Source organism: Urtica dioica, chromosome 8, assembly GCF_054948205.1.
Source record: "Urtica dioica subsp. dioica isolate 48M chromosome 8, U.dioica_male_clone48M_v1_H2, whole genome shotgun sequence".
NCBI classification, from domain to species: domain Eukaryota; kingdom Viridiplantae; phylum Streptophyta; class Magnoliopsida; order Rosales; family Urticaceae; genus Urtica; species Urtica dioica.
The window spans coordinates 31,271,503-31,332,745 of NC_142763.1; the positions used below are offsets into that span (position 1 = coordinate 31,271,503).

Consider the following 61,243-nt stretch of genomic DNA (forward strand, 5'->3'; position numbering starts at 1 on the left):
TCTGTCTCGACCGGCGGAACTGGTTACCTCGACAGACCGAGATCTTGTCGGCCGTGTCGCTGCCCGAATCCGGAATAGCGTGACACAAACTCGGGTCACCACGCAACACAAATCTGTCTCCGTTGAGCTCGAACTCCATGCCAAGCCCTTTCCAATCGTGGTAGGAGCCCAATAACGTCTCGAGCCATGTCATGCCGAGAATCATATCTGTGCTTCCAAGGTTGAGTGGCAAAAAATTGTCCCGAATCGAAACTCCTTGGATATTGACGAGAAGGTCTCTGCACACTCCACTACTCCTCTCCGACTTGCCCGTCCCCATCACGATGTCGAATTCATTGGTGTTGGTAATTGGCAGCCCCATTGATTGGATCACTCGATTAGACACGAAACTGTGAGTTGCGCCGCAATCGAGCAATACAACCACTTCCTCTTCGCCGATCATCCCACGCATCTTCATCGACCGTCCATCGGTTAAGCCCGTCACTGAGCGCAAAGAAACCTCGATGCAGTCGAGGTGACCATGAGCCAACTCTCCATCGTCGTCTTGCTCCTCGGTCCCGCTGTTCTGCGCTACAATTTCTTGCATGTCCACTGTTGTTACCGTGACCTGTAATTCTCGCAGGGCCGCCACCTTGCACCGATGACCCCGCGAGAATTTTTCCTCGCACTTGAAACATAATCCCCGCGCTCTTTTGTCGGCGTATTCGGCCTCGGACAGCCGTTTCTCCCCTCCTCTTCCATTCGGTGGAGGCGTTCGATCGTGGCCACCCTCAACGTGCGGTTTGATCGCCGTCGAATAACCGGGAAAACTGCTTGTTCCACTCCGCCCCTTCCGATTCGCGAGAACCAGCTTTTCCGCTCGAAAAGCATGCTCAATTGTTTCTTTCAGCATCGCCGGAGGGGTGTACTTCACGAAACTGCGGGTTTCGTATCGCAGCCCTCAGACGAAAAAATTCTGGAGCACTTTATCGGGCAGCCCCCGGACCTGTCCCTGAAGCCTCTCGAATTCCTTTAGATACGCCTCCAAGGAACCCGTTTGCATGAGACTCATCAATTGATCGCTCCCGTCATCACCCTCCAAAAGTTCTTGAAAACGAAAAAGCAAACGTAGTTTCAGATCCCACCAATTGCGGAACGGATCAGATCTCTCCTCGTTATCGAACCATTGAAGCGCCGTTCCTTCGAAGCACACGATCGCTGAATCAAGTTTCTCGGCCTCGAGCACTCGATTCACCGTAAAGTAGCGCTCTGCTCGGGTCACCCACCCTTTTGCGTCGGCCCGCTCGTAGTGATCTACATCCTTTCAGCCGTTCCTTTCTCCGTTCCGGAAGTCTTGGAAATTCCGGTCCTCCTTCAGCCTGCAAAAGTCCCAATCCGGATCCGGTTCCGGCGGTCTGTCCCATGCCGTTCCGGGCCAAACCCGGTTCCCCTTCGCTGTTTCCACGCGATTCATGTGCTCGGTCGCCTCCTCGAGCGCTTTCTTGGCCAACCGCACGGCAAGGTATGGGTCGTCCATGGTGTCCGGTCCCGAAAGGAGCTGTTTGGCCTTCAAATTCAGGCCCGTTCCCGCCGATGGCTTGCTGGTGCTTCCGTTATTCCCGTCGACACCATGCGGATCGCGCAAATTCAGGTCTGGGAATTCCCGATTCGTGCATCCGAGGGCTTTGGGATCATTCTGTTTGCTGCTCGCGCCTTCTGTGGCCGCCATAACGAGCTGTCCAGTGACGCTGTCCGCTGGTGCAGCCACGACGACTTGTTCCGGTGCAGATCGTGACATCATCGCTTGGAACATTTGCGGTGATCTCGGCAAACCGTTGAGAGCCGTTGTTCTTCCAGCGCAGTCTCGTACGCTCGCCGCTGGGCCTCTAGTGCCGCGAGTATCTCAGCTCCGATCGCCACGCCTGTCGACCCAGACGAAGCCGTCTCCTCCTTTGCCGCGGAGTCGCGGTCTCCGGCGTTCGGAATTCCGGCGGTGCTCGCTGGTGCTTTCTTCTTCTGTTGTCCCATCGGAAACTGCTCTGATACCAATTTGATGTATCTCAAATCGATAAACACAATAAAACGCAGCGAAGGATATGCCGACGAGAATCCACAAATCGTAAACCCCGTTAATAATAATTGAATAGAAATCAACAAACAAAGTCTCGTCCGAACCTTCGAGAACACGGACAATGTTCTCCAGGAGTCTCGACGGCTAAACCAAGCAAATCAAAACTGAAAACCCTCCTAAGCATAATAGGAGCAACCTATAGGTCAATTTTAGACCTACGGGCTTTATTTTATGGGCTCATTCCTAATTAATAATTAAAAAGGCCTAAATAGATGATTATAGGCTTTATTTCTAGTTGCTGAATTAATTAAATAAATAATAAAAAAGGCTTAATATTAATTAAGCCCGCTCGGCCCGATTCCTTCTCCGATACACCAGGCCTGCGACTCTATCAGAAAATGTACATGTATGTGTTTATGAATTAGTTGCACCTCTTCACTTGACACCAATTGATTTTGATTTTGATTTTGAGTTAGAATTCCCCGTAAAGCTCCGGGCCCCGACGGCTTTCATGCCCTATTCTTTCAAAAGAATTGGAATGTGGTGGGCCCTACCGTGAAGGAGGAGTGTCTCGGCATACTTAATCGAGGGGATTGTGTTAAGAAGTGGAACGAGACAAACATCGTACTCATTCCGAAGATAAAAAAACCAACCAAGGTCTCGGATTTTAGACCGATTAGCTTGTGTAACGTCTTGCTCAAGATTGTTACCAAGGCAATTGCAAATCGTGTTAAGGGCTGCTTTCCGTTGATCATCTCCGAGGTGCAAAGTGCCTTTGTTCCGAACCGGTTAATCTCGGATAATGTGGCTATTGCGTTTGATCTCCTCCATTCTATGAGATTGCGAAAGAAAGGCAAGCGAGGGGTGTTGGCGCTCAAGCTAGACACGAGCAAGGCGTACGACCGTGTCGAGTGGGGCTTCATAGGAGCGATGATGAGAAGAATGAGTTTCGGACCAAATTTGGTTGCCGTGGTCCTCAAGTGCATTTCCACACCCATTTTGTCCGTGGTCATCAACGGTAGAGTTGGCAACGCAATTATCCCCGGAAGAGGATTGAGACAAGGTTGTCCTCTTTCACCCTATCTTTTCATCCTTTGCGCGGAAGGTTTTTCCGCTCTTATTCGAGGCCAAGAGAGGTTGGGCCTTTGGAGGGGATTTGCTTGTGGTCCTTCAGTTCCGTCGGTGTCTCACCTTTTATTCGCCGATGATAGTCTCCTTTTTTGCTCCGCTACCGAGTCTAATTGTTGTGCTATCCGGTCGGTCTTGGCTACCTATGAGCGGGGGTCGGGTCAAGTCGTCAACTTGGAGAAGTCGGTCTTTTGTTGCTCTTGGAATGTGGATGAAGGTCATATCCCGGGGTTTGAGTCTCTTCTCGAAATAGCCGCTACTCCGGAATTGGAAAGTTATCTCGGACTCCCGGTGCGAATTGGTAGGAGGAAAACCTTGGTCTTTAGCAATATCACGTGTCGGATCCGGAAACAACTCCTTGCGTGGCGTGCTAAGATTTTCTCGGCGGGAGGAAGAGAGATCCTTATCAAAGCCGTTGTTCAAGCTATCCCAACCTACTCCATGAGTCTCTTCAAGCTTCCTTCTACGCTCATCGACGAAATTCACCGGTTGATAGCTCGGTTTTGGTGGGGGGGTACGGAGGAAAAAAAGAAAATTTCTTGGAAGAGGTGGGACCTTCTTACGCGACCTAAGACCGAAGGCGGGCTTGGATTCAAAGATCTTGGAGCTTTCAATCAAGCGCTAGTGGGCCGTCAAATTTGGAGGATTATCAATTTCCCGGATTGCTTGATGTCGCGTATCCTTAAAGCGAAATATTTTCCACATTCTTCGGTTCTTGAGCTCAAATGCAAAAACCATTTCTCCCACTTAGGAAAGAGCTTGAGTTGGGGATTGGAGCTCATGAGGAAGGGGGTGAGATGGCGGATTGGCAAGGGTGATTTGAGAGCCTTTTCGATGCCATGGATACCTAGAGCCGGGGCCTTTTGTCTAACCTCAGAAGAACCGGAGGACGGGTTTCCTTGGAGAGTGGCGGATTTTATGTCTCAAGGGGGCTGGAAACAAGATCTCGTGAATACTTATTTGTCTCCCTACGACGCGGAGGCGGTGTTGAGCATTCCGGTAAGTGAAGAGGATAATGAGGATCGCTTGGTGTGGCACTATGAGGACAATGGTATTTACACCGTCCGCTCGGGATACCGGTTGGCGAGACAAGAGGTGTGTGGAGGCCCCTCGAGCTCGAATAAGACGGAGAAGTTGTGGTGGAAAAAGTTGTGGTCGCTCCATATTCCTCCGAAGATTAAACATCTTGTTTGGAGATGTTGGTTCGAAACCATTCCCACTATCGGCAACTTGAGGAGGAGAGGGGTAAAGTGTTTGCCGTTTTGTACTTTTTGTGGGGAGTTCCCGGAGAATGACATTCATGCGGTGTGGGGATGTGCCCGTGCTCAATCAATTTGGCAACGTTCCTTTCTTCACAAATGGGTGGATAAGACCGGTCCGCTATCGTTCAAGGAAATTTGTCTTCGAGCGAGTACAAGCATGTCGGATGAGCACTTGGGATTTTTTTGTGGGCTCATTTGGGCGTGCTGGTCTGACCGAAACCAGAGGCTATTCGAGAATGTCGTCAAGGCTCCGGAACGGTGGGTCAGCGGGGTGGCGGGATGGCTGGAAAGCTTCAAAGCCTTTGCCGGCAAGGTGGAGCGGACACCGGTTGCAGCTACGAGGGCCCCGGAGGCGTGGATCCGGTCGAGCATGGGAGAGCTCAAACTCAACGTGGACGCGGCTTGGGAAGCGGGTTCCAAACGTGGAGCGGTGGGGGGCGTTGTCCGGGATCATGACGGCTTAGTACTGGGAGTTTTTGCGATGGCCCTGGACTTGGTGGACTCGGCTTTGACCGCAGAATGCCACGCCATCCGGGAAGGGCTCAAGTTTGCCAAGGATAGAGGCTAGAACATCGCGGCAGTGGAGACAGATTGTGTTCGGGCGACTCAACTGGTGGCCGGGAACTGCCGCCTTGGTCGACAAGGAGCGATCATTGCTGACATTCGTCTTCTGTTAGACTTTTTCATGTACCTGTTTGTTGTAACTGAATTCCCAGATTATGTAATGTAGCTGCTAATGTGGTAGCAAAAACTCGGATTAACTCTCCGATGACAGACTGTTGGCTTTTGTCTTGCCCTCAGTGGCTCTCAAGTTGTATCTCTGAGGATATTTCCAAATCGTCTGTGATGAATTGATTCTCAGTTTTTCCCTCAAAAAAAGAATTCAACACTTAGCGCACGTGGATCCCTATCCGATGATTTTTCTTGCTCGCGGGAGGACATAGCCGGCCCGATCATAAAGGCATATTTCAAAGTTCAGTTTTACTCAAATTTAGGTCTGATATGTGATATATTTATAAAAGAGATTCAATTGTTTGTAACTTTTTACGAAGGCTTAATTTGTTTTTAACTTTATTTGTTTTTTTTTTAACTCTTCTTTTTTATTTGTCCATTACCCTATTGAGCCGTGGGTGCCCTTTGTGCAAGAATGAGGACAGGAGGAGTTTAGCAAACTCCAACTCTTTGAGCCCACTCGCGACTAGGACAAAGGAGCATGGGCCTCGTTAACAAGGTGTTGGAGCTCTGTGAACCGGTGGGTTACTACACGACCTACCGCGAAGTGTCAATAAAAAAAAAAGTAACTTATTTTGTATCAACATGAGAAAATCAAATAATTTTTTATGTAATAATATTAACTACTATATGAAATAATATTAATTTCAACCAAGGAAAAAAATGCCGATTTCGTTGCCGTTTCGAGCCTCCTGATTTACGGAAATTCGTCGTGCCGATGGAATTTCCAACGGAAAAATTGTGGAAATGGGCAAGTAAAATGCCGTTTTCAAATGCCGATTTCCATGGAAATTCGACGTGCCGACGGAAAACCGAACGGAAATAATGTTGCATAATATGTTATTTATATATATATATATATATATATATATTCAATTTTTAACTATATTTTATAATATTTAATATTTAATTTATTTTGCACAAATATAATGTCAAATACATTTATTAAATTCAATCTCAACGTAATTATATTTAATTATTTATATCAAATACATATATAAATATAATTGTATAAATATGTATATACATATTTATATCTCTCTATAATTTGTAATTATATTTATATCAAATATATATAGTTGTATCAAATTTTAAAATTTATACTAACTATACATTATAATTTTTAATATTTAATATTTTTACACAACTATAATATCAAAAACTCTCATTAATATTAATTTCAACGTATTTATATTTTATACCAATATATATAATTATATAAATGTTCATATGTATATGTATAATTATATAAATGTTTATATACATATGTATATATATCTCTAATATATAGATACATATTATATATTAAATATGCATAATATAAGCAAAGTTGTTGTCTGGTGTGGTGGTAAACGTCTGGACGTATGCATCAAAGGTCCTGAGTTCGAATCCCAGATGACACTCAAATTTTGCTTATTTACTAAACGACATTTCGGCGAAAAAACGACAAAAACGAAAAACGACGAATTTCGGCGAAAAACGACGACGAAACGAAATTTTGCTCTTCGTCGGCCGTTGACCCACCGAAATGGAATTTCCAGCCGAAATTCCTGGAAATTCGGCGGCATTTAGTTCCTTGATTTCAACTTTTATATCTTAATAAAAATTAAATATATAATTCAGCTTATTTTATATTTATTTATCATGAAAAGCTATCATTTTTTTTCACGAAAAACTCGCACTAAACCCTTGCGGCAAGAAGTGTATCCATAAAATTTGAGTCCCGACGCGATAACGACAGGCAATAGCTCAATCCTTGGTCCCTCCGTTATGGTAGGTCCACACCTTTAAAGGGGCTAACAATTGCTTAGGGTCCAAAATTTTGGACAGACAAGAGACCTATTCGAGGATGTGATCTTGACGAGTGTTTCGAAAAATAGAAATGCAAGAGAAATTTTATTAGATGTTTCTTATTTGTAACTTAATAGGGGCAATGTATTGTATTTGAATAAATAGAAGTATATTTTATTTTCATTTCTTGAATATTGAGCCATTTTTTTATACCTTTTGCAAAGTACATAATTATTATTGGTGAAATAGGGAGTGTCGCTTGTTAACTGTCGTTTTTCGGTCAACACTTATAATCGTCCGTGGTTCGATCTAGGGTCGGACCCTATGACCTCACGTAGGTAAGGTCTATGATGAAATCTTCTCTCCTCGTCGTCTTGTCCTTGACGAAAAGAGTTTTTTTTTTTTTTTTTCTCGTCAATAGTTCGCCTTTGTATTCTTCGTGTTTGTCACGTTCGTCAAGTCTTCCACGTTCTTCATGACCTTTGGATTCTTCGATTTCTTCGTGACCTTTAGGTTCTTCGCGTTCTTCGGATTCTTTGCATTCTTCGTGTTCGTCGCGTTATTCGCTTGAAAAGACAAGAAATGAAACCTAGAGAGATGCGGGGGTTTCCCCTGACGCGCACTCCGACCCTCAACAAGTCGAGTTGGGGAGCTAATAATGAGTCAGGAGTGAAGCAAAGATTTTTTAAGTTCAACAAAACTTACCTTGTGAGTGAGTAATAGAGGGATATTTATAGCTTTTGAGCTTAAGTGTGCCTTAGAGGCATTTTTGGGCCAAAGAAACTATTTTTGGCCGTGGGCCAAGTCTTGGCCGATAGTGTATTTTCATGGTCATGGTTGATAGTTTCTTTCATTTTGTGAGAATGTGTTTTGTGTGTGTGTGTATATATATATAAAAAAATATATATATATATAAATATATATATATATATAAATATATATATATATAAATATATATATATATATAAATATATATATATATATATAAATATATATATATATATATATATATATATATATGCATATATATGCCCATGCATGCAATTACTGTTGGAATAGATATAGGATTAAGAATAATTTATCGCTTCTAGCAAGCGGCGGAATATAAAAAATTCTTTAAAAACATGTAAAATTATTTTACTACCTAGACAAAGTGCATGAGCATATAATTTAAAATTAATAACTATAAAGAGTTTTCACTCGGTACCAACCTCGTTAGAAGCTTGAGCGTTGAGAAGCCTTTGGAAAGGTTGAATCGCTCGTCTCCCCACTTAGTTTGTCTCCTTCGTGTCTTCTTGAATCTTGAGTAACCACGATAGTTTCTACCACTAGAGTCTTCGAGTTTAGAAAGAATTTAGTGTGTGGGCACTATTAAATACAATGACTCAAGAACTAGTCTTTAGAGCTCTTAATACAAAACGCTAAGTCTAATGAGGACCTATGTGCCAAAACAAAAGAACAAGAAGAGAGAAAGAGAGAGAGAGAGAGAGAGAGAGAGAGAGAGAGAGAGAGAGAGAGAGAGAGAGGCGGCTAAGTTCTAGAGAGAGAAGCTCTCAATCTCAAAAACTTGTGTATTCAATATTGTGAATATGGTGTGGTATTTGTAGGAGGAGAGATTGCCTTGAAGAGGTAGTTTCCTCTTTTCTATTGAATATCACATATTCATTAGCACAATCTTTATTTCCCATTCCTATCAAAATACCAAGGTTGAAAATTAGTTTCCTCTTTTCTCTAGTTGGCTGCCCACTTCATAGCCCATGAGCTATCAATTTGTTTCCTCTTTTTCCTTTTGGCAAGTATCTTCATACATATAATTTTCCTCTTTCTTTTATGATGGTGGAAGAAATTTGCTTCTAGAACATGCTTCTAGATGTTTCTTTATTTGTTCATGACAATAAAGCAAATCCCATGTAGAATTTTCACATAAAATTCCCTAAAATGAGATTCAATCATCAAGGCCCAAATGTCCATGTTGGCCGTGTGGATCATCTACATTGTCATCATATGAAAATATCCAAAATCTTATTTTGACATTTATACCATCTTATGTCCTTATGGACAAAATTACCTTTTAGACAATTTTCGTAAAATTCGTCTAGTTCAAAACTTGAACTTGTTTTGACTTAGCTACTAGTTTAACAAATCCTACTCTAATGACTTGTGGTAGTGACCTCATGGATCCAAATGAACAAAGCTTGAGCTAGCAAGCTTGGACACAAAAGTTCACATACATTTTCCAAGTTCTAGCTTAATGTCAACTGACTCCATTAAGGAGTTGACACTGAAAATCTCTCGGTTCAAATGACTATTTTTTCTACTCAAAATTCTACTTAATTGTGATGACTGGATCCATTGAATATTATTTATGTTTACCCTTCATGAATATCATCAACTAGATGACATTTATAAAATTACCATTTTACCCTTCTAGTTGTTATTTCATCAACTCCTTTGTCACTTGTGAATAAGTTAGAAACAATGTATTGACGATGAGCTAACAAGTCGCATTGATTCATCCAAAAGAGTCATGAATCAATTTGGATACTGGCCAGTTCATTTATTCACATTCCAAGGAACAAGCATGATGTGATATACATGGCATTTCAACAATCTTGTACATGAATTCCATATCTATGAGATCTTGACAAAGTTGTTCATGACATCTTCATAACTTAGTACTTCATCAATGAGTCTTGTCTATATCACATAGTGAATCTAGAACTTTGACTTTCTCAAATGAGAGTATGTAAGCTATGAAATGACATGTCTCATTTCAGGATTGAGGTAAGCATGACGCAATTCATACATAGTGACTTTGAGACAGAAGAGGTTAAATGGTTTTGTTCTTACAATGTCTCTAGAAGTGCACTGGTCAATTCAGTATCTTCAGAAGGTACCTAGGAAGAATAACTATAGAGTCTCCAACTCTCTATGTCTCATAACCAGTACATCATAGGTTCTCCTAACAATCATACTGAGATCAATAGCTCTTTGATCCTTAGATTGTGAATATGTTGTTTTAAGCAAACCATGAAGAGTTTGTTCATGCAAATCTATATTTGACTCTTCATTTGTTGTTAGGTTTGTTTAAGGACTAAAGACTAAGGTACATAAAGCTTTAAACAAACAAGAAAAAATGCATGAAAGTTTCCACTCTTTATTAATTATTCAGCAGTTACAAGAAAGAGTCTTCGTAGAACTTTATTACATAAAAAATGTATATAAGTTATTACTACTATACTCTTCTTGTGGGCACCAATGCCAACAATTATGTATGCATTATTATATACTATATACAAGCAACATTCACGCGCTTCGCCGCTATAAAATTGCCATACATACCTTGTTAAAAACTTAAAATTGCCAAAATGCAACACGAAAAGATGATGGTGAAAGTAGTTATTTAGTTTTGGTGCAAAAATTGACTAATGGTAGAAACAATGACACGATGAAGAGTTTTATGTTAGCTATAACTTCCAAAAAAAAATACCTACTTATAGTGGCATGTAGATGAAAATAATCTAAAAATATCTAGTTTTAAAATTTTTAATTGTTATCCAATAGCGATGATTATACTATTATCTTGAAGTATCTAGTTCAAATAAAAAGTATGTAGATGAAAATCATCTAGAAATATCTAGATTTTTTTTTAATTTTATCCAATAATTATGACTATACTATTAGTTCAAAAAAAAAATTGCATTAGTTGTTGTCAGATATAATGACGACTATTACTATACTATTATCTAGAAAGATTAGATACTGTTAGAATTAGATTAATGATGACTCAACAGTTTTGTTATCTTAAAACTAAAGAGGAAATTTGTCATTACACCTTAGCGTGGATAGAAAACTAAGCCTATGTGAATATAAACCCTATTTCTCCATTTAATATAGATAATATATATATATATATATATATATATATATATTTGTCTATTTGCTTTTACGTAGCCGATAGTGTTGCACGAGACTATCGGCACAAAGCCTTGCCAAGGTGTATGCGAGCTCACGCCGAATATCTTGGAGGCTCTCCAAAGGTTCAGCTTGCTGATGGTCTTGGAGGTACGTCGAAGATCGAGCATAGGGACTTAACGGGACTTGAGCATGGGACCACGTCGAATGCTGCGAGACTCTCGGTATGAATGAGACGTGTCGATAGTTCCGTTTTGCCACTTTCTTCGCCAAAGATTTTGCTGGCCGAAGGTCCAAAGACGCCGATGGTGCGTGTCTTGAAGTCCTTGCCGAAGGTCTCACGTGGATGATAGTCTTGCGAACCATCTCGCCAAAGGTGTGCGAGCACGTGTTGCCGATAGTTCTTTGTCATGGTTTAAGTATTTTGGCCAAAGATCAAGGCACGCAACACGCCGAAGGTTTTCTCCGCGAGCCTCGTCGGTGGTTCGGACTTAGTTCTCGCCGATAGTTCTGTGTGAAGCCGAAGGTCTCGTGTGCCTATCTCGCCGACAGTCATCTTCGCCCATAATGTGAGCTTCGCCTAGGGTTAGCAACATCGACGGTTTGGCTTGCTGAGGATCTTGCTGAAGGTTTCGTGAACTTGCATTGCCGAAGGTCTGGGTATCTGCACGATAGTCTCTCTTTCTTATATATATTATATTCATATATCTATATTTATGCATACACATTACGTAATGCATGCATTTTGTGTATATATTTTCTTATGCCTTTTATTTATATATATTTAAAGACATAAGCAAAGACATGTATACGTAAAATGCATGCATGAGTTTATATATATATATATATATATATATATATATATATATATATACACACACACACCACAGTTACCACTTAATATATATACATACGCAAAGACATAAGCAAAGGCATAAAGTAAATATATGCATGAATATATATATGTATATTGTTGGACCTATTATTTCTCAAAGCCCATTACGTGGGGTTTGTAAGTGGGAAAGAATTGTGGCCCAAATGTATTTACTTATTGGTTTAATAATAATGAGATAATTCCTATTGATTAATTAATAGAAGGTAAATTCTATTAGAACTCTCAGGTTTTTAGTCAGCTTAGCTTTGTTTTAGTGAGTCAGATGCATTGTCGTTTTATTCTTTTTTCAATAGTTGTCGTTTATTTTCTTTGTAACCAGGCTATATAAAGCATCTTCTGTACAATTCATTTCAGAATCGAATAAACAGTTTTCACTCTGATTTTCTCATTTCGAGAACAGAGATCTCCCAATTCGATTTCTCACTATCAAATCCTAGAATTGCAATATGGTATCAGAGCAAATCTTCTGCTGTCTCTGAGTTTTCCGATTTCCGATCTCATCTCCTTCTCGATTTCAAGCTTCCTTCTTGTTGCTATGATGCCGGATTACGAAGCTATATCGACGGAGACGAGTCGCCCGGTTCAGAGCGATTTTCAGCAAGGTTTCTGAGATTAGGTCATTGATTATCCCTCAAATCCGAGATTTGTTTCGTTTTCATCGTCTCTTCAATGACGATTGAAGAAACCTTGACGGGATCAGCGACGCCTATCCTCAATCCATTTCTGGGTTTGTCTTTCTCTCGTTTCTCGATTGCAATTTCTGATTCCTTTCCCGTGCGTCCATGGCGGAATTCGGAGATTCATCGACAGGGAGTTCTTTATTTCGATCCGATGAAGATTCGAGACGACGTTCCTTTCTCTCGATCTAGTGAAAGAACGAGACGGCGTCCATTCTTGAAGTTCAGACGGATTCTCATTTATTCGGAGACAATTCCGAATCTCAGTCGCAATCAAGACGACGACGCTGCGACAAGTGTTAGTCTATCAAGATCCTTTTCCGGCGAATCCCGTCGTGCCATGGCTGTCAAGGTCCTCTTCCGGCGAGTCCAGCCGTATCAGCCCTTAAGAATCTTTCTCCGGCGAGTCTCGCCGTGCCAATATGATCAAGAAAGGTTGACGAAGACGCTGCGTCAAGCATCAATTTTTTTTTCCGGCGAGTCCCGCCGTGCCAACGCCATCAAGATTATTCTCCGGCGAGTCCCGCCGTGTCAAAGCCATCCAGATTCACTCTGTCTACCTCGCCTACAAAGCTGCTGCAACCCCTCGCCACCGATGTCCAGACTTTTCCGGTGGTTCAACCGCGGTCTGGAGTTGTGGATCCCAGGAGGGAATCAGCGCCGACGTGGTGCAGAGAGTGTGGGAATTCGCGGTGTTCAGTGCCGTGATTATCGGAGGAAGTCTGCTCAGAGTTGCTTCGCATTCGCGAACAAATTTTTAAGTGATCGTCTCTATAAAAGGGCAGTTCATGGAGTTGTACTACAATTGCTCTCAGTTTTCCAGGATACTTGTTTGTTTTTCTCATGTTCAAGAAGAGTGACAACTCAATTGGAGTGGAGGTTCTTGGCTATTTCGGTTCAGACGCTTCATCAGCATTTGGACTTTTTCACCAAGTTATCTTCTACGGAGTCAAAGTTCAGTTCTTGAAAAATCCATGATTTTCAAGGCTGCGTGGGAATTCAAGGCTGTTCAGAAGTTGTTCTTCGCTCGCCGAGTCCAAGTGGGTGATGGACTGATCTGTTCTTCACCAGCGAGTTGATTGTTTCCAAAGTTTAGTCCAAGATGAACTTTTCAAGAAAGTCCATCTTGAGGGGGTGTATTAGAACTCTCAGGTTTTTAGTCAGCTTAGCTTTGTTTTAGTGAGTCAGATGCATTGTCGTTTTATTCTTTTTTCAATAGTTGTCGTTTATTTTCTTTGTAACCAGGCTATATAAAGCATCTTCTGTACAATTCATTTCAGAATCGAATAAACAGTTTTCACTCTGATTTTCTCATTTCGAGAACAGAGATCTCCCAATTCGATTTCTCACTATCAAATCCTAGAATTGCAATAAATTCCTATTGTACCCTGATGGTGGGTCTATATAAAGAGAAACCCTAGGGATTGGTCATCTCTCAACCTATAACGTAGTTTTCCTCTACCATCAAAAGAAAGCTCTAAAGTCTAAAGAGGTCAAGAGAGAGAAACCAATTCCGGTGATTATCCGCTGCCGTCACCGTCGCTCTCGTCATGGATCGAGGTAGGTTTTTCTCAATCCCTAATGTTCTGTGAGAATCATCTAGTTCTAAGATCTTGGCTGATTAGGATCGTTTAAATTATGCTTACATGTGGTATCAGAGCCTTGATTGTGAATTATTGATTTTCCGTTCATTGTTTTATTAATCTGAGATGCTCAATTTGTCTGATAATATTATGCTTCGCACTAATGTTTTTCGGATTCATGAAATTGATCGAGTGATAACATCGCCCTTACCGATATGAATTTTTTTTATTTGTTTTATTCGCCGTTCAACGATGCAGTATGAATCCTTCTTAATTTATTTAATCGTTATGAATCTACTGCTGTCTTTGTTTGCCGATCAAGCCTTCACCGATTAATATCATTGGGCCAAATCCATGGCCACTTAAATTGCTTTATTATGAAATCTATAATCGCACATGCTTTAAGAAATTCATATTGACTTTTGTCACGTGGAGTGATATTTGATGAATCCTTTTTGCCTTTTCGTTATGTATGTTTTGATAATGGATTATTAGATCAAATTGATATTATGTTCGTCAGAGATAGTGCTTTAAATATTATTGTATTATGAATGAGCAACTACTACTTTTGATGCGCTTAATTGAGTTATGTGCATCAATTTTTTGTTCTGTATTCATCATGTATTTCTGTAAGAATTGGTAAGGTTTATGTATGCCGATTATCATGTGCATGACGTTTATAGCATTAAGGTTTTATTGTATCAGATTTGAAATTGAAGTGTGAAATTGCTATGGTATCATTATTTGTGACGATGTGCATTAGTCAGATAAAATACACAGTTTATGAATCAAATATATATTTTTTTGTATGCTTTGGTGTGAATGGAATGATATATTCTGCATGCTTGCTTATAATGTCAAATGCACAAATTTTGTACCTTAAAGCTAATTAATATCATGATCCTCTTAATGCTATAGTCATAATGTTTTAATTCATAGTTTCGTTGACAATATTTGTTTATACTCAAATCTGATCCTCATTATTGAGCAAAGCTTACAATTTATTTGGCAAGTTAGAAATTGTATCAGCTTAAATCTGATCACCAAAGTGATTTGGTTTTATAAAGTTTTATGTTGCCAATTGTAGGATGATATTAATTATAGAATAAAGTTTTATTTATTTATTTTGATATCCATATTATGATTAATTTGCTAGTCACCAAAGTGGCCAAATTATAAAGTTTTATTTAGGTACCAAATTAAATAAATTCAATTACTCATGTTTATGTAATGCTTTTAAATTTAATGACATTATGATATTTTTAAAGTTTATCATGAGTACATTGAAGTTCATGGTTATAAAACTTTTCGGATCGCCCAAAGGTTGATTATTCGTTTTATAATTCATGAACATTATGGTGGTAAATTGATATGCTTGTTTAGGTATGTTTAGTATATCCAAAGATTGCAAATATATCTAATTGAAGTATATCAATTACCTATTATGTTAAAATATTTAATTTAAGCATCAGTTATGTTTTCTTATTGTATGTATTGTTGTTTCGCCCAAAGGTAGCTTCAATATATATATCTTATGTTTATTTCATGTGTATTATAGATTAGGTTTATTACTCAAAGCAATAATGTGTGAGCGTATTTTATGTAATTTGTTGCCTATATCCATATTTCTCATCACTCGCAAGCTACGTCTGTTATTAAGTTCAATGGTCTTAATTTCTATGAAAAGTCTGAACAAGTTCAGTTTCACCTCGGTGTTCTGGATCTTGATTCGACACTCTTAAGTGAGAAACCTGCTGCTCTAACTGATGCTAGCAGCGCTGACCAAAGATCATTCCATAAAGCTTGTGAAAGATCTAACAGACTGAGCTTAATGTTTATTCGATTGACTGTAGAAGACAACATCAAGTCCACATTTAAGAAAACTGAAAACACTGAGGAATTTATGAAGTTTGTGGAAGAAAGCTCTCAGTCCGACTCGGCTGATAAGTCACGGGCTGGGGCACTAATGGGTAGGTTAACCACCATGAAGTTTGATGGTTCTCGTACCATGCATGAGCATGTTGTCGAAATGAAGAACATTGCAACAAGACTGAAGACCATGTGAATTGAAGTGAATGAAAATTTCCTAGTAACGTTCATCCTCAACTCCTTACCTCCTGAGTATGGCACATTTCATGTGCATTACAACACTCTGAAGGATAAATGGAATGTGCATGAATTACAATGTATGCTCATTCAAGAGGAAGCGAGGCTTAAGAAACCGGGAAATCATTATGCCAATCTCGTTGGTCATAAAGGAGCTAGAAAGAAATCATGGAAGACCGGAAAGGGAAAGCAAAGACTAACAAAGCCTAATGAGTCATCTGCCCAAATCCACAAGAAGGAACAAAGCAATGTTGTGTGTCGTTTTTGTAAAAAGAATGGACACTGGCATAAAGATTGCCTGAAACGTAAAGGCATGGTTTGAAAGAAAGGGTAAGCCTAGTGCTTTACTATGTTTCGAATCTATTTTGGATGAAGTGGATTGAATCTGGTTGTACCACTCATGTTTATCTAATGGATCATAAGCTTACTTGTGGCATAAACGTTTGGGTCATATATCCGAAGAAAGAATCGAAAGATTGGTGAAGAATGATATCCTATCTGATTTGGATTTTGCCGATTTTGGAATTTGTGTTGAGTGCATTAAGGGAAAGCACACAAAATACACACTTAAGAAAGCAGCCACAAGAAGGTCACAGCTCCTTGAAATTATACATACCGATACTTGTGGGCCATTCGACGTTCCATCACTTGGTGGAGAAAGGCATTCCATCACTTTTATTGACGACTTTTCACGTTATGGATATGTCTATTTGTTGCATGAAAAATCTCAATCGGTAGATACCCTAGAGGTGTTTGTCAATGAAGTTGAAAGACAATTAGATAGAAAGGTGAAAATTGTCAGGTCTGACATGGGTGGTGAATACTATGGAAGATATGATGAAAGTGGACAGTGCCCTGGTCCATTTGCTAAGTTCCTAGAAAGCCGTGGTAGTTGTGCTCAATGCACTATGCCAGGAACACCACAACAAAATGGTGTAGCAGAAAAGCGTAATCGTACTTTAATGGATATGGTTAGGAGAATATTAAGCAATTCTTCTTTACCCAAATTTTTGTGGATGCAGGCTTTAAGGACCGCTGTATATTTATTGAACAGGGTTCCCAGTAAGGCAGTTCCTAAGACACATTTTGAACTGTGGACAGGAAGAAAACCTAGTTTAAGGCACCTGCATGTTTTTGGTTGCCCAGCGGAAGTAAGAATTTATAATCCACATGAAAGGAAACTGGACTCAAGAACAATCAGTGGTTTCTTCATTGATTATCCAGAAAAATCTAAAGGGTATCGATTCTATTGTCCTAACCATAGTACGAGAATTGTTGAAACTGGTAATGCTAGGTTCATCGAAAATGGTGAATTCAGTGGGAGTTTGGAACCACGTAATGTGGAAATCCAAGAAGTTAGAGTGCAAGTACCTTTGCCTCTACCTTCTTCTCAAATTGTTGTTCCTGTTCATGTTGACCATGATAATGATATGCAAGAACAACAAATAAACGACCAAGCACCATTGAATGATGTCGTACCAAATGAACCTATCATAGATGAACCACAAGAAGTCGCATTAAGAAGATCTGTAAGAGAACGAAGATCCGCTATTTCTGATGATTATGTGGTTTATCTACAAGAGTCGGAATACGACTTAGGAATTGATAATGATCCAGTTTCGTTTTCACAAGCCATAGAAAGTGAGAATTCTATTAAGTGGTTAGACGCCATGAAAGAAGAGCTAAAATCAATGGATCACAACGAAGTTTGGGACCTTGTTGAATTGCCTGAAGGTTGTAAACGAGTCGGGTGCAAGTGGTTCTTCAAGACCAAGCTCGACTCAAATGGAAATATCGAAAGACACAAGGCTCGACTCGTTGCCAAAGGTTTTACTTAGAAAGATGGTGTTGATTACAATGAGACTTTTGCACCTGTCTCTAAAAAGGACTCTTTAAAGATCGTTATGGCTATGGTAGCTCATTATGATTTAGAGCTCCATCAAATGGATGTGAAAACTGCCTTTCTGAATGGGAATTTAGATGAAGAAGTGTTCATGGATCAGCCTGAAGGTTTTGTGGTTGACGGAAAGGAACATATGGTATGTAAATTGAAGAAGTCAATATACGGACTTAAACAAGCTTCCCGACAATGGTATCTCAAGTTCAACGATACTGTCACATCTTTTGGATTTAAAGAAAACATCGTTGACCGATGTATATATCTGAAGATCAGTGGGAGTAAGTTTATAATTTTGGTTTTGTATGTTGACGACATCTTACTTGCAACTAATGATCTTGGTTTATTACGTCAAACCAAGGAGTTTCTCTCTAAGAACTTTGAAATGAAAGATATGGGTGAGGCATCCTATGTGATCGGAATAGAGATATCTCGTGATAGATCACAAGGATGGTTGGGATTGTCTCAGAAAGCATACATTAATAAAGTTCTTGAGAGATTCAAAATGGACAAATGCTCTGCAGGTGCTGTTCCAATTCAGAAGGGAGATAAATTTAGTCTCAATCAATGTCCAAAAAAAATGAATTGGAACGTAAACAAATGGAACAAATCCCTTATGCGTCTACTGTTGGAAGCTTGATGTACGCACAGACTTGTACCAGACCAGACATCAGTTTTGCTGTCGGAATGCTGGGCAGGTATCAAAGTAATCCAGGAATAGATCATTGGAAAGCTGCAAAGAAAGTACTGAGGTATCTGCAAGGAACGAAGGATCGTATGCTCACTTATAAAAGATCCGATCACCCCGAGGTGATAGGATATTCAGATTCATATTATGCCGGATGCGTGGATTCCAGAAAGTCCACTTTTGGCTATATGTTCCTTTTAACCAAATTAGTGATTTCATGTAAGCGTGAAGCAGTTTGTCATTGCTGCATCCACTATTGAAGCTGAATTCGTAGTATGCTTTGAGGCTATGACTTATGGTTTATGGCTGCGGAACTTTATTTCAGGACTTGGAATTGTCGACATTATCGCCAAGCCGCTGAAAATTTATTGTGATAATTCCGCAGTAGTCTTCTTTTCTAAGAAAGACAAGTATTCGAAAGGTGCTAAGCTTATAGAATTGGAATACTCTGTCGTTAAAGAAGAAATTCGGAAACAAAATTTTTTTTTTCAATCAATCACATTAGCACAAAGCTTATGGTTGCAGATCCATTAACGAAAGGATTACCCCCTAAGGTATTTACTGATCATGTTGAAAGAATGGGGATCCTTGGATGTCATCATTGACGTAATGTATGTTTTATGTGATTGACACTTTGAGCTCGTTTATTTTGTTTTTGATATGAAGTAATGAATCTTGTTTTCTATTATGATTAGTATGTACATGAATGCATTATATGATCAAGACTCGGACCATTATGAATACCTTATTATGTGTCTTATTAAGTGTGAATCTAGTATTGTGATACATAGAAGGGACTATGTCGATAAATTGACGTACAACCGCTATGATCCTTATTAGTTCTCACGCTTGATAATGACTTTATGATGTAACCGATATTATGATGGATTTATCTTATACTATGCGCACTTATGTTTTATTCTTAAGCTACATGGTATGCAATGACACATGGGCCAAGTGGGAGAATGTTGGACCTATTATTTCTCAAAGCCCATTACGTGGGGTTTGTAAGTGGGAAAGAATTGTGGCCCAAGTGTATTTACTTATTGGTTTAATAATAATGAGATAATTCCTATTGGTTAATTAATAGAAGGTAAATTCCCATTGTACCCTGATGGTGGGTCTATATAAAGAGAAACCCTAGGGATTGGTCCTCTCTCAACCTATAACGTAGTTTTCCTCTACCATCAAAAGAAAGCTCTAAAGTCTAAAGAGGTCAAGAGAGAGAAACCAATTCCGGTGATTATCCGCTGCCGTCACCGTCGCTCTCGTCATGGATCGAGGTAGGTTTTCTCAATCCCTAATGTTCTGTGAGAATCATCTAGTTCTAAGATCTTGGCTGATTAGGATCGTTTAATTATGCTTACATATATATGTATATATGATTTTTGTTCTCAAGGTGTTGTTTTTTTGCTCTCGGAATGTCGTTTCTACGTTGTGAAAACGATTGCATAACATCGCTCATAAACATTTCTTATTTTTAATATGAACCGCCACAATCTCAAATCATTACCAATTCAATGTCAATAATTCGCCCCAACATTATTTAAATTAGATTAGATCGATGTTGAGGATTTCATCTGAGGATCGATCATGACAGTTTTAGCACAACACACACCAGTCAGACACACTCAATTAAAGAAGCATATGCTATTCCTCTACGTCTTAGCTTATCGTGAACTATAAATGTCCTACTAATTATCTACATTATAAAGTCAGATACAAATGATATAATGGTTTAAATTTGATATATACTTTATGTAAGTCATGTTCCTATACTTCCATACAAATTTGACTTATTTTGCTCTTTAACTAGACATTAATCAAAACAATATAACACAAATTCTATTCCTAAAAATGAAATAAAGTTATTATTATTATCAATTTTTAAACAAGAGAAGTTACAGAGCAACCCTCGAGGGTTCGAGTGACATTTGATAAGTACGTTTTATACATACTAATTTATCGTTTCCGAGCATGAATATAGCGAGTTCTCAAGTGTATTTGCGGTTATTTGATGTTTTTATAGTGAATTTCAAGTTGTTGGTGCATAATTGAGCATCAGGATATCATGGAGCCATTTAGAAGAAATCGGAGGTTAAAGTGGAATAAAAACGACGATTTTTGGACAAGTTAATGCACCAGTAACTAGCTCGCCGAGCCGAAATGGCTGAAACAGAGTGCGCTTAAACCCTTTATTCACCGCGTCGTGTTGACTCCCAGAATAAAAAAATTTATTACCCGATTTTAAGTGTCTTTGACCTTGTAGGTCTAATCGAATGGCCAATATTCCATAAACTTATTTAAAGGATCATTGTAACCTAAAAAATACATCTTTCCATTTATTGTAGTTTTTGTTATAGTGTTTGGTTGTTTTGGAGAGCTTTTGAAACAGGAAAAATGTGTTCTTCGGCGGAATTGACAACCCGGCGAGTTTTTCTTCTCCGAATTCATTCATTCTTCTTTCTTCTTCTCTTTTATTTATTATCGCTTTAGAATATTTTTGAACTTCGTTTTTATTCAATATGAATTTGTTTTTGGTTTTATTGTTTGTTCTTTTGCTTTTGATTATTTTATGTTTAGTTTTGTTTATGAATCCGTTTAGCGGTTAGATTTTTTTGGGGTTGCGATATAGCTCGAGCTTATGTTAACGTGTGAATGATTCCCTTATTTTTGTCTATTTCTTGTTCTAGAATATGATTGCTTGATTATTAACCACACTTAATGTTACTTCATTGATTAACTACCATTGAATTATTCTTTTAGGATTGTTTTTATCCGAGAAAAATAAATTATCGTGTTTTTGCTATAATTATCATGATCGACCTAAGTTAGTAGAAAACTCTATGTGAGAGTACAATCATTTAAATTCATGTTCTTTCTGCGTGTAATTGTTTTAATAGGATTAGATGCAGAGAGAATACCAATCCATCAATTGCTTAAATTTGTTAGAACACTTGAGAGATGATAGTAAATATGTTTGAAAGAGTGAGATTGGTAACATAGGAACGAGACAACAGTCGGTTCATAGTGAAATCGTGGCTCTGCTTTTCTCTTTGTTTAAACTCGTTTGAATTATTTTTTTTTGTCTTTTATTTATTTTTAGTTTATTCTTGTCGATCATTTTACATTATTTTCGAATCAATTCGCGTGAAGTTAAGTTAAATTGATAAAATTATTAGTTCTCGCGTGAAAAATTGTTTTAAAAAAAGTTACATAATATACTATCTATTTCCCCAAGAATGCCAAATTGAGAACTCAATCGGTGACTACTGTTATTCGAATACCTCTCTGTGTGGCGCTAAATTGGTAGCCCTCTTTCACCACCACCCCAACCGCGTTCGCACTTTTCTCAAGCCCCCAAACAACCCAAACATTTATCTTGACAGAGAAGTTAGGGTTTCGGAAACCCTAATGTCGACCAAAGATAGGGACTTGCAGATGGTTGTGGCGGAGGAGAGGGGGACTTTAGCCCTTCCTCCGAAGCCTCCGGCGAGTTCCGGATCATCTGCGCTCGTCGAATACACTCCTCCGGTGTTCAAGGAGGAAGAGGAAGATCTCGAGATCAAGCTCCGCCGAATCCTCGAGCACGTCCCCGTACGCGTCAGCAACACCTCCGGTAGCTCCGCCGGTTCTGGCTCCGGCGATTTTCACCAGGTTCCGAATTCTTATCCCTCATGACACACTGCCTTAGGGCTTTGTGGAACGATTTTCGTCTGTTAAAGACTGTTTGTTGTCGATGATGCAAATAGGCGATGCACTGATGGAATCTGAATTTCTGATTTGGGGTTTCAATCGTGGATGATGAGTGATTATTTTTGCATTCTTGTAATTTTATATGGCCTGCCGCTGGGTTTAGTCCGATTGTAGGAAGAGAGTGATGATGGCTTAAAGTTCAATTTAGAAGACGGTTTAATTGATTGTAGGGTCTCAAAAGTTTGTCATTGTTGTAAGAAGGGAAACAAGAACTAGGTCGAAGTTGACAGGATTAGAATCAATAGACGAGGCTTCAGGTAGCTTGGTCTTTGATATATTTGCTAGACAATAGCAGGTTTGGGTAAATTCTTAAAATGATTTCGGAGAGTTAAATTTCATTCCTATTTGCATCAAACTATCGGAGCCTGTGTTTTTGTACTTGCCAAATTCTGGGGTGTTGATATTTCAAAGAAAGAGTTGATTGGAATGATGTTATACGGTAAGGTAAGATATACACCGAGGGAACGCATGTCAGGCCATAGAGTCGTGTCGTCTACTTTGTAATTTGTAGTCAATTGTTCGCATTCATGATTGATAGTTATTTATTATTCTCAAGTAAGAACTCTGGAATATGGCGATTGGGTGTAAGATCAAGTCAATGGCATATCTCAGTTTAAGAGTTCATTGATAAGAAAATACTATACACTTTCAAACTACTGACGTGGTGGCCCGATCGCTAGACCTACAACTCTTAGGTCTGCAATAAGATCTGACGGGTTATATTAGCTATAAATATGGGGATTATAAGAGGAGAAAACATTGAACATTTAGAACAGGATTGTAGTAGGAGAGCCAAGGGCCTCTCGAATTGCCACCGATCTGTCACAGTTTAAAGAAAGAGCCTCAAAACATCAAATGCATCTTCATTTATCATTCCGTTTGTTATTCACAAATCTAATCACAAAAAGTCTTCACAGTCTGTCCATCCCAGATCTTATGGAAGTAATTTCCCAACAGTCGATCGAAACGAAGACTTTTAACATATCAATCATCCTATCTAAATTTAACAGGTGACAGGTCATTCCGTTGGTTTAGTTTCCCACTAAAGTCTCTTCCTTTTCTTAGATAGAATTGTCACGTGAAGCCATGTGTTATATATCCTTGAAGTAGTTGCATTTATGATCTACTAGACTGTTAGCGATTCTTATCTCGCTACATGAAAGATACTCATCATTTGAGGTTAAACAAGGTATTGGTGTATCTCTATGATCTTCATTTAGTGTTTGTGTGTGTGTGTGTATGATTGTAACAGTATCGGCAGATGAGACGAAAAGAGCAAGACAGACTGACTCGAATGGACATCGACTACAAAAGGAGGAAAGAAGTCGCAGAGTTCGCTATGCGGAGAGAGGAAAAGCTGAAAGCCTCCGAAGAGAGAACAGCAAAGAAACGCTTGAAACGCCAAAAGAAGAAGCTGAGGAAAAGGGAGAAGAAGGGCGTCCCAAGTGCCGATTCAGAGCAAGGGAACAAGAAAGACGGATCTTCGGATGAGGAATTGGGATCCGACAATGAAAATGAAGAAGCAAAATAAACTAGTTAGTGCTATTGGGTTCCGATAATTTAATACAGTCTGTGCCTATATTCCGAGCTTGTAACATAAACTTGCGATTTCTTGTTACACAAGAAGTTATGCGGATATCCTTTCGGTGTCTCTAGGTTGCTTTGTCATGCTGATCAGATAATTCATTAAAGCGACAGAAGATCTAGTTTTTGAATTAGGCCAAGTTCAAGTGAAAGAGTTTTGTTGATGTTAGATAATTTTTCATATCATAACTTGTCCGAATATAATTTTGCAGTCTCATGATCTCCACATTTTGTTCAATAAGAATGATTAAAAGTTTGTTGTGAACAACAGCAAGTATAGGTTATGTAAACTGTTATTTAGTTGTAATTGTAACGAAGATGGATTTATTCAAATAAGGTCCTTGTAGTTCAGTGACATATCGATCCATTAATTGTATTCAAAACGAAAAATGTCAGAAAATGAATATGCTCAGCACTCGGACTCGGAGGAAGGAAACAAAGAATATTTAGAAATGAGGAACTTTAAGAGATAAAAAGTACACAACTTTATTAAGTTCTTTTTCTTTTTCTTTTTCCTTTCCTGTTACTTAAATTATATATTTCATATTCATAAGAAAATATTATTTGAAACGCAAGTTTTTAAATAGAGTTGACAAATAAATACCAGAATTTAATGAAGCTAATTGGAAACTTTTTTGAATCGCGATAGGGAATATTTCGCATTCATCTTTCGTCGTCCTCTCCGACTTTACAAATTCCGTTCTCTCTCCGTTCAAACCCTAATCGCAATGGCCGATTCTCCACCGTCTCGCCGCTTTTCCGTTCATCAAGCTCTCGGCGGTGGCTGCGGTACTCTCACTTTTTTTTCTCGCTCAAACATGTTTATCCGCGTGTGTACATATACACACATCCGTCTATCCTGATTCATACTTCAGATATTCATATGTCTTCGTCAATGATGATTCCGATTGCAAATGCATGTAGCTTTGTAATTCAAATCCAAATTCCAAATATTACGAGATTCCCTGGTGAGTCGATCGTTAATAACGAAGTGCATAACTCAAATCTCATCGCCTTGATTTCAGTTGCCGATGTACTTTTGTGGAAGAAATGGAGCGTCTGCGTTGTTTCGTTAATCTCATCGACGGCGATGTGGTTCCTGTTCGAGCGAGCTGGTTACAGTCCCCTCTCTTTCGCCGCCAATGTCCTCTTGCTTCTCGTCGTCATTCTCTTCTTCTGGGCCAAATCCGCTTCCCTTCTCAACAGGTATTTCATATTTTTAGTTTTACGATTCTGCATATCCCGTCAGTGTGTGAGGGAGAGAGAGAGAGAGAGAGAGAGAGAGAGAGAGAGAGAGAGAGAGAGAGAGAGAGAGATTAAATCGAATCTGATTCGCATCGATAATAGTGATCAGTAGATGCATCAAGAGATATATGATAATCAAGTCGACATTCATTTTGGTTTTGAGCTCGAGATTTTGTTTTTCCAGTTTGACTGAGAAATGATATCTGTATCTGGATCGGGTTTTTACAGACCACTGCCTCCGCTTCCCGATCTCGAAATCTCGGAAGAATCGGTTGTTATGGTGGCCGATGTGCTGCGAGTTTGGGTTAATCGCATATTGTCCGTTGCACAAGACATTGCCATCGGTCGAAACGTGAAGCTTTTTCTCCAGGTAAGAAGATATTTCCCTTTCAGATTAACGACCGATTCTTCTCAAGCCATTTGAACGCTTGAGTGATTTTTTTGTGTGGATTTGCAGGTCGGATCTGGTTTGTGGGTGGCCTCTTGTGTAGGAAGTTTCTTCAATTTTCTCACACTTGTGTATATGAGTAAGGGTTTAACTGTCCACAAAGCCTCTTCATTTTCACAATTCTGAAATTTTTCATGTTCTTGAGTTTTTATTATGCAGGTGTTATCCTTAGCCTTTCGGTTCCAGTGTTGTATGATAAGTACCAGGAGCATATCGATGAGAAGCTTTGTGTAACACATAAGGTGATTCAGGCCCAGTACCGAAAAATCGACGAAAACCTTATAAAGAAGCTTCCATTGCCGCAAAATAAGGAGAAGAAGTTGGAATAGGTGAATATTCTCTCTCTGAATAAGAACTCTTCGTCTTTACATCTTGTTCGTTGATTTATTTTCATGGATCATAGCGCTCTTAGTTTCTGCAAACTTGAGGTTTTGTTTTTGTGGCAAAACCTTGCATGCACGATCAGCTAGAGAGGCGTAATAAAACAGTTATGGTCAAACTGAAACTCTTTTGTCAAGGCATTCACTATTCCTTGGATACCAAATAGCTTACTCGAGGTTAATATTGTCAAACATTTTATATGTTTGTGACACTATTGATCATCCTTTTTCTTTTATGTTAATACTAGAAAATCTCAATCAGTGGTAACTTCTACAATTGGCTATCAATGTGTTGTAGTTGTCTCTTCTAGAATTTTGACTTCTCTAATTACATGATGTAAGATGGTTTAAGACTGAACTCTTATTATTACCCATAAAAAATTCCAATTACACACTTTGTAAAGCCGACATTCTTGGCACATTGTAAGATTTAACTATTTCGTGCAAAACTCAAATCGCTGAGAATATTTTTGGAAAAAACTCAAGCCGAAGCACACCATTTGTTTTTGCTGAACGTCCTATTTGGATAACATGAAATTTGGTCGTGTTAATTGGTTTGTTTCTCAGATTATACTTGTTTCTATTTTGCAGGATAGTACTGAAGAGGCAAAGTCTTAGAAATTAGAGATGGTTTTTGGACAGACGAGAGTAATTTCTGGTCCCTTTTCTACAAGACTGAAGACACCAGTAGTACTAAGCAAACCGAAAAGCGTGATCGTCCCAGGGTTGACAATATTGGCCTTCACATTTTTTTTTTCCTTTCTATTTTGGACTTCATATCATTTTTAGGTATTTTTTTACTCGGGTTGATGTGGCCTTGCCTTGTTACTCTTACATGAATTCAGGCCATTAACTTGTACTAATGGAATCTGTAACGAAATGTGGTTGGTTAAAGAACAGTGTTTGAGCACGTAAAGTGGTTCCTCTAGAAATCATCAGAAAGATTAAAAAAGAAAAAAAATGATTCAACAATTTTCATCAAGTTCAGCTCTGCTAAGCCAAAGCACCAGGCCATGACATATTCCAAGTGTGTGCTCCGAAAGCAAGGACCTTTTTCGGGGATTGCTATCAGAAAACATAACAATACAACTTCGCAAATGTCACATCAACGCCCCAAATCCCACTCAGTAAACAATATTCGCGGATACATCGAATTCATGTTCACCTCTCCAACTTGATTAACAAAACCCTCTTTATTTACACGAGATTAAGCAAACTTGGGAATAGGGCTGCTTTCTGGTAATGTCACCGAGCGTAACAGTTCCAACGAGAAAACCAGACCCAAGAAATGAGAGAGGATTGTGTTCGCTGACGCCTGCAGAGCAGAAACTCGTTAGCCTAGTTTGAATGAAGACAGTAATTAAGTGTGCTTATACGGGGGTAATTTAATCATGGACCGGGCAAAAAAAAAAAAAAAACAGTACCTGCACCAAGAATACATCCAGGGCGAGAACCGGGTTGTAACCCGGAGAAATCCCCTGGTTAAATGGATTAGCCGTGGAAGTTAACGCCTTCGCAACTAATAATCCCACTGTGGCTTGCAATCCAAGAATTGCAGACCCCATTCCTAGGAGATTCAATCCGATGCCGTTTCTTAGACTTTTCACGACATCGGCACGCGGAGGGGCCTGGATGTGCAAAAAGATAGCAATAATTTGGCTAATGCAAGCAATTCTAAAAAGTAGAGATATGAAATCATTCTAAACTCTGATAAGTGTGAAAGGAAAGTGTTTTAAGGCTAGAAAGAAAGAAACAAAATTCCTTCTCTATGTCCCAAAGTTTCTAATAATTTTAGCGAATCATCAGAGACAAAGCCTTCCTAAAATTAAGAAGGGTGCTAAATTAAGTCCTACTTGCTAATTGTTTCACTAGTGAATCGGCTATTTTTCTTCCAAATGTAACATGTTTATTATCATTTTAGCGAATCCTCAGAGGCAGCGGAAATAGAGCTCGCCTTTTGAGATAATAATGGTGCCAAATTAAGTTCATGTTTGTTTCACTAGCACATCGGCTATTTTTCTTCCAAATGTGTCTGTATTATCATCACTAAATGCCTTTCACACAGATCTTAAGGTCTAAGCAAGCAACAACGATTGTGAAATCCACAAATGAACTATCCAATTCAAGTTGAACTATTTCCCCTTCATTCATTTAGATAATAACAGTTGCATTGTGAAAAATAAGCACCTTAGCAGGGTCATTTGCAGTCTTTCGAAGTTTCTCCGAGAGCCGAATATACCCAAACGACCAAAAAACCGAAATGAAAGCAGCCACGATCCCGCCGGCGGTGGCGTAGAAAGTCGTTGGCGAGGTGACTTTTCCGGTCACAACAACGGAGAACGAAAGAATCACGGCCGACACGACGGTGCACACAAGTTGCCCCCAAAACCCTAAGCTCCCCAACCTCTTGAAATACCTCGATGTGCTCTGCAACCTTTTTGCGACCTACACCATCCAATCAAGTCAATTTTCATTGAATAAAACCAACATTCAGCATAATATCAAATTCGATTCCTTCCATAACACTAACTAGTCCCAGTTTCGAACTGGTTACTGAAGTTTTCCGAGATTCAAAACATTTCTCTAATCACAATTCCATATCACGAGTTAGAAATCATCGTTTGCGTTGATTCACAAAGTAATCATCTAAACCTAAACAAGCTATGTTACAAAGCAATTCAGACTCAGAATCGTAGAAATTCAATCGGCGTTCCGTGAGGCATTTCTCTGGGAAAGAGAGCGCTGTGCAAAACACAATGCAGAGAATTAAAGAGTAAATTCAGCAAAGGTGAACATAACCTGAGCGAGCTTGGCCTTATCAGAGTCGTCGATTGATGAAGCGCCTGAATTGGACGTCGAAGCGGAATAAGCCACCGTGCCGGAAAACGACAACGCTGGGCTCTGCGGAGAAAGAAACGACAGAGGTGAACACTGAAGGGGTTTGGGATTGAAGAGAGAATTGGAGAAGGGGGAGATTCGAGGAGATATGCGATGGACGATCGGAGCCGACGGAAAGAGAGCTGTCGGCGAGTAGAAACCGGTGCGCCCAGCCGGGAAGAGTAGAGATTGCATAGTGACAGAGAGAGAGAGAGAGAGAGAGTGTGTCAGTGAAGTAGTGAACTGTGAAGTGAGTATTCCCGTATTTTTGCAGTTCTAATGATTCCGACAAGAGTTCTGTAGAAGCCGATCATCTTCATGGGCTCTTAATTCGGGCTTGTGGTCATGTTATGGGCCTTTAAACGCTAGGCCTTCATAAAATCCTGAGATGAAATGGGAAATTTTAAAGTATCCAGGTTACTTGGGTCAAAATCCATAACATCCCCTGCTGTCTTGTTACAACTGGTCATCCCTTGATATTCTAAAAATCTCACTTTATTAATGAGTCATTATCATTTAAATTAACAGATTAAATGATGTTATGTATTTTTTTGAGCAACAAAATCATAAAAATTTTAACTCATTTAAATAGGTATTTGAATGACAATTTGATCATTATTTTAATTCTACTAAGTAGGTGAATTAAACTCATTAAAAATGTTCACCATTTAAGATATATTAGTTATTATGTATTAAAATTTTCTTAAATATATTATTTGATTATGTATTTAATCATATTAATAATAATAGAAGTGTACTGAAATTATGTGAGCTTTAAATTAAATTATATTTTTATAATTATAATTACTTTTATTTATTTATTTTATTAAATAAAATGACACTGTAGTTTAATAGCCAACACAAATATTCATGTTTTGGAAATAGCCAACGTTTACAAACTTTTGGAAAAATAGCCAAACAATCTATGCGGCATAAGTGATAGCTAATAAAAATTACTTTTATGATCTTAGCTTTTTAAAGTCATCACTTTATCTCTCCTGATTTTGAATTTGTCACTTTCTTTCCTACATTTTTCTTCATAAAAATTTCAAAAATCCATATCTATCTCGTATGAACTCGAAATTGAGTGATTTCAAATCATATGGATTCATAGCGCCGAGATCTTTAAAAATAGATCCATTGTGTTTGATGAAAAATCATGTTTAATGTGTCGTGTTTACGTGTGTTTGTAATGATTTTTCAAGAAGTAGTCAATAAATTTTCATTTATTTCCATATGATTTCCGAAAATTTTCAGTTATTTCCATATCTAAGGCAGTAACATGATTTCTATACATCTATGGTATTAAAAATTATTTTTCATCCAACACAATGGGTCTATTTTTGAAGATCTCGGCGTCACAAATCTATAGGATTTGGAATCACTCAATTTCAAGATCATATGAGATAGATATGGATTTTTGAAGTTTGGATGTAAAAAAATGTTTGAAAAAAAGTAGGAGAGAGAAAGTGACAAAGTCAAAACCAAATGAGAAAGAAAGTGACGAATCTAGAAAAAAAAAATTGCTAAATTGATTTAAGGATATTTTTGAAATTTTAACTCATTACCCAAACTGTCACCTCATACATTTGGCTATTTTCCCATAACTTTCTAAACATTGGCTAAATTTCAAACGTTAAGATTAAGATGGATTTGTTAGTAACGAATTTCTAAATAAAATATCATAAATTGTTATAATAATAAGAAATAAGTTATAAATAATATAGAATAATAATTATTTGTTTTAAATAATATTTGATCATTTAACATAATTGAGTGTATTAAAAAATGAATAGAATATTATAAATTTTTATTTATAAACCACATATAATAAGTTAAATCAAAATACTTAACTTCATATTAGCCAACGATTGACGATATTTTCACAATTTAAATAATATTATTAATACGTATTTAGTGATTTTTTTAATAAAATAGTAAAATAAGATATATCAATTAAGTGATTTTGTAAATTTTTAATTATAATAATTTTAATTTTTTAATTAATAGTAGTGTAGTGTAGCTAAATAACCAAAACCTTTATACTCGAACTTTTTGAAATATTTGGCAAAATACTCATTAACCAAAGTTAACTACATAAAATGTACGAATATACCCTTTCACACATTGCTTTATGTAAACAGAAAAAAAAAATAATAATAAACGTCATTAGTACAAATTATCCACTTTTTATTTGTTATTGAATCTAATTTATTTAAGTTAATTTATAATAAACGTCATTAATTTTGTTTATTGCTTTTAATTTGCACTTAAAACGTGTATGGAGGACAAAATCAGAATGAATAATTGATTATGAAACGTGTACTAATTTGGTAAAATAAAAAATTAAGAAAGTTGGGTATTTTGCAATTTGTAAATTTTAAGCGATTTATTACGATTAATTTTTCTCAATAACATGAGTTTTAATTTTTACATCACTTATATCATTTGTTGTTTAGATGGTGAGAACTGAACGCTAGTTTATCAATTTTCTATTTGAATTATTTTTCTTGTGTAGTTCCGAATGACAGTTTAAATGGACAGTTCAAATGACCATTTTGAATGTATAGTTTATAATAGAACAGTTCGGATAAAATAGTCAATTTAGATGGTGTGTCAAACGCTCACAAAATGTTTTAGTCGCAACAAATCACGATTAATTCAAATTTTTCTACCTGAACAAATGGCGCAAGTGTCGCTTAGTTATAATAATCTCTTAAAATGATATAGCTACTAATTAAAGAGAGAGAAATTAATCAACATTTGCCGCCGTCATTTAGATTGTATGGATATAGCCACATCATTTGTATGTAAAGATCGATAGAAGGAATCCATCACTTTTTTTACAAAGTAAATTGTCAGTTTGTCTACTTTGCTGAGTTACTCATCACTTACTTCATGTACATAATAATAAATCAACTTTGCTAGAATTTCGAGATGTCAAAGTTCAATCAACTGCTCTACGTGAAAATCGATCAGAAAAATCACGTGATTTGGAAGATTTGGCTGGAGAATGTGATCAACGCAATAGTCCTTGAATATCTCATTGAAGTATATGCAAATCCATCTTAACTACTACCCCAAATCCAAAATACACGCTTCGCTAGTGGAAAAATGGACTCCTTATGTCATGGATATACTATTCCATCACTAAACGCCCGACGTCTCAGATTGTTCGGCTCTGATGCGCTCACAAAATTTGGTCTACCCTTGAACGGAGTTTCTCCTAAACGTCGAAGTCAAAGAGTGTTTAACTTCGTCTTCAACTTCAGACAAAAAAATAAGGGAGGTAAGCTTATGAATCGATATGTGATAAAATTAAAGTATAGTGCTTATATTTTGATCGCAATTGCTGGTAATATCAAGAATGAAGATTAAGTTATGTATGTGCTTGGTGGCTTAACCTAGCTCATGACTTTCAAGAATAGGCTTGAGCAACATCTCAACAAGAAAGCTCAATGATCCAGGTCACTTTTGCTACATACTACTGATAAATATAAGATAAAGTTCCAGTTAAAAAAAAATAGTTCTCAAGCAGAGGAAGTGGATGGATTTTTATAAGCCTCTTATTCCTTTGCGAAACGGTGCAAACATCATCATCAACATCAACAACAATAACGAGAATAAAAATGGGGCCGTGGAGGTGAATTCGTTGTCACATACTATGTCAGGTCATGATCGGCATGGTAATCAATTCCATATTATTACTATTAGTGGTGAACTTGTATGCCTAGCCATTGAGCCACATCATCAGTGAATGGGCCTATAAGCGAAGTCAACACAACTTGAGAGTGGTCAAAGCCAGTGAAAGTTAGTTTGTATATAAGGGCCTAGAGCCATTGTAATTCGACTAAGTCTCTTGTATCAAGTTGAGAATCAAAGAAAACAAACGAAAGTGCTAAGAGTGATTGTGAGCTAGAGAGAGATTGACATTCTTGCTCCAAAGATTGTTCGGAAGTCATTGTTGTAAACGAGGAAACCTCTTCGCCGGAGTTTTTGCCGATTTTGATAGTGGATTAACATATAGGGTCTCACGCCTTGACTGGGAATATGATTCGACTTTAATCTAAATCCAGAATTATCAATATGCTTTATCTTTGTATTTCTTTGTTTATGTTCTTGGTGCCATTGATGTTCATCATTATTTGCACCGGAAGTTAATTTTGTGCTTGTGTGATATTTGTGATATGTATTTTTTTCTATTCCATTTTTTTTATCGCTAACATCGGCAAAGCCACATTTCCTATTCCGTTTCTTAGCCTAGCTGAACGATGTGTTATATGTTCCTATCTTATTACAGAGATTGAATAACGCGATCCTTGAGTTTCATAATAAAGTGCTTCATTGTGAAGGCGAAGAGTATAAAACAAGTTCTTCTCGTAGAAACAAGTACTAATGACTATATCTTTCCAATTGCAAATGTTAGATCTACTACTCCTTAAGTCCTCTTCTTTTCTTCATCACCACTCTCCACTAAAGAACCGTGGACTCCATCTGTACCTGTATGCAGGCACGAAGCCAGTAATGAACCGGGGGAACTATAAACCCCTCTCAAATTTTTTTTTTTTGCACTTCTTGCCAAATGTTTTTTCTAAAAATTTACAAATCAATCCCCCCTCAATTTTATTTTTCGCATATTAGCCTCCCATAGTTAAGATTTATGGCTTCGTCCCCTTGCATGTATGTATTGCATGTATATATAAAAAACACACGCATATATGTATATAGTTCTTTATTTCGCTAAATAATATACAGAGTTTTTACTTGTAAATTAGTCATTGAAGATCATAATAAGAATATTGGATAACGTTTGCATATGTATACATGGCATGACACATGTTGAGGTGTGGAGCCTAATCAATCGGCATGACGACTGAAGATCGACGATGATTCGCGAATCGACCTGCGCTCAGGTCGATGTGGAGTTTGGAAATAAGGGTGGTTATCCCCTTTTCTCGGGGGTCGTAAGGGGCAAAGCCTCTGGGCGAAAATCACATAGTAAGTGTTATTAGTTGAGGGTATTTTGGAAATTTCAAGCCTATTTGTTAGCCCTAGCGTTTTTTTGTAAATACCCTATGCGCCGATTGTCTATGTAGAGCGCAAGAGAATTTTAAACACTTTTTCTCCCGATTTTGGGTTTAGTGAGAATCTGTAGCGGAAAAGTAGATGTTGCTTTCGCATTGAGAGTGAATTGCCATAAATCTGTGTGTGCTATTATTTTTCGCGTTTTTGTGTGATTCATTTTTTTATATTTTAGGTCGGATTTGGAGATCAAATTCTAGCAACTAGTACGTATCAGAGCAACATGTTGAGTTGCGATTCTGGAAACGATGAGAGACGAAGAAAGCGGAGCGCATAGGATTGAAAAATTTGACGGAATAGACTACGTGTTCTGGATGATGCAGATCAAGGACTACCTATACGGTAGAAAACTTCACCAACCGATGAGCACGATGCCAGAGAAAATGGAGGAAGCAGAATATGGAATCTTCTCGACAGACAGGTTCTGAGAGTCATTCGACTGACGCTGCCAAATAACATCGCTCACAACGTGGAAAATGAGAAGACCACCGCGTGGATGATGAAGGTTTTGTCCGACATATATGAGAAACCTTCGACGAACAATAAGGTATATCTCATGAAAAAGCCATTTCATTTGAAGATGGGTAAAAGAGCTGGAGTTGCGACGCACATGAATGATTTCAATACGATTGTTAACCAATTGTCATCGGTTGCAATCGAATTTGACGACGAAGTGCAAGCCCTAATTCTGCTTGCATCCCTACCGAATAACTGGGAGCCTATGATGGAGGCAGTGAACAATTCGGTTGGGAGTGCCAAGCTGAAATTCAATGACGTGAGAGACGGCATCCTTGCTGAAGAGGTACGAAGAATAGATTATGGTGAGGTCGCATCGAGCTCGGCTTTAAACGTGGAGAACATGGGCAGATCGAAACCACGACATTAACCATAATCAAAACAATGGAAGATCGAAGTCGCAGAATGGGACAAGCCAATCCAGGTTCGGATGACCCTTTGAATACTGAAGTTGTGAAAAGACGGGCTACATCAGGAAGTACTGCAAAGCGCCAGCGGAGGAGGAGAAAAGCGGTGCCCATGCTATCACTGAAGACTTAGAAGATGCGTTGCTGCTAACGGTGGACAGCTCGATCGACTATTGGGTACTCGACTCAGGAACGTCCTTCCACACCACTCCCCATAGTGACATCATGGAAACCTATGTCGTGAGACCACAAAAAGGTTACCTGGCTTATGGAGAGCCTTTAGATGTTGTTAGTGTCGGCGACGTTAGGCTGAAGATGGAAAACAGACAAGTCTGGAAGATAAAAAAAGTCATACATGCGCCGAAGTTGATGAGAAACCTAATCTCGGTGGATCAGCACGACAGTGAAGGTCACACCACGACCTTTGGGAGCAGTTCGTGAAAAGTGACGAATGGAGCTATGGTTGTACCTTGTTGTCAAAAGATAGGCCCGCTCTACATGACGTCGAGCTGCCGATACATGGTAGATGTCATCGAAAACACCAAGAAGACTGAGTTGTTGCACTACATGCTCAGACACATGAGCGAGAATGAGATGAAGATGCTGATGAAAGACGACATGATTGCGGAGCTAAAGTCCGTGGAGCACCACACGTGAGAGAGCTGTATCCTTGGACAACAGAAGCGAGTGAGTTTTTCAAGTGGGAGCAGAGAGCTAAAGAATGAGAAGCTTGAGCTCATGCACACAGACGTATATAGGCCAGCTCTCGTCGTTTCTCTTGGAGGTTCCCGCTACTATGCGACCTTCATTGATGACTCCACGAGGAAAGTATGGGTTTATTTCATGAAGAATAAATCTGATGTGTTTGTTACCTTTCCTACCTGAAAGAGTTTGGTTGTTTGTCTTATGTTCATATTGATGATTCTGTTAGAAATAAACTTGATTCGAAATCTAAGAAGTGTTATTTCATAGGCGATGGTGACACGGAGCTCGGCTACCGATTTTGAGATGCCGAAAGAAGGAAGATTGTTCGGAGCAAGAATATCATCTTCAACGAGCAGAAGATGTACAAAGACGAGCTGAAGTGGAGCTCGGAGAGCAAGACACCCGAGGGATATAAGTCGACTATCGACATGAGAGACTTCTCGACGACCGAGCTGAATGAAGATGCTTCGATGATCGAGGAGAGATCAGCCCAAGTTGAACGCGGTCGTGAGAGCGAAGATGAGGCTGATGAAGACACCAAGCTCGAGGTGAATCAGCGAACTCTAGTTACCGAGCCGCGGATATCGACCAGAGTCAGTAAACCGGTGCACATGTTCTCTTTGTCTCTCAAATACATACTCTTGACCGACATAAGAGATCCGGAGTGCTACGAAGAGGCAATACCAATCAATGCCTCAACCAAGTGGGAGCTCGCTATGAAGGACGAGATGGATTTGTTGCTAACGAACCACACTTGGGAGTTAGCCGCGCTGGCAAGAGGAAAGAAAGCCCTGCACAACAAGTGGGTATACCGGATCAAGGATAAATGTGATGGAAGCCAACAGTTCAAAGCTAGGTTGATGGTGAAAGGCTTCTTACAAAAGGAGGGAATTGATTTCACGAAAATGACGATCAGAACCATACTCGGATTGGTTGCCAAGGAGAATCTACATCTCCAACAGATGGACGTGAAGACAACTTTCCTTCATGGAGATCTCGATGAAGAGTTTTACATGAGACAGCCCGAAGGATTCGAAGTGAATGGTAAAGATGAGCTCGTGTGCAAGTTCCATAAGAGTCTCTACAGGTTGAAACAGGCCTCAAGGCAGTCGTATAAGAATTTTGACAACTTCATGAAGCGTGCTGAATTCGGCAGATGCGAGGCCGACCACTGCTTCTACTTCAAGAGACTCTTGAAGACTCCTACGTGATTCTTCTTCTCTATGTCAATGACATGCTGATCGTAGGTACCGACCTACACAAGATCGACGAACTGAAAAAGAGATTGTCCAAGGAGTTCGCGATGAAGGTTCTTGGAGCCGCTAAGCAGATCCTTGGCATGAGGATCAAGAGGACCAGAGAGGGCACCAAAGAGCTCTTGTGAGAGGAGTACATGAAGAAGATAATGAAGCGCTTCAACATGGAGGACGCAAAGTCGGTCACCACGCCGCTGGCTAGCCACTTCAAATTGTCCAAGGAGCAATCGTCGGTGACAGAGGACGAGCTGGCGTACATGGACACGATCTCTATGCTTCGACCTTCGGAAGCTTGATGCACGCAATGGTGTGTACGAGGCCAGACATTGCTCATGCAATAAGAGTTGTGAGTAGGTTTATGAGTAACCCGTAGAAAGAGCACTGAGAGGATGTGAAGTGGATCCTCTGATATTTGAGAGTCAATTCGAGCTCGGCGTTGATATTTAAGAAGTCCGAGCTAATACTTCAAGGCTACGTCGATGCTGACAATGAGAGCGACGTCGATAGTAGGAAAAGCACAACCGGATACATCTACATGTTCGGAGGGACCGCTATCTGCTAGATGTCGAGGTTGCGGAAGATTGTCGCCTTGTCAAGCTGCGAGGTGGAGTACTGGTCATATCATCGATACCACAAAGGAGATGATATGGCTGCAGACGTTTATGGGCGAGCTGGATCAAGACCATGACGAGAGTGTGTTGTACAGTGATACCCAGAGTGTCATTCAGTGACAACGAACCCGATGTATCATGTGTTGGAATTGATCTAGGGTTTAAGAAAAAGATTAAACGCTTCGGGAAGCGGCGGAATTTTAAAAAATTTCTTTTCAAGTAAAAATAGTTTTTACTAACCTAGACAAAGAAGCAAGTACATGTAATTAAAAATCAATATGAGCTAAGAGTTTACTAACCTTTCTTGAAGCTTGAACCTTGAAGAAGCTTTTGGAAAGTTTGCAACGCTCGTCTCCCCTCGCAGCACGTCTCTCTTTCTTTCCTCGGCACCTCGAGCAACCACGATAGTTTCTATCACTAAATCACTCGAAATAAAAGGAATCAGTGAGTGGGCACTTTTAAACACTACGACTTAAGAACAAGTCTTGAAGTCGCAGAGCTAAACACTAGGTCGAGTGAGGACCTAGGTGCCAAGACAAGAAAAATCGAAAATAAACTAGAGAGATAGAGGATTTTCGGCCACAATGTCTAGAGAGAGAGTCTCTCAATCTCTAACTTGTGTGGAATGAGAAAACTATGAGAATGAGGGCCCTATTTATAGGAGAAGGGTTAGCCTTAGAAATGGGAGTTTCCTCTTTTTTCGAAGCATTCATGAGCAATCCCTTATTGCCCTTTTTCTCCATATGCGCCCAACATCTCATTCCCTTAAGGGATTTGTTTCCTAATTTGTTCCTTCTCTAGGTTGGCCGATTCCCATGTGCATCCATATGCAAATTTGTTTCCTCTTTTTCTTTTGGCAAGTATCTTGATACATTTATGCACAAAATATTCTCTTTCTCTTGGGTATTTTGGGCTCCCATCTCTCATCTAGAAGAAGCTTCTAGAAGCTTCTTCATTTGTTCATGACAACATGAGAAAAGCCCATTAAGAATTTTCAATAAAATTCTTATGAAATGAAATTAATTCACAAGGCCCAATAATCAAGTCATGGCCGAGTGACATTAAGTCATCAAATGAACTTGTCAAAAAATTTATTGACATTCATTTCATCCTATGTCTCAAAAGAAAAAAATACCCTTTTGATAATTTTCGTTCTTGTTTTGACTTAGCTTCCAGTTTAACTATTCCTATCGATGTGATTCGTGACAGTGACCTCATGGACCCAAATGAACAAAGCTTGAGCTAAACACTTGGACTCAAAAGTTCACAAACCTTTTCCAAGTTTAGCTTAATGCCAACTGACTCCACTAAAGAGCTGACACTGAAAATCTCTCGGTTCAAATGAATTTATTTTCTACTCAAGAATTCGACCTAATTATGATGAGCGGATCCACTGAATATTATCTATGTTTACCCTTCATGAATGTCATCAGCTAGTCGGGATTTACTAAATTACCATTTTACCCTTCTAGCTGTTATTTCCTCAACTCCTTTGTCGCTTGTGAATAAGTTAGAAACAATGTATTGACGAGGAGCTAACAAGTCACATTGTTTCATCCAAAAGAGTCAGGACTCAATTTGGACACTGGCCAGTTCATTTATTCACACTCCAAGGAACAAAGCATGAGGTGACATACATTGCATTTCAGCAATCTTGTACATGAATTCCATATCTATGAGAACTTCACAAAGTTACTCATGACATACTCACAACTTAATACTTCACCAATAGGCCCTGTTCGGAATCACATAGTGAGTCCGAACTCTGACTTTCTCAAATGAGAATACTAAGGTGTGAAATGGCATGTCTCATTTCAGGATTAAGGTAAGCATGATGCAATTCATACATTGTGACTTCGAGACATAAGAGGTTAAATGGTTTGTTCTTATCTTGTCTCTAGAAGTGCACTGGTCAATTCAGTACCTTCGGAAGATACCTAGAAGAACTATAGAATCCCCAACTCTCAATGCCTCATAACCAGACATCATATATTCTTCTAACAATCATACTGAGGTCAATAGTCCTTTGACCCTAAGATTGCGAATATAGCGTTTTAAGCAAACTACGAAGAGTTTGTTCATGCAAATCTACATTTGTCTCTTCGTAAGTTGTTAAGTTTGTTTATGGACTAAAAGACTAAGGTTTTATCATAAAGCTCCAAACAAAGAAAGAATGAATGAACGTTTCAACTTTATTAATGAATGAATAAGAAATTACAAGCAAGAGTCTTCATGAGACTTTATTACATCAAATGTACAAAATAAAGACTACAACTCTTCTTGTGGGCACCATTGACAACATCATGCTCAGACGAAGCATATACAACTGTGATATAACTTCATCAGAGACTGTTGAAAGATGTAGTGCTAGTGCTCGAGAAGATCGTAGGAAGTCAGAATCTAGCTGACATGTTGACGATGTTATTTCCATATGATAAACTGAAGTTGTGTTCAACCTCAGTTGGACTCCTTGATTGAGGATTAGAATCGCCGTTGCAGATGGAGACATGTGATGAGATTATTCTCAAAGCGAAATATTGTTGAAATGTGGAGCCTAATCGATTGGCTTGACGACTGAACACTTTCAACGATAATTCGCGGATCGATTAAAGAGCTTTGGAAAAGGGATGGTAAGCCCTTTTTCCCGACGTTCGTAGGGGACAAAGCCCCATGGGCGAAAATCATATTGTAAGAGTTATTAGTTGATGGTATTTTGGAAATTTTAGGCTTGTCTGTAAGTCCTAACGTTTCCTTTATAAATACTTTATGCATTGATTGCATGTGTAACAAGCAAGAGAGTTTTAAACACATTTTCTCTCAATTTTGAGTTTAATGAGAATCTGTAACGGTAAAGTGGATGTAGTTTTTGCTTTGAAAGTGAATCGCTATATAAATCTATGTGCGCTATTGTTTTTCGCGTTTTTTTGTGATTCATTTTTTTCTATTATTTTAGGTGGGATTTAGGATCAAATCGTAACATGTCATAAAATGAATAGATTGATTAGGCACAACGATATCAAAAAAGCTAAGGTATAACATATAATATTCTTCGTGGGAATTTCCCAATCTTATCTCCGGAAGAACTGTTAAGGAATAAGATGGATACAATATACACTACTTGCGTTGCGGTCCCATCCCCACAGGGCTTTACTTAAATGTCTCTCTCTAACTATATATATATGGGTCAATCGGCTATATAGTCAAATAAAACTTAAGCTTTTGCAAAATAGCCATAGTTTGTCAACTATAAGCAAACTAGCCAAAGTAAGATTAATCTAGGTTGGATTAAATTTAATCCCAACGAATAAAGACAGAATGTAAGCTTTATGAAGACTGGACTAAAATTAATTTAGGCATGATTAAAAGTCGTAGTACTCTCAATTGGCTATTTCGCTATACCTAATGAAACTATGGCTATTTTATAAAAGTTATAGTTTGAATTGTCTATTTTATACCATTTTTCCTATATATATGTGTGTGTGTATGTATATCATATATATATATATGTATAGTTTGCTCAACCAAATGTCATAATTCCATGCAGAATTAGTCCTCATTTGTCAGATAAGAACATGAATGAAAACTATCCATCATTTGTATTTTATAATGCAGTCAAGCTAATATGCTGTCAGATCATGTTTCAACTCGAGCTGAATTCTAGATTTCGACCTGTATATCTTTTTCTATCAGATGAAATATGATCGAGCCGGATTTTGTCAAAATTGTGTATTTTAGAGTTGGCCGAAGGCATTGTTCGGTGAAAACCCAAATTACACAAATTTTCAATAAAGTATAGAATAAAATGGAATACTAACATTTAGGTTACTTCGGTTTCACTCAATGATGTTGTAAAGAGTTTGATATGTTAGAAAAGCAGTATTTTGATAAAAATGACCAGAAAAACAACTAAAAAATGTTGTAATTCGACAAGAAGCCGGAAACTATCAAAATGACAAAATAAAAACAATGATAAGCTGCACAATATATATATATATATATATATATATATATATATATATATATATATATATCGTCGAAAGGATTGCGTAAAACATATTTTTTTTTATACCGCAATATATTTTCTCTCTGCATTTTTCATTGGCCATCAATTTTTTGTTGACATAATATATGAAGATGTTTATTTATCTAAGATTTACGTATGTAAATACATGAAAATGAATATTTACCTAAGATTTTTCAAATGTTTAAATTAGCTATTTTCCTAATGAAACCCTATTCTTTTTTCCATCTTTTCGTCCCAAATTAGTTATCTACTTGTTTGCATTTTCATCAGACTTATCATATTCCTGCCTTTAACACAACTAACCACTGAGAAAAAGAAAAAGAAAAAAAAAAAAAGAGTGAAATTGATAGTGTGATCACATGAGAATTCTCAAATAAGCTAAATGTTGTCTAATGAATTCTAATAAATTAATATACACTACTTGCGTTATGGTCACTGTCGGAGCCATCTAGGATCAGGGAGGGGCATATGCTCGACTAAATTTTTATGCTATTTTCTTTTATTTATTTATTAATGTATACATTTTAGCATAAAATTATATGTTTTTCTTTCATATATTGCTTGTTTTTCAAATGTGTCCCCACTTATTTGCCATTCTTTGCCACTGGTTACGGTGACAATATTTTCAAAAGCATGAATTCTGTTACATTGTCAATCCTTATAAGCTCATACAAAAAATGAAACTAAGATATATTTCATTATAAATAAAATAGAAGGCGATCAAGTTAAGATGAAATATAACATAATATTTTATACACACAGATGGATATAGGCGTCTGTACCAAAGCTTTTGTGATCCTTAACTTAATAATTATTTGATCTCATGCCCTAAGTACTACCACTTTTCATAATTTGGACCAAAATATGGAAATCTATGTTTTGGACAAAAATAGTAGTTGGTCAGCTTAGGAAGTACAATTTTGCCCTTTTGTAAACATACCCACACCACACACACACGTGAAAACTAATAAATTAATAATAATAAAAAAACAAATTCTCCCCAGTCTCTCTCTACATTCCCGCTCTCTCTCTCTCTCTCCTAACTTTCTGGCGAAATCGACGCTATAACCACCGCCCGAGTTTCTGCAAGTCCGGCCAAAACCCGCTCCGTCGCGAGCCGTCCTCTGCCTCCGACGCACGACTCTGAGCTCAGCCCAGTCCGAGCCAATATTCGCGTGAACTCCGACCGGAAAAAGGAGAATCGCGAGCTCCGAGCCTCTCTTTTCTTCGCCGCGTGACTCGGCTGAGACAAAGGAGACTCGAGCTCTACCAACTCCAGACCAAGAAAAAGCCATCAGAGAAGCTTTTGACGAAGCTCCGACGAGCCTGAGAACATCCGCCGAGCCAGAGGAGACCGCCGAACCGAGAGATCGACCGAGAAAGAATTGGAGGAACTCTGAAATGGTTTTTTTTTGTATTGTCAGAGCTGACATACAAGTCTACAATTTCATTTATTGTAGACATACAAGTCTACAACTTCATTTATTGTAGACTTATGTCTACAATAAATGAAGTTGTAGACTTGTATGTCTACAATTTCAGACGTTGTAAACTTGTATGTCAGCTCCGACAATACAAAAAAAACCATTTTTTACCCAAACACACGAACGAACCCATAAATATAAAACCCAGAATCACGAATGAAACCCAGAAATAAACACGAACGAAACACGAAACCCGTACGTCAACAACGAAACTCATACCAAAAAACAAACACAAACGAAATCCACCCAGAAATTTCCAGAGTTAGAAATGCGCACTATAATATACACACACACACTAAGTGTTAGAAATGCGCTCTCGCGCGTGGAGAAAAAGTGAAAAAAAAAAAAAAAAAAAAAGTTAGAAAACAAGGAAGAAAAAAAAAAACTAAAATCAGCGTGGATGAAAGTTGGAAATGGGTTGGCTCTTATTTTCTTTTACTTACTTGATTGTGACAATATTAGCTATACTAAAAAAAAAAAATATTCTTTCTCGTACAACCATGTCCCAAGCGAGAGCCAAATATTTTCACTAACTCTTTGTTGCGTTCCTAGCTTACATTTGAGCCATAAATCAGACATAATAAAGTCACGGACTCATAACTAGTTGATTTAACATTTTTTTTTTCTGACGCGATTTTTGTATGCTTTATATGAATAGAGAGATTATGGTACTACCAAAGTATCATATATGAAATGAAAAGGCTAGAAAATGTTTCGAGATTATATAAAATGTATGCATGACCCACAAAACTAGACCTATCCCGTCGGCAAGGAATATCAGGTTATCAAACAATATATAAAGTAAGCAGTATAATAAGTGGGTCAATCAAAAGCATAATAATAAATGGATTAGCTTCAGCAAAACCTTCACAGTATTATTAACGTACTTTAAGATATAGTCACAATATTATTTACTAGTGTACGTGTATGTTTTTGTTTTTATTAACGTACGTAATTAATTAATTTATTGGTCACATGATCACTAACGTATGTAACAGTAATGAACATGTGACCTCAGTTATTCGAATAAATATATGGATACACATATACGTACTATACACATAGTTTTCTTGTAAAATATTTAGGTAGTGCTATGTTAGTTATGTTATGTGAACAAGGAATTATATAGAATGATAGATGTATAAGTACTAATTATATTCGCGAATTACGTATGATCAATATCTCTTATTGATCATAGGCAAACGCGTAACATATATATATATATATATATATATATATATATATATATATATATAGTTTCCGAAATTTGTAGTCTACAAGCCTTATAATAATTAACAAGATCACAAAAGATGAATTATTACTCAGTTATATATATATCACTACAAGCCTTATAATAATTAATTAACAAGATCACAAAAAAGATGAATTATTACTCAGTTATATATATATCACTACAAGCCTTATAATAATTAATTAACAAGATCACAAAAAAGATGAATTATATATATATAACCGAGTAATAATTCATATTTTGTGATCTTGTTAATTATTATAAGGCTTGTATACAAATTTCGGAAACAAAATACTGCGCGCTCAGATGAGTTAAATTTGTGCTCTGTAGATATAACGGCAATAATTTATTTTCCGCCTTCCAATCTGTATCTTATATCTGTTATTTTCCCTGCCAGTTCAATATATATATATATATATATATATATATATATATATATATATATATATATCAGTTAAAACTTAAAGTGAATAGTGTGTCTGCGTGTGTGTGTGAGAGTGAGAGTGAGAGAGAGAGAGAGATTCTAATCTACTACATGTTATGCATGGATGATCGGTTTTGAATATCTTAATCCACGAATAATAATAATAATAATAATAATAATAATAATAATAATAATAATAATAATAATAATAATAATAATAATAGTAATATGTTTCCAACAAAATCATTAAATAAAGAGCAGGTAAGTCGATAGATGTTGGCGATTATTGACTACGACATGCATGGGTCTGTTAAAAAAAAGGTCATATGATTATGGACCCAAAAAAATATTTAAATAATTTGTCAAGACTATTCCCTATTATATTGTAGGAACAAAAAAATAAAGGTATGTATATTTGTAGGGCACAACATTTAATAAAGTGGGAAAAATAAAAACACGCATTAGTAATACACTGTCGACATGCATATGCATTGTCGTATAATTGAGGTAAGAAAATTGTCACGTTCTCGATATATTTTAAATATATAGTTAAAATATCGTCATTACAGTAAGGAATTCAGTCTTTTACTTCATTTTACCCTTAGTAATTGAATTTTTTTTTTTTTTTTTTTCTGTTTTGTTGTGTAATTTGCTATCAAAATGATAGTGTTGATATTTTCCCATATTTTTATTAACGAGCATCGAGAGAAGAAAAAAAAAGAGAAAATATGAAGAGAGAATTTTCGAGTGATCATGAGATCTATTAAAAGTGTGGATCTGACTCACACCTGCTCAAAATTGACTTAAGAGTGAAGAGATATATGCCACACACTTATAAGGAGCACATTATTCATATACTCAATCGATGTGAGTGAGAATCAAGGGGATCTCATACTGAGAGAGCCTAAGTTGCAATCGAAGAAGGTAGATTTAAGTTGGGTAGCTAGCAAGAGAGTCGTTGAGTGTAAAATATTATTGTACCACGTTATCGGAATAAATTATTTTCCACCGGACAAATGTCCCCCAGACGTAGACACAACTTACGAATTGGTCACTAATTCGTGTGTTCATATATTATTCCGCACTTCTTCCGTTTTTGTTGATATCTCGTAATATTTAGTGAATGTTGTAATAATTGTTGCAAGATTATGGGTTTGTTCAACGCAGCATTCAAACTAACCATTTAATTCAAATTGTCTTCATTTAAAATGAAACTAAACTAGCCATTCAAATTGGCATTTTAAATGAATGTTCGAGAATTTCATGAAAAAGCAATTTAAACGGAAAAAAGATAAATGTCGTATTGATGATATTTGATTAAACTAGAAATCCTAACTTTTTTACTTGTTGATAAAAGAAGATGATTTTTTTTTATTTATTTAACTACTACGATTAATAATAAACTTATTATAATTTATAGTTCATTTACATATAATTAAAATTGAATATTTACATATAATTCATTTATGTTCATACAAACAAATATATAATAAACTAATATATTTACATTATAAATGAGTTTACTTCACCTATCTACTACAATTAAAATAAGGGTGCATTAGGTAAATAGCCACATTTACAGTTTGACATTGCTAAATAGCAAAATTTCGTAAATCTTAGGTAAATAATCACTTCCATATATTTACAGACATAAATTTTAGGTAAATAGTCACTTCGGCCACTTCATCTTCATGACTATTTACCTAATATTTACAAAACGTTGACTATATAGCAATCTCAAACATTTTAATTGGTTGCTTACCTAGCTTTTTGTTAAAATAATGGTCAAAATCCCATTTAAAATCATTTTTAGTGACTTGAATGAATTTTAATTATTTTTTTGCTTAAAATACATAAAAATCATTTAACTAATTTATTTTAATGACAATAGCTCATTAATGTCGTGCGGCATCCTGGAAAATGGATGGAAATGGACATTCCATTTTCAATAAAGTGTCTTCCATTAGTTAACAGAAGTAGAATTTCTATTAGACTTAATGAAAATTAGCATTTTCGTTCACTTCCATTAAGTAATAAAAAATCAAATTTAAATAGTAAATGAAATGGACTAAACTGTTAAATTTTTTAAAAAAAAGTACTAATATGTAAAATGAATCTCATCTTTATTAATTACTGTTTTATAAAAAAAAAAAGTTAAAAACATTATAACAAGATTATGAGTAAAACATTACAATAAGACTACATTTCATTAATAGTCATGTTTTGAAAGTTTATATCAAAATTATCAACTATTTTTTTTAATAATAACTATATACCAATTTGTAAACAATATTGTAGAGATATATTTGTAGAGAATATTATAGAGTAATGTTGCATAATTGAAATGTGAGTTGTGAGATGAGTTGTGAAAATGAATTAAAATGAGGAATGGGCTTAAAGTGTAAATAAAAAAAATTATTAGCCAATGTTCAAAATTTTGTAACGGCCTAATGGAAGCAAATGCCCTGCCATTGTCACCTTCCGTCACTGCCTCTTCTGCAAATGTGTCGGAAATTTTTTTTTCGCTTAAGGTATAGGAAAATTATTCCTTATATGAGGTAAGTGACACTATTCGAAAGACATTCTTCCCGATATGTGCCGTGCCGTATCGATTGCGGTTTAGTCGTGCCAAACACCCTTTCTATGTTTGATTGTAATGTAGCAAGTACAGTATGAAAGAAAGTTGCTTCTCATAATTAGCGTGACATGTATATACGCAATAGTGAAAATCAATTTTCACAAAGCGGAATCTACAGCAGAAAGTTGAGTGGTAAAAAAGAGCACAAGAAAAGAGACAGAAACAAAAGTTCGTGATCAAAACAAAACTCGCAAATCGTAATGGCCTTTCTTTGTTGTGCTCTCCAACTCACTTGGATGTGTCTTCTAGCTCCCACAACAACACACTCAAATATTCCCTTTCTTATTTTTTTTTTTTATCTTTGATTCTTTCTTCTGATTTTTACCTCTATCTAAACCTCTGGGAAATAACCCACAAAAAGTTACAGTGAGCCAGGTATCTTTCTGTCTCTGGCATACTATTTATTCCCATTTCCCATACTCGGTAATATTTATCTCCAAGTTCTACTCCAAAGAAAGTCCAATATAGCAAATACAATATAACTCTGTCCTACTTTTACTTTTCACACTCTCTCTTTCTCGGTTCACACTTCACGCTATCCATTCTGCTTTTTGCAGCTCTATACCCAAAAGGTTTACTTAATTAAATCAGTCTTATTCATTCCTTTTTTGTTTTCCCTTGATCTGTTGACTATTGGTCAATGATCATTATTAACCCTATCACCTGTCATTTTCCAGATTACTAATATACAATTACAGTATTACACATACAAATAAAATACAATGTCATTATGTCAACTGTATTAAAAACTAGTATAACTAATTCCAGTAATAAAAAAGTTTTACTCTTTACCCTTTTCCACCATATCAAAGTTTTTTTTTAAATTTTATTTTTGTTTTTTTAAACTAAACCAACTTTTCATTCTAACTGGCACGAAGCCAAACCCCTCAATGTCCCATACAAGGGTCGGGACTTCCCCAAAATCACAGAAACCCGAAACTCCAGAGACTAAGGCCCAGTGACATATCGTATGAGCCGTAATGTTGGGTTTCCTGTTAATCCAACTAAAAGAAATACAATCGAAAGGGCAAACTAAACAAAGAACGTTTGAAAATAACGAAAAAAGTTTCTAACGAAGAATGCTCTATTTTTTTTTTAACAAACTATGCATCACATTCCAATTACCCCCAACAATGGACACACTATTAATATTCTTGAATTTAGCGAAAAGAACCACAAGATGAACACCTTGAAGCTCATCCTCTGACGCCTACGAGCCTTGATTGTCCCCCTCCAGATCCATTGAATAGTGCTATCCACCCAGGCCACCACGCCCACAGCAGCTTCGCCGTTCTTGAACGCTGCTCAACTGAGATACGAACCTGCCCAGTCTGAATAACGTGAGGCGCAGCTCTCCCACAATGAGGAACAATCTCCGAACTAACCAGGTTGGCTGCTAACCTCCGGCGAGTGTTGCTCTGCTATGCAAACACAGTCTTGATTCGCAAAAGAACATGAGCGCAGTCAACTACCCCAGGCTTGAAGATTTTAGCATTCCGCCACGCCCAAACTTCCTCCATAACTGCGAAAGCCCGGATATCGAAATCATCGATATCTCACCCCTGTGTGTTCCAACACTCGTTTATTTCCAGAATAAGGCAGTTCGTCTCTAAGCCATTTTCCAGATGGGGCCCATCCTAGCTAGTTTTGAAAACTTCTGAGAACCACAAGCACCTCGACGCTGGACACCGAAAAAAAGGTGAACCACACTTTCAAGCTCTGCATTGCACATCCTTGCACATCTCGTTCTCCACCAGATCGCGTCTCGCCAAAACTACTCCCATCGGTAAACCATTACAAGCTACACGCCAAAGAAAAGGCTTGCTTCTTTCATGGATCTTGAGCGACCACAACACGTTCCACCACCTGACTTGCAGGTCGAAGATACCGTGCGAGAGACATCTAGCTGCAGACTTTACAGTGAATATACCATGAGTATTAGACTTCCAAATCAGCATGTCTATCCCATTACCCACCATGATTTTTTTTATCTAAGGACGTCCTCCACATCCTCCTCGAAACACCACATTCGCACCAAATCTTCATTCCATCAACCACCTCCCAAGAGCATAAGCTCGCTAACAAGAGTAGGTCCTCCCATTGCACCTATCTTCTGCCAGACACATCGATCTTCGTAACACCAAAATCAGCAAAATTTCTCACTCAATTTCCACTTTCAATCAAGTAACAAGCCGATTCTTTGATGAAATTTATCGTTCCCATGATATCTTTCCAAACACTAAAGGCACTCTTCTTGATCGAAGCAACCAAAAAACCGGAGTCCTCGCAATATTTTGTCTCAAGAGATCGATCCGCATAGCGTTTGGATCGGTGCCTATCTTTCAACCTAACTTAGCTAAGAGAGCCAAGTTCGTGTCCTAGAATTTCCGGAAGTCTAGCCCACCACAACTCTTGGGTTGACACAATCTATCCCACCTTTGGAGAGCCAAATAATTGACTCTGCCGTATTTTCCACTCCACCAAAACTTCTGAGCCATTTTGTCGAGGCCACAACAAAATGAAATAGGAAGTTTGAAAGTTTCCATAGAGTAAGTAGGGATGTTTTGGATGACGGACTTAACCATCGTGGTATGACCGGCCTTAGACATGGACTTTGCCATCCACCCCTCGAGTCTCCCATGAACTTTCTTTCTCAAGAATTCAAAGGCGGAGTTCCGATTTGTCTCCGAGTACAAAGGATTTCCAAGATAAACCAAATCATCTTTGCACTCTTCCATCCCAAGGCACTCCTTCAAGGAGCATTTCAGCTCCTCCGAATAATTTTTCGAGAATAAAATGTCGGATTTGAGATGATTAACTTCTTGCCCGGACCAAGCTTGGTATTCTTCCGAAACACTCACATGGCAAAAAAAAAAAAGTATTATCGGCGAACATCCACCATACCAAAGATTCTATCTTTAAGATAGTGCAAAAGTTGTATTTTCTTTTTGGAACCAAAAACTAAAGTCATAATCATAATGCATTCTTTATCTTCCTACTCCAACAAGTACAACACCTCTCTCTCTCTCTCTCTTTCTCTCTCTCTCTGTGTGTACCAAACCAAGTGATTCTCAATTGATTTGGTAACCAAAAGCAACAAATCCACATTCCACATTTGGTTACCCTCTCTCGTCTCTCACACTCAACAAAAAGTCTTACTCTCAGTCACTGAGTAAGTAAACACAGAGCTACTCTGCAAAAAAGAAAGGAAAACAATGACTATTCTCACTCTTCCAACGCTACTTTCTCTCCTCCTTCTCCTCTCACACCATTCCGTCGCCCTAAGCTCCGACGGAATCGCTCTTCTCTCATTCAAATACTCCGTCCTCGGCGACCCACTCGCAGCGCTCGGCGCGTGGAACTACGACGACATAACCCCCTGCGCGTGGCGCGGCGTTACCTGCTCCGCCGGTGACCTCCGCGTCGTGGCTCTCTCTCTCCCCTCAGCCTCTCTCCTCGGCTCCCTCTCGCCGGAGCTCGCCTCCATCGACTCTCTCCGCCGCCTCGACCTCTCCGGTAACCTCCTCAACGGTTCTCTCCCCGCCGCCCTCTTCAACGCAACCAACCTCCAGTTCCTCTCCCTCGCCGGAAACTACCTCTCCGGCCAGATTCCCGACGACCTCTCGCGCCTGACCTCCCTCACGAACCTCAACCTCGCCGACAACGCCTTCTCCGGAAAAGTCCCCGGCCATCTCGGTTCTCTGCCGAACTTAACCGCGGTGTCTCTCAAGAGCAACTTTCTCGTCGGTGAAGTACCTTCCGGCTTAAGCAACCTCGAGTTTCTGGATCTGTCTTCGAACTTGCTCAACGCATCTTTACCAGCGGATTTTGGCGGGAAGAGAATGAGATACCTCAACCTCTCGTACAACAAAATCCCCGGCGCAATTCCGGTCCAATTCGCCGAGCTTATCCCGAACAACGCCACGGTCGATCTCTCCTTCAACGCCCTCGCCGGAGCGATTCCAGAGTCTACCTCCCTGCTCGGCCAAAGAAAAGAGCTCTTCACTGGAAACTCCGACCTCTGCGGAAAACCGTTAGAAAATCTCTGCACTGTCCCGTCGGCTCTCTCAACTCCGCCTAACGTCACTTCTCCGGCGATCGCGGCCATACCACAAAAAATCGACTCCGTCAACGAGGCGACTGCGGAGCCACGTGGCGGGATGAGACCAGGAACGATCGTGGGGATCGCGGCGGCGGATTTGGCAGGGATAGCCGCTCTCGCGGCGGTGATCCTCTACGTGTATCGATTCCGGAAGCGAACGGCGGAAAAGAAGAAGGATGAAAACAGAGAGAGCTCGGAAGACGAGGAAGGGAGCGAGGAGAGTCCGAAGCCTTGGCCGTGCGGCGGCCGCGGCGGTAGGCCGTCGGAGAAGGGGACGGTGGTGACGGTGGACGGAGAGAGGCCGGTGCTGGAGCTGGAAAGGCTTCTGAAAGCGTCGGCGTACGTGGTCGGGGCGAGCAGCGAGAGCATCGTGTACAAGGCGGTCATGGAGGACGGTTCTGCGGTGGCGGTGCGGCGGATCGGAAAGGGCTTCGACGAGAAGATGAAGGATTTCGAGAGCAACGTTAGGCTCGTCGCAAGGCTCAGGCACCAGAATCTCGTTAGGCTCCGGGGCTTCTATTGGGGACACGACGAGAAGCTTGTCGTCTACGATTTCGTCTCCAATGGCTCCCTCGCCACCACCGGAAGCAGTACGTCTCTCTCTCTCTCTCTCTGTTTGAGGTGCATGTTAGTGGGGCCAGTCGGGCTCTGCTATAATGCGCCGTTTTACGTGGACTGCTATTATTTTATTGCTAGCAAAAAAAATAAGGGTCATCAGATCATCCATTGCTTATTTATTAGTTTAAGATATTTAGGTGTCAGGAAAGTAACTCCAAAACGACAACACTTTTTTCTTTTTAGTTTTAACTTTAATTACACTAAGATAATCTAATTGTTAGTCTCTGCTGTTAATCATAAATTACTAATACACATGTTCTGCGTTTTATTCATTACACCACGCGACGCAGAATCACATATATTTTTTGCTGGAAAAACAGAATCACATATATGATTAAATATACACACTTTTGTTTTTGTGACCAGAAAGTTTAAATATACACACACACTAGCAGTTACATGCTACATTTTTGTTTGGTTTTAAAGTTTAGTCTCAGTAGAGTAGAGTACCTGGACATCAAGTTGGTATTGAGTAGGAATTCATTTGGATAAATATAAATCAATAATTAATGACGATATCTAAATGATGTATATAGCTGATTTTTTCTATTTGTAAGTAAAAAAAAATTCCAAGTTTATGTGATTTTTTTAAAAAGTAATTTAATAAGGTATTCAATATTTCTATTTAATTTTTATTTTCTATAAATTTGAATATTGGTAAACATTAAATTTAGACATTATTTTATAAAACATCCATCGTCGGCGCACTCGTCATCGTCGATATTTTAATAATTTGATCCGTAAAATCGATATCAATACATAGTTCTCGCCGTAAGATTAAAGATTAATAATGTCAATCGGATTCCTTCAATCCATAAAAAAAAAAAAAACAGGAAGAGCAGGATCATCGTCGCCGCTACACCAACCCCTAGAAATCCGGGTGAAGATCGCGAGAGGGATCGCGAAAGGACTGGCTTACGTACACGACAAGAAACACGTCCACGGCAACATCAAGCCCAGCAACGTCCTCTTGACCCCCGAAATGGAGCCCGTCATCAGCGACCTCGGCCTCGACCGCCTCGTCACCGTGGGCCTGGGCCCACACAGGCCCAACGGCTCGGCCCGCCACTTCGGGAGCGCGAGGTCCGACCCCGACTCCTGCTGCGCCTCTTCGCCCTATCGGGCCCCGGAGTCGCTGCTTCAGGGCCCGAACAGCAAGCCCAGCCCCAAGTGGGACGTATTCTCTTTCGGGGTCATCTTGCTCGAGCTTCTTACCGGTAGGGTTTTCTCGGACCACCGCGCCGAGAAAGGAGACGAGGACAAGGGACGGGTTCTGCGGTTGGTCGATGCGGCTATTAGGGCCGAGGCTGAGAGGAACGACGAGGTCGTGGTTGCGATATTGAAGCTCGGGTTTAGTTGCGCTTCCTTTGCCCCGCAGAAGAGACCCACCATGAAAGAAGCTTTACAAGTCCTGGAAAAATTCCCTCTTCAATAGGATATATGTTTTTTTTTTTTTTGCTGGCTTGAGATGTTGCCTGGAAAGGGTAAGAGTATGTTAATATTGTAGGTATGTATGTTATGACTGATTTACTAAATATCAATTATTCTTATATGTATAATTAAGATTTGTGCTCATTTGACTGTTACTTTGTTCCGTTGCTAGTAGAAAATGCTGTTTTTGTTTTTGTTTTTGTTTTTTTTGAAGCAATAAATTATAATTGAATCAGAATAGTGTTTGTTGCTTCACTTCACATATGTTAGAAAGCAATATGTTGATAGTCCACCTACAATTATGTTTACAACTTTCGACGAACCTATGATGTCCAATTTCGACCGGTATCAAACCCCACAAAAATTTTATTTTGGAGGGAAAGGTTAAAGCTAGTTCTGGTTGCGTAGTTGGTACAAGGTTTGAGTTATCGGTGGAATCATTGAGTTTTCGCAAGGTAAACCGCTTATCGTCATATCCCGGCAGTGAAACGTATAAAATCGTAAAATATTAAAAAAAAATTGGGATTTATCGCGTCTGTACGAGTAAAGAATCCTGCAATGCAAAATATTGGCCCGACCTAGTTAAAATTTTCATGAAAACTAGGGTTTACCGCGATAAAACCAGGATTTAATGTAATTCTAAATAAAAATATAAATAAAAAGTCGTGTTTTGTTGCGAGTTTGTTGTCGAGAGTTAGGCTCAGTTTAGGTGGGCAGCACAGGGCTCAGGGCAGCGGGTTCGGGACGGCGAGGACGCTGTCCGAGGAATGGCGGAGCTGCTGCCCGAGCGTCGACGAGACGAGGCCGGACCAAGCCGAGAGTAGGCCGGGAAAGAAATTCCTTTCGGCTTTGGCTCGGAGGCTCGCGAAATATTTGTTTAGCGTGTAGCGACTCGAGAAATTCCCGAGTCTCGACTTGAATTAATTTACGAACTGTTAGTTATTTTGTACGAGTCGTTTAATATATTATTAATTATGGTACTAATATGTTTGTCAACGATTAAGTGTTTTAACTTCTGAGTTTTATTGGATATGAATAAAAAAAAGTATTATGTTATTATTATTAAAACTCATTGATTATTCGATTTATAATTAATATCCTTATTTTAATTTATGTAGTAAAACCGAGTTCAAGTATAAGTTCGACTCTTTTGGATTGAAAAAGAATATCAACAAGAAATATTTTAATTACGCAATAAATGAAAGAAAGGTTCGAATACGAACCAAGGGGTCGATTATTTTGTAAACGTTTTATTAAGTCGAATACAATGTCTATTTATGATACGGTTGAACATTTAAAATAAACGACTTAGTTTATTTTAAATGAAGAAGTTTTACACTATTTATTTATGTTCTCAATAGTTGTGACTTGTCAATAAAAGAAAAGACAAGTAAATAAAAATGTCTTTCAAAGCTTATTTGAGAATAAGTTTCGAAAGTCAAAGTCTTTTTCAAAACCCGAAACTAATGGTCTTTGTTTAGTTTATGTATCGTGCGGGCTTATGAAGTTTTAAAGATGTTTGCTCGAGTTATTTTAGAATGATTCATTTTAACTAGCAATTGTTAGCTAGCGTTTCTTTTCATGCTCAATTCTTTAGTTTCGACTCTCGGGAATCTATTCTAAACTATGGTCCTTGCCCAGTTATAAAGAATAGATGGTCGAATGATACATGACGTTCTTAAGTTTGTTTCCTATGTTTCTGTTGTGATTCGAATGTTTTTATGCTGTTATTCGAGACGCTAGGAGTAGCGCAACTAGGAGAGCGTTTTGAATACGTTTGTAGTGGGCTTTCTTTTAGTAAGAATTTGTTCGTTAGTATGTCGATGGACGAGATACTAGACATTCGATCTTTCTCTTCTATAGATAAGTCCAGATTGCTATAAGGATGGCAGCAATCGTAAGGATATTACGTGGACGAAGATACGTGAAGTAAAGAAAGGACTTTTTTCTGTTGGAAGAGAAGAATTCGGGATTCGAAAGAATCGAGGTAAGTAGAAACATTCCAAATGTATCACAAAAACAATGTGTTGTGTGCGTTGCTCATGTGCTTGCATTTACATGATATGATATATGATGTTTGCATTTACTGCACTTGCATTCATGTGCATCTCATCTAAAAAGGAGAAAAGTGTTTTTACGAGAAACGAAGTTTTTCGAAAGAAGGATGTGTGTTGTGGGTCGTCCATGAATGGTTGGCTAACTCCTAGGATCGGGGAGTTAGTTGTAGTTTCGTGAGATAGGATCGGTCTCACGAGTCGTCAGGTCATATGTATAGTGCTGGGAACCTTATGACTTCGAAGAGCATACCATATTAGTACTTGGTACCTTATGGTCACGTCGGGCCATATGTATAGTGCTGGGCACCTTATGGTTGCGACCTCCGGGCTGTATGTATAGTGCTGGGCACCTTACAACTACGGCGTTAGTCATACATGTATGCGAGAGAGACCTGAGTGAACTTCTTACAACACACACCTTGCGCGCAATTAAGAAGAGATTTAAAAAGAGAAAAAGATGAGAACAACTTGCTTGGATTTTAAGATGAAAATCATATCATGTGCATTGTTTCTGCTTACTGGGCGTTAGCTCATTCGTTTTTGTGATAAAGGTGAGGGATGTGAATAAAAGAATGTTTATACAGTAGCGGGTTGACTGGCGAGCGCTTCCATGTAGACGAGACTTCGTATATGGACGATGTTGACCTGAAGGGTTTTCTTTTGAATAATGTTTTGTGAAATGTTTGTGTTTTGTGAAGTCTATCTAAGACCTAGAGATCAAATAGATTGTCTCTTTCACTATGTCGTTTATGCATGTAGACTTTAAGTCAATACGATGGTGTTGTGTGTAGATACGAAATGTTTGTCATGACGTCGTGTCGTTTACATTTTTTTTTTAATTTCCACGAGTTTTCATATAAAATAAACGACTCGTCGGGGCGTGACACTCTCTTGGGAGCATCTATCTTCCATCATTTCCGTCCCTACCACCCATCAATGGTCGGGGTCTCTCCGCAACCGGAAAAAGGGGTGAGCGATCCTAGCTCTCTCTGTCTCGTCCGCGCTACAAGGGATTCCCCAACCACTGTAGAAGAGGTGAGAAATATTAGTTCTTTGTTTAAGTGAAATTAAAAAAAAAAATACAAGCTATAAAATATGATTATTTCTCGAGGCTAATTTGAGTATTTTTATTTTCAATGGTACATTTGTTTGAAGATTAGATCTAGTAATTTATACTTAGATGTTCAATTTAATTGATGATATGATGTATGGTGCAAAATTAAATTATTAAAAAAATGGTACGTTTGTTTGTCAAAGCCCTCAATGAAATTAATGGCTTCGTCCGTGGCTTCAACGGGGAGCTATTTGTAGTATGTTGCGGTACTGTGTTGTGGCGTCGATTTTGTAGTGTGATGTGATTTTTTTTTTTTTTTTTTTTTTTACTTTTCAAGTACATTATTTGGAAAGAAATACTTTTATTTTTTAGCATCTTTGACATTATATAAATTGCATACATTATTAGAGCTTCTCCAGTGGAGCGCTATGCGTTCCCTAATTTGACGCAATCGCTCCATTCGAGCGTTATCTCCCACGCTAATATAGCGTGTGCTGTTATTTTCCAACAGTGCAGCGTTATTTGTAGCGCTGCACTGTTAAACGCAATATATATATATATATATATATATATATATATATATATTTTAGTGTTTTTTATGTTTTAAAATTTGACCAAATGCCCAAATTTTATATAATTACTTAATATTTACCCCTAAAACTATTTAATTTATATAAAATTTATTATTGTGCATAATTTAAAAGACAACAATATTTTAAAATACAACAATATTTTTCACATTGCAAGAAAATTATAATATCAAAACGGTCATAATAAACTAATACCAAACACAATTAAATTAGCAATTTGGAAGAAAATCAACAAGAAAACTCAAAATACATTAAAAACACAATACAACAAAATAAAATTACAATAGATAAACTAATATTCTGGAAGATTGGTGCCGGATCCCCCGAAACTGGTAAAATATTGAGAATATGAATCAGAAGTCGGAGGTGTTACATGAGATTGTTGTTGTTCAAGCCTCTTTTGCATAATTTTCGCTTGTTCGGCTTGAACATATACACGAAACTGTGGATATGATATTGAACTTAAATCCCGGAACAATATTTTATTTTCTTCCTTGATTTCTTTCAATTCCAAGTGGCGTTCCCTGATTGCATTTGTCTTTTTCAATTGCTTAAGAAGTTCTTTATTTCCTTCCTCAATACCACTAATTCTAGACATTATTCCATCATCCAATTTTTTTTTAATTTGGCTTTCTTCACCCCAATCGGCCGCTCAGGAGGAGATAGATGTCTAGCAGATTCAGGAGTTGGATTTTCTGACTCTTGTGGGCAAGATGAACCTCGAGATGTTTGTCTTGCATTCGAGGCTCCATCTTGGAATTTTTCTAAATTCTTAATAATGTTCCACACATGATCAAGCTTCCAACCTTTCTTGAATTTTTCATCTTGTGAAAGCAATACTTTAGCTTGATCCAGCTGAAAGTTGATAAAATAATGGTTAAGTAAAAATTTAATCGTGAGAAAACAATAAACTATAATACTCATAATATCTTCAGTTGAAGCATCGCTTGGGTGTCTATTCTCAATTTTTCGAATGCATGCATTCATCTTCCTTGTAGCTTTCTCAATCACTTGAATACGGCACTGGATTGATCGCGTTGAACGCATCTCTGAATCCGGACTTTTGCCCTTGTTGTAAGCTTCCGCAACACGAGTCCAAAACTGATCAGATGATTGGTATATATCGATGATTGGGTCTTGCGAAATCTCCATGTAAACACGACAAATGAGTTTATCTTCATCTCAAGAGTAATTAGAAGCTCTAGACATTTTTTTAGTAGGGTGAGTGATATGGTGAAATTACAACTTGTGAAGACTTCTTTTATAGCAAGATTCTCACGTTTTCCAACCCGTTCTGACGCGATTTGACAACTCACTTACAAGATTAACACGTTATTCAACCCGTTCTGACGCGACTTGATAACTCACTTACAAGATTCCCTCTATCATTAACTTTTCTCTATAAAATACCAATTGTATCATGAGTTTTAATAAACACACTCATTCTATTCTTAATATAATACACATTCTCTCATTTTATCTCCCAAAATGCTCGGATGACGATTTCATTATTAGTTTGGATGAAGAGGAGGATGCCATAACTCGTGCTATCATCAATAACATTATCCTGATCACAGAGCTTATCCGTCAACATTCCAACCAAGTAGACGTGGGAACGAGAGGCTGAGTTCTAGGACGTGCTTTCATCAACCGTGATCGAGTGACTGTAGACCGTCGACTATTCAATGATTACTTTTCAGAAACCCCGATGTATGATGAAGCCATGTTTCGTCGGAAATATCGGATGTCTCGCTCATTATTCCTCCGCATAAAGGATGCTGTTCAAGGTCATGACTACTACTTCGAGCAACAGGTGGATCGTGCCGACAACTTGGTTTGTCACCCCTTCAAAAGATAATATCTGCGTTTCGGATGTTGGCATACGGTGTTCCAGCAGATGCCACAGATAAGTACGTCAAAATAGGAGAGTCAACGACGATTGAAAGCATGAAGAAGTTTTGTCGAACAATCGTTGAGGTATTTTCTTAGCAATATTTAAGATCACCAACAACTAATGATATTGCTAGACTTCTGCATGTTGGTCAACAACGTGGTTTTACAGGAATGTTAGGAAGTTTAGATTGTATGCATTGGAAGTGGAAAAATTGTCCCACTGGATGGGCCGGACAATACACGGGTCGTAGTGGAAAGCCTACTATTATACTTGAAGTTGTAGCAGATTATGATCTTTGGATATGACATGCTTATTTTGGCATGCCAGGGAGCAACAATGATATCAATGTGCTAGATTCTTCCCATTTATTTTCTAATCTCACTTAAGGTATCGCTCCTCCTGCCCATTATGTCATACAAGGAATAGAGTATAATATGGGTTACTATTTGGCTGATAGTATATATCCAAAATGGTCGACCATTGTGCAAACTATCCGAGAGCCGCGTGGCAAATTTTTTTTTTTTTTTTTGCAATGAAGCAAGAAGCGTGTAGAAAAGACGTAGAACATGCATTCGGGGTTCTCCAACAACGATTTGAAATTGTTGTGGGACCGACACGGTTTTGGAGAAAAGACGTCTTGCAAGATATAATGACGACATGCATAATTATGCATAACATGATAATTGAAGATGAACGAGATCTTAGTGCTCCAATAGGAGTTGCGAGAGAAACACCACCAACGAATGTTGAAATTGTGGGGATGATGGCACACGATTTGAGCAATTCGTTACTCGTTATAGACAAATAAGAGATAAAGATGCACACATCGCACTTCAGAATGCATTGATTGAGACTTGTGGGAAGAGTATTCTAATTCAGAGTCATAATTGTTTGTGTTAAAGTTACTTTTATTTGTTGTGTTGTAGTTTGTTTAACTTTATTTAAATTGAGTTGTGTTGTGAATTTTTTTTTTTTTAATTGTGTTGTGTTGTATTTTATTTTTTGTGTTGTGATTTTTATTAAATAAAATTTTATTTTATTTAATGTGTATTTATATTTATAATTATAATTAATTTATAGAGTAATATTTTACTCATTATCATAATTCTTCTAAGTTATCTAATTAGTAATAATAAAAAAATATAGGGGTATAAATATAAGTAAGAGATAAATGGGGATAAAAATAGAGTGATCGGTTGTAGATGGACCTTAATATGAGCAATTGCATATGTCAACACACTGTTGCGTTAGCTATCACGTATATGTGGCCCACACGTTAGGTGTGACTAACCCCTTGTGATAGTATGGGCAATATTAGCGCGTGCTAATGAATGTTATTTTTGTATCAATATTCAACCAAATTTCTCATGTATCTCGTTAGATAAGCTTTTGTTTTTTTGTTTTGTTTTTTTTGTTCATTTTGCCTGGAAGTTAAGCTTTGTTAGACATTTAACTTGAATGAGAGTTAACAAGTGTTTATAAAGGTCATGTATAATTCATCTCATTGTCAATTGATTTTGAGATGAGACCCCATTTATACTTCACATGATATTAGAGTCAACAAAGTCCAAACAGGTAACAGGCTAATAGTTGAGATTTGATCAAAGATGAGCAAACGCAAAGAGTCGTTGTCTTGAGAGGACATGTTAGAAATCTCACATATTAAAAGTAAATGAAATTACCAAAAGTTATATCTCATTTAAAAAAAATTGTATAGTGTTTCCATTAGAAATAGGGTTAAAAAATTGTTCATGATATGCCACATATTTAAGTTGAAGTAAATCTAACACTAATTACATGCAATCATCATCTTGTGTATACTTTCGATAAACAAGAGACCAAAGAGCAGAAAAAACAAGTACACATAAAATTCTTTTAAACTAGAGAGCTTGAGTAGACTAGCCAATCAGAAACATAAATTTGTCAAAATAGCCAATGTTTGATTTATTTTGTGAAATAGCCAATAAACCACATTAACCAACTTGATCAGACAAAAATACCTTTCATTAAAATATAGGGTTCCCAAATATAAATTAATTAACAAAATTAAGTAAATAAATAAATGAAAAGCACTACAATAAATA

The 61,243-nt window shown here is 38.0% G+C and overlaps 4 protein-coding genes across 4 annotated transcripts; 3 read left to right on the top strand and 1 right to left on the bottom strand.

The window, feature by feature from the left end:
• Positions 1-21,964: 21,964 nt before the first annotated feature.
• LOC149389187 (PRKR-interacting protein) lies at positions 21,965-24,116 on the top strand. The gene is made up of 2 exons (XM_089621502.1): positions 21,965-22,381; positions 23,733-24,116. Exons 1-2 carry the CDS (start codon positions 22,139-22,141, stop codon positions 24,009-24,011), a joined length of 522 nt encoding a protein of 173 aa, XP_089477628.1. The 5' UTR covers positions 21,965-22,138; the 3' UTR covers positions 24,012-24,116.
• Positions 24,117-24,690: 574 nt separating this feature from the next.
• LOC149389188 (reticulon-like protein B11) lies at positions 24,691-27,034 on the top strand. The gene is made up of 6 exons (XM_089623918.1): positions 24,691-24,853; positions 25,090-25,270; positions 25,538-25,679; positions 25,767-25,836; positions 25,917-26,086; positions 26,729-27,034. Exons 1-5 carry the CDS (start codon positions 24,793-24,795, stop codon positions 26,084-26,086), a joined length of 624 nt encoding a protein of 207 aa, XP_089480044.1. The 5' UTR covers positions 24,691-24,792; the 3' UTR covers positions 26,729-27,034.
• A 47-nt stretch (positions 27,035-27,081) lies between these two features.
• Positions 27,082-29,279, bottom strand: TIC21 (translocon at inner membrane of chloroplasts 21). Its single transcript, XM_089623917.1, has 4 exons — positions 28,937-29,279; positions 28,325-28,582; positions 27,562-27,765; positions 27,082-27,452 (listed from the first exon to the last, which is right to left on the bottom strand). Exons 1-4 carry the CDS (start codon positions 29,207-29,209, stop codon positions 27,345-27,347), a joined length of 843 nt encoding a protein of 280 aa, XP_089480043.1. The 5' UTR covers positions 29,210-29,279; the 3' UTR covers positions 27,082-27,344.
• Positions 29,280-50,435: 21,156 nt separating this feature from the next.
• LOC149389190 (putative LRR receptor-like serine/threonine-protein kinase At4g37250) lies at positions 50,436-53,743 on the top strand. Its single transcript, XM_089624443.1, has 2 exons — positions 50,436-52,105; positions 52,967-53,743. Exons 1-2 carry the CDS (start codon positions 50,629-50,631, stop codon positions 53,566-53,568), a joined length of 2,079 nt encoding a protein of 692 aa, XP_089480569.1. The 5' UTR covers positions 50,436-50,628; the 3' UTR covers positions 53,569-53,743.
• Positions 53,744-61,243: the final 7,500 nt, after the last annotated feature.

Bases quoted from the DNA above. Each gene is read 5' to 3' on its own strand.
- LOC149389187 (XM_089621502.1), top strand. From the start codon at position 22,139: ATGTCGACCAAAGATAGGGACTTGCAGATGGTTGTGGCGGAGGAGAGG. The intron at 22,382-23,732 runs GTTCCGAATTCT...TGATTGTAACAG, and splicing joins GCTCCGGCGATTTTCACCAG to TATCGGCAGATGAGACGAAA.
- LOC149389188 (XM_089623918.1), top strand. From the start codon at position 24,793: ATGGCCGATTCTCCACCGTCTCGCCGCTTTTCCGTTCATCAAGCTCTC. The intron at 25,271-25,537 runs GTATTTCATATT...GGGTTTTTACAG, and splicing joins TCCGCTTCCCTTCTCAACAG to ACCACTGCCTCCGCTTCCCG. The intron at 25,680-25,766 runs GTAAGAAGATAT...GTGGATTTGCAG, and splicing joins ACGTGAAGCTTTTTCTCCAG to GTCGGATCTGGTTTGTGGGT.
- TIC21 (XM_089623917.1), bottom strand. From the start codon at position 29,209: ATGCAATCTCTACTCTTCCCGGCTGGGCGCACCGGTTTCTACTCGCCG. The intron at 27,766-28,324 runs GTGCTTATTTTT...TTGCACATCCAG, and splicing joins CTGCAAATGACCCTGCTAAG to GCCCCTCCGCGTGCCGATGT. The intron at 27,453-27,561 runs GTACTGTTTTTT...TCTGCTCTGCAG, and splicing joins TGGATGTATTCTTGGTGCAG to GCGTCAGCGAACACAATCCT.
- LOC149389190 (XM_089624443.1), top strand. From the start codon at position 50,629: ATGACTATTCTCACTCTTCCAACGCTACTTTCTCTCCTCCTTCTCCTC. The intron at 52,106-52,966 runs GTACGTCTCTCT...AAAAAAAAACAG, and splicing joins CCTCGCCACCACCGGAAGCA to GAAGAGCAGGATCATCGTCG.